Here is a 72,089-nt window from a genome sequence, read left to right as displayed (position 1 = left end):
CCCCAGCTGATTAAACATCATGTTGTTCCTGGTAAAGTTGACTCTGTTTATACTGGGCTTGGGCCTGTATAAAATGTTCCAGCCAGCCTCAGTATTGAGGAGAGGCATTTAAGGACAGGAACATAAAGGCAGAAGCAAATGAGACTGTCATGTCTGTGTACTGATGGCAGCCCGTCATCTGCCAGTCTGTCCCTGGGCCACTGTGAGTCCAGCCAGAGAAGCTGAGCTTGTCAGGCTATGAGCCCCGTGAAGGCAGTGGTCTCACTGCAGCCAGCACAGTGCTTATGAGTGTGGACAGTGGAGCCGGACTGTGTGAGTCTGTCATCCCAGCTCCTGCTACCTGTATAGCCTTGTGTCACTGTGTCCTAACCTCCTGGGTCAAGGCTGGAACACTTCTCGTCAGATTTGCTTTGGAAATTAGAAGCCCTAAGATCTTAGGAAGCTCTTGCCCATCCCTCCCTATGGGGGCTGTTTTCTTCTGGCCTCCCAGAGTGAGCACTGGCATCATACACACACACAAACACTCACAAACACATACATGTGCACAGTGACATTAAATAAGGACTACAGAATGGGATCAGAAGACGAACAGACACAGGGGAGGTAATGCGAGAAAGAAAAAAAAAGGTTGGATGCAGGACCTACATGTGACATGACTCCCATATTTTTTAGATCTTATCCCAGCTATGCCTGAGGACATCCCTCGAAATACATGCTAGAATAATTCCTACTGTTCAGGTGGGGAGACAGGCCTTGAGAGACACAATGACTTATCCAGGATGGAGAACAGGTAAAATGGGGAATTGAGTCTGGAACCCAGGTCTGCCTCCTCAAAGCTGCGCACAGACCCTCCCCGGGAGCGGTGGAGAGGGCTGTGAGGTGTGACTGTGTGAGATATGGGGTTGCGTGGAGAAGGGGTGAGCTGTCGGCAGCCCAGAGGGCTGTGTGTAGCGGTGTTGTCTGAGGAGGGGATTCAAGTAAGGGGCCCCCAGGAAGTGAAGTCACCTCCTTGGCAACAGACCCCAACAGAACTCGGAGCCCCAGGAGCCAGGCACACATGTCCTAGCGACAGCCCCACAGCCCGCTCACTTGGCTGGAGACGCTTCACAGAGACGAATGTTCTCCTGCTGTGTCCTGACTTCCCAGGGCTTCTGCTTCAGGAAACCCCTGAGTGGGAGGTTTCTCAGATACGTTAGATGGTTCAATACTTAACCTGGACGACTCTGGTCCTTTACCAGGAGGTCCCTAAGGGCACACGAGGTGGCCTAGAGCAGGCCAGTCCAGGCCCGGCAGTGTCTGGGAGCCCCCCCTGGGCAGCCTCACATCCCCGCATCTCCGTGTCGGGGGGAGGGGGACTTGAGGGGAGGTTTCCCCTCTGGGCAGGAACGGGTGGATGGGAACTTGGTCAGCTGGTGGTCCTGTCATGGTCACACTCAAGCACATGGGTGAGAGAGGATTCCTGAGGTGCCTCTTATCTGTGCCAACGTGGATCCAAGGCTCTCAGGTTGCCATCTTTTTTCCCTCCTTGGAGGAGGTCTGTGCAGAGAGTGGTGTGCGTGTGTCTGCAGTGGAGATGGCTGGTGGGTCTGAGGGGCAGCGCAGGCGGCAAGCAGGGCTCTGAGGCTTCCTGCCTGGCTGCCGGGCACTGTGTTCACAGGGCTCCTCCACACAGGAGATCGCACAGGAGCCGGTCCACGGCGCCCCCTGCTCCATCTCCCTGCAGGAGGGGCAGGAGCCCCACAGCAGCAACAGAGCCCAGGGCAGGCTCAGGGTGAGTGCCAGCGAGGAGGAGACTGCACACCCAGGAAGCCCCAGAGCCACCCTGCCCCTCCCCTGGGTCCCTCCTGGCCTCCTGCTCCCAAAGGAATCTGGGCCCCCATCTCCTCTCCCACCGGCCCTCACGGCCCAGGCCCTGCCTTGTTCAGATGCAAAGTCACTATCCACATATACGTGGGAATCTCAGAAAGAGACTTTCATAGGATTCCACTTCATTTTTTTAAAATTTATTTATTTTTGGCTGCGGTGGGTTTTCGTTGCTGCACACGGGCTTTCTCTAGTTGCAGAGAGCAGGGACTACTTTTCTTTGCAGTGCTCGCAGGCTCTAGAGCACAGGCTCAGTAGTTGTGGCACACGGGCTTAGTTGCTCCTTGACATGCGGGATCTTCCAGGACCAGGGCTCGAACCCATATCCCCTGCATTGGCAGGCAGATTCTTAACCACTGCGCCACCAGGGAAGCCCCCACTTAATGTTAAGTCAACTTTGTTTCTGCATTTTTCTACAGATTTTCCTCTTTTAACTCCATCCTCAGGTGTCCATGTTGGCCTGACTAACCTGATGACCTCCCGCCCCAGGGAGACTCTGTGTTCTCATCCCCAGAAAGGGATGTTTTGATAACAATCACAGGGATGATGCACTTAATACAGGGGGAGCTGTCAATACTGTGCTTCAAACTGCCCTGAGATAGTAACACATGTAACCATCGCCCACCACCAATTCACTTGTGAAGCCAGAACCTTTATCCTGCTGAGGGCACTCCTGTCCCACCTCTTGCCACAAGTCTCTGAGGCTTGGGGATTCGGTCTCAGCTCCAGCCCCAGCCCTCCTGGTGTCCTTGGTGCTGCCTCTGACTCATGTCCCTGCTCTGTTCCACCCCAGGGGGAAAATGTGTCCACAGGGGACAGGAATGACACCTGCATGCTGTGGAGCATCCAGGCAGGCAGGCTGGAAAAGCTGGTGGGAAACCTGGTGCCTGCCTTCCTGGGCGGGGCCCCCTCCGACCTCCCCACATTCCTGGGCTCCTACAGGGCTTTCCCTACCACCCAGCAGATGCTGGAGCTTCTCTTCACAAGGTGAGCACTTTCCCCACTGTGGGACATTGGTGACTCGGCCACCTATTAGCTGTGACATGTGGGAATGTCCCTCCACCTCTCTGAGCCTCAGTTGGCCCCTCTGCACACTAGGGTAAAGAGAGGACCAGCCCCCTACGGTGACTGTAGGGACCAGCGGGTCCTTCACGGAAAGTGCTTTCTGGGGACCTGGCCTGTGGAAAGGTCTGCTGGAGGGGCCATGGTTGTGCTAATTCATCATGTCCCTCCTCCCCATGAGGAAGCCTCCGCCTCAGTTGTCATTGTGCCTCTGACCTTGGGATGAACTCTTTTCCCAGTTGAATGGTGATGGGTGATTCCATTAGGGGTGCCCTGTCTTGGGTGGGTGAGAGCAGGGATCCCTGAGGGCGAGCAGTGGCGCCCCAGGCCGCTCAGGTATGTGTGATGGGGCTAGTTGGCCTCATTCATTCTCACATATAGAGGAAAGCCACTAGGTGCAGGTACTTTTCTAGGTACAACCATCATTTAACGCATCGAGCAGACAGCAGTCCTGCCCTCCAGGGCTTCCATTCTACCATGGTCACACCGTCACAGTAGGCATCACATCCAGGTGTGTCCTCAGGACAGTCCATGTGATGCCTTCCTGGCCTCCTCTAGATATGGATGCATCCTCCCTTACTCTGATGAGGACGGTGGACCAGCTGAAAATGTGAGTGGGCTTTGATTCAAGAGGGAGGGACTCCCTTCCCCAAAGAATTGCATGGAGATGTGGGGTCTGTGGATGGGCAGGGCTGGCAGAACCCTGGATCCCACACATCTGATGGTTCGTGCTGAGGGTAGAGGTCCGAAGGCTTCTCCTGGAAAAGAGGAAAGGAGTCCAAGAGAGCTGCGGATGGGGCTGGGGTGCCGTGAGGAGCATCCAGGAGGTCAGAGGTCAGAGTCAGCCCCTAAGAGAGGCCACACCCGTCCCCTCTCCATCCCAGCCCTGCCTCCACCCTCTATTCTGGGACCCAGAACACAGGGTGTGGAGAGCATCCTGGTCACTGTCTGGTGAATCGTTAGCAGTGGTGCTCCGCTGGTGCTCGGGGACCCAGTGACACGCAAGGGGCAGCTGACCCCGCCCTGTGCTGTGGGAGATGAGTGTCAGTAGCAGAAGGAGAGCCAGGCAGGGCCCCGAGAGGATGAGGCAGCATGTGGGTGCAGGAGGTAAATCTGAGGTGTTAGGAGGCCCACAGGAAGCCTGGCCGGGAAGATAGAGCCTGTGTGTTCCCTCCTGGGTCAGATATTCATGGAGCACCTACTGTGTTCCTGAGAGGGCAGGACCAGAGCAGACACCCTGCCTGTCCTCACAGAGGTGACATCCAGTGGGGAGGGGCCGGGAGAAGGACAGAGCAGTGTGTCAGGCTTCCCTGAAGAAGTGGAGAGGTGGTCACACGGTGGATCAAGGGCTGTCACTTCAGCAGGCTCGTTGCCAGCCCCTCCTCTGTGTCCAGGCCCCCTTTGCCAAGTCTGCCAGGTTAGATGGGACGTGGAGTAGAACTGGCCTCTGGATGGGCAGAAGCAGAAGGCACAGAGGCTCAGGTCCCCACAGGGCTGTCCTGGGGCCGCAGTGGGGAAGGCAGGCCAGGCCTCTGACTCTGCTGCCCACCTGACTGCACCATTACACTGAGCATTTCTACCAGCCCCCAGAATTTCCCCGCCTGAAGATGCTTCTGGCTTACACAGAGCTCAGCATGCCTGGCTCAGACCTGGAGCAGCAAGCCCTCCTTCTCCTGGCACAGCTGGAGCCTCCTGAGGCAGAGGGTGATGGTGAGGGGTACTCAGGGTGGGTGATAGGGGGGTGAGTGGGGAGGGGAAGGGGCGGAGCCACACAGAACAGAGCTTCCCGAGGCTGGAACTGGGCCAGGAGCAATGAGGAGACTCAGATCACTGTTCCCCTGGACTGCAGTCTGGGAAGACTTCCTGGGGGTGGCATCTTGGACTGAGACTTCGTTGCTTGGCAGTGAGACATTTCCTGTCTTTAGGAGGCACTGGAAAAGCAGTCCTATTGATGATATTTTCTCTTCTTAGGTCTATAGCACCAGCTCCAGAAGAAGCTCTGGAAACTTCTGCAGACCTAGAGCCAGCTACATCTCTACTGCCTGCTACAGCTCCAGAGCCAGAGCAAGTCCATTTTTAATATTTTTTATGACATTTACTAAATTGTTTAATCTAGATATAAAGTTCACTTAAAATAAAATTTAATAGTTTGATTATTTTAACTTGTACATGTAAATGGCAGTAAGTACATTCACAATGTTACATAACCCCCTCTAACGTCTATTCCAGAACATTTGCATCCTTTTTGTCACTGAATAATATTCCATTCTGGGAACACACCGCATTGCGTTCTCCTTTCATCTGTTGATGGACATTATGAATGTTTTCACCTTTAGGCTCTTGTGAACAGTGGTGCTCTGAATACTTGTGTACCAGCATTTGAATGTCTGTATTCACTTCTTTTGGGTATTGATGTAAGAGTGGAATTTTGGGGTTGACTGAAAACTGTATGCTTGTCCTTTGAAGACCTGCTGAAGTGTTACATATGGTGATTGTACCATTTGACAATCCCCCAGAATTATTTAGGTGTACAATTTCCATGTTTCATTTATGTTGCAATTTCCTCTCTCTCTCTCTCCCCCTCTCCCCGCCCCCCTCTCCCCTCCACCTGGTCCCTCACCTTGGGGAACAAGCCTATATGTTATGAGATGCTATCTGAAGAGGTCCCCGTGGCCTGGCACTGAGGGAGACCAGTAGACAGAGGAGCACCTGGGTCCTGACTCAATTGAATCCACAGCCCCAAACCCCTGGGAGACACTGGCAGAACCCTTCAGCTGAGCCCTGTTCAATTCCTGGCCTACAGATAGTGTGAGATAATGTTTCTTGCTTAAGCCACTAACAGTGGCTATTTTGTCACACACAGTGGATCACTCACATGGCCATCAAGCACCAGGCCCTGGCCCTGCCCTCCCTACTGTCCCCTACTGTCCTCCCAAGCTCCCACCAGCCACACTGGCCCCCTTCTGACTTCCTCTCTGGCCAAACACATTCAGCTTCTATGTTTCACACACTCGTGCCTTCTTCTAGGCTAATTCTCCCCAGATGTGTGCAGGGCTGGCTCCTTCTTGTCTCACTGCTGGGAACAGACATGTCACCTCAATGCAGCCTTTCCAGACCCCCTCACCTAGTGGACTCCAGGACCCCATTGTTGCACCCTGCTGTTTTTCGATATAGAACTTGCTGTTTTCTTTTGTTTCTGTATTCTTGGTTTTGTCTATTTTCCCTTCCAGAATGTGAGCTGCTAGAGGGCAGGGACCCTGGTGGTTCTTTTCATCATGGCCCCCATTTGAGGGCTCAGGGCACAGCTGGTGAATGAATAGATAAGAGGCTCCATCCTGCCACTGACAAGCTCAGATGTTAGAGATGGATGCTAATAAGAGGAGGTACAGGCCAGGTCAGGGGCAGGGGAATGTTCAGGAGCCCAGGGGACACTCTCCTGGCCCCAGTTGCTCCAGTAGAGCACACTGGACACATCATTCCCCCTGACGGGAACCACTCATACTACACACCAAGCAGGGAAACCACAGCACAAAACATACCTTTGTTTGAGAGACTTCAGGGCATCAACTTTCCTTGGGCCCCAGGGGGGCAATGTGACAGGATCCATAGGAACCAGGGGCTTTGAGAGTGACCTTGGAAGCTTCCCTCAACCTTCTCTTGTCCACACTGACCCTGGGGTGTCCAGTTCCCTTACAAGGACTCCTCACCACAGCCAGTGCAATGGATCTGGCCCCGATTCCAAATGAGGCCCCTGATGGTCCAACAAGGTGGTCTTTGCTTCAGTCCAAGGAAGAATGATCCAGGTTTCTGTCATTGTCTTTCTTCTTTTACATTTGTCACTGCCTCAGTGTCCACCCTTCCCCTGACCCCATGTCCTATTGTCCCTTTCTCTGATGTTAGTGTGAGTGTCAGTGTACACTTGTGTGGACTTCCACAGAAATCTACTCCACATGGTGGGGGTGTACTGGGGTCCTAGGAGCTCTAATTCCAAAGCAAGCCCTGTGGGAGGGGGCAGCCCTAGCCTAGGAGGTCCAAACTCTCCCTTCATCTCAAAACTCTGCCCCTGCCCAGTGCCCTGGGTTTTCCCTGCCCCTCTCTGGACCTCAGTTTTCCAACTGTACAATGATGGCTTAAACAAGTAGCTTCCAAACCCTGCACACAGTCTACCCAGCCTTCCACATCCCTGGATATGGTATGTCTGGGAGACATGAGCACCCTCAGGCCTCCCTCACAGGTTTTAGGCACCCCAGTGGCTCTGTGGGCCCCTCTGCCCTACAGCTAGGAAGGGGTTTCAGCCTCAACTAACCTTGTGCACTGAGGGACAAGGGACAGTTCCCCAAGAACTGATGAGGCCTTTTAAGTAGTAGAAGATGATGTGGATGTGGACCAGGCCAAAGAATGGGATCTTCAGAATATATATATGGGCCATCTTCAACCCTGCATCTTCCATGGTACATACGAGGAGGTTTCTCTGAGATGGGGACTGTGGTGTCAAAGTTCACACAGTGTTTCAGTGCAAAACCAATAGTTCCCTCAATATTAGATTTCCATAATATAGCACAAAACCCAAACAATACAGGCTCAGAGAAGAGGGAGACTTTTTCCTCTCTCATGTAAAAAGAGTTATGAACTTGGACAGTCCTTCCTGACCCTCAACTGCACAGCACTGTAGTCAGCCATCATTTGTCTTTCTGTCCCATCATCTTTTAGCTAGTGTCAATCCTGAAGGCTGTCTCCTGGCCCAAAATGGCTGCTGGAGCACCAGCCAGACATCATGTCTTCATTTTTGAGGCAGGAGGGAGCAAAGATGAAGGACCAAAGGGTCCACACAGCTATCTCTGCCTATCTAAGCAATCCCGTAAGTTCCACATAATCGTTCTGTTCCTGTGTGATTTGCTTAAAGTTTGCCTGGCCACTCTGTGCTGCAAGAGAGGTTAGGAATTAGAGCATTAAAATTGGTGAACTACTGGGGCTTCCCTGGCGGTCCAGTGGTTAAGACTTTGCCTTCCTAATGCAGAGGGTGGGAGTTCGATCCCTGGTTGGGGAGCTAAGATCCCAAATGCCTTGCAGCCAAAAAACCAAAACATAAAACAGAAGCAATATTGTAACAAATTCAATAAAGACTTTTTAAAAATGGTCCACATCAAAAATATCTTTTAAAAAAATTGGTGAACTACTGTCCTCAATAAAACTACGTTTGTCTTCCTCAGGAAAAAAAAGAACGAAAACTGCATGGTGATGACCTGTGCTCTTTTCCCACGCTAATCACCAGGATGAAGAATTCAAGATTGAATGTTTGTCAAATGAATTGTTCGTTAATTTCCCCAGCACAGTCTCTCCTTGGTGTTTTTTCATTCCTAGAGGAATTGGAGATGTGGTTTGTAACTAGGATATTCAAGTGGGAAAGGTTCTTTCAATTCCTAGGCAAGCAACTGGGAAGAGTTTGTTAGCTTTCATCTGCCTGTACCTTGGAATCAGCTGAGAGAAACTCCTTTTCTATTCTCTAATGAAGAGGACAGACGAGAAGGGTGGGGTCTTTGGGGGAAGCAGCATGTTCAAAAAGATGAAAATTGAGTATCTGTCTTAAAAAAAAAGGAAAAAGAATCTCTGTGATCAAGGTAGTAGACCTAATGGACCTGTACATTTTCACCCTAGGGACCATGGGCCTCATGGTGATTATTAGTAAACGTGATGCACGCTAAATAAAACTCCACGTGGCACAATGTATTATTGACTGAAAACTGATGGAAGGAAAATAGAATTTTGAAAAAATTTGATTCCTGTAACTTGACTCAGGTCGGTTGACAGCGGATAAATTATGATCACTGAAGAAATCTTACAAAGGCAGCATCTATAGTCTGCAAATTATGATTTGGACAAGAAAACGTGTCATTTATTTTTCTTAAATTGATTTCAAGTAAAACACTTTCAGGAAATTAAAAATAGACACGGGTATGCAGACCAGGGGTCCTGAGGTCGGGAGGCGCCCCGCCCCGCCCCCTCCCTCCCGAGGAGCGAGTGCGCAGGCGTGAGCGGAGGCAGGTGAGAGGGCTTCGCTTCTGGGACGCGGGGGCTCCTGCAGACCCACGTCCTGAGGAAAGGGAAGTTGGAGACCGAGTCGGTCCCCACACTGGGACGCTCCCGGCAGAGGAGCAGCGCAGAGACGAGTAAGTGCAGCTCCACCCGCAGCCCCTCACCGCGCGCCCCCCGGCCGCCGCCCCCCGCCTGCCCAAAGCCAGGTGCCCGACCCCTCCAGCCCCGAGGAGCGCGAGTCTCCCTCGCTCCTCCGCTCCGGGGCCGCCGCCACCGGCCGCAGGGTAAGGACGCCGGGCCGGGGCCACGAAGGCGGCCGTTGAGCGGTGGGCGCCCCGGGCGCTCGCAGCCCTCCCTCCTCGGCGCCCCTCGGGCCTCCTCGCGGCGGGGCTGTCCCCACGCGCCCGGGGGGGCTGGCCTCTGGGTCTGCGGACGCCGGACTCGGCCCCGTCGCCGCGGGCTCGCGGGGCCTGGACGGGGAGGTGCCGCAGAGGAACCCGAAGACGGGGCCGCGGGGCGGGCGTCTCGGGCACGGTGGGTCCGGAGGGGTGCAAGGGCCTCTGCCCTCGGGATGCGCGCGGGTGATGGGCGCGCGCACAGCTCGGGGATCCTGGACCCCAGGTTGCCAGGAGCGGTGTTCAGAGGGGGGCCTCAGTGCCCTTTCCTGAAGCCCTCAGGAGGGTCAGCTCCAAAGGCTGAAGGTTCGCGTTCAGCGTTTTCACCCTTGATTAACTGAAATGACTCGTAACTGACTCGCAGAGCGCTCTCTGGAGGGTGTGTGACATAGTAACATCTAACCAAAGTTTGAAATAAGGAAATTCTGTGCTTTTCATATTTTTGCGTATGGAGGACTTTTTGAATAGTTTATGTTTTTCTTGTTTGTGTTACTCTTTTCCAGCGACAGGTTGTTGCGAAGCAGCGTTACTCTAAGTTAAATGAGCGTTTAAATTTTCATTTTTCAGTAGTTATCATAGGCGCTCAAATATTTGAAAATTCTAGCTACTTTCGGGCTTGGTTGGGTTTTTTTTTTTTTTTTTTTTTGGTTTTTCTGGGGGGTTTTTGGTAAATTTTGCATGAAGAAAGGAAGACTTCCGAATCAGGGGAAATGTTTATTTCGTGACATTCTGCTGTGCACTATTGCAATTTTGAATGTCTAATCGCAGGTGAATCTCAGATTGTCTCCAGCAAATGTGTATTTTGTTTGAGAATAGTTTGTTGTTTTGTTCTGTGGGTTTTCGTGTGCTATTTTCTTGGTACAAATCTGCCTAGTTAGCAGGCCTCAAATCATCACAGAATGTACTTAAAACTAGTGATTGGTGCAAGAGTATTCCTAGGATAAAGTTTGAAATTATAACTCTTATCACGTCCCCGCAATGTAAACATAGGCCACATTACCTGAGACTACAGCCTTGGCTCAATTAGTAGAAATTAAAACTTTAAGAGAGAGGGAAAAAAAAAGAAAGGAATGAGGCTTTTTTTTTTTTTTTGCGGTATGCGGGTCTCTCACTGTTGTGGCCTCTCCGTTCCGGACGCGCAGGCTCAGCAGCCATGGCTCACGGGCCCAGCCGCTCCGCGGCATGTGGGATCGTCCCGGACCGGGGCACAAACCCGTGTCCCCTGCATCGGCGGGTGGACTCTCAACCACTGCGCCACCAGGGAAGCCCCACGGAATGAGGCTTTTTTAAACTCAAGCAGACACACTGTGAGATCTCCGTGTCTATCTGGATGTATGTATGTCTGTGTGTCCAAGATATGAAATTTTGTCCCTTTTTTTTTAATGTTTATTTATTTGACTGCAACGGGTCTTCGTTACGGCTTGCGGGATCTTTTAGTTGAGGCATGTGGGATCTAGTTCCTTGATCAGGGATCGAACCCAAGCCCCCTGCATTGGGAGCACAGGGTCTTAACCACTGGACCACCAGGGAAGTCCCTATTTGTGAGTTGACTTTTATAAATGGTGTTGGTAGGGTCCAGCCTTGTTCCTCTGCACGTTTGTATCACATTCTCCCTGCACCTTTTGTGGAAAAGACTGTCTTTTCCCCCTGAATAATCTTGCTGTTCTTGTCAAAAATCATTTGACCATATATGTGAGGGTTTCTTTCTGGGCTCTGAATTCTTTTCCATTGATGTATAATTCTGTCTTTATGCCAGTATGAAACTGTTTTGATTCTTGTAGCTTTGCAGTAAGTTTTGAAATCAGGGAGTGTGCATCCTCCCACATTGTTTTTCTTGCTCAGAAGTGTTTGGCTCTTTGGGGGTCTATTCAGTGTAAAGTAAAGTTTAGGATGGGGTTTTCCATTTAGGATGGGGTTTTGATAGAGATTGCATTGGAATTGTAAATTACAATGGGTACTTTTGAGATGTTAGCAGTCATAAGTCTTCCAGTCCGTGAAAATGGGATTTGTGTCATTTAGTCTCTTTCACAAAGTTTGGCAATTTTCCTTGTGTAAATCTTTACCTCCTTGGTTACATTAATTACTAAGTCGTTTACTCTTTCTGATGCAGTTGTAAATAAAATTGTTTTCTTAGTTTCCTTTTCAGATTGATCATGTTAGTGTATAGAAATAAATGATTTTTAATGTTGACTTTGTATCCTGATACTGTGCTGAATTTATTTATTAGTTTGGACATTATTTTTGTGACGTCCTTAGGATTTGTATGCATGAGATCATGTCATGTGAGAACAGAGATAATTCTGCTTCCTCCTTTCAAATCACTGGATGTCAGTGATTTATTCATTAACTTATTTATTGATCTGTCTTTCCTAACTGCTATGGCTAAAACTACCAGTACTATGTTGCATAGAAGTGGTAAAACCCAGCATTCTTACATGCTTCCTGATCTCAGAGGGAAAGTTTTCAGTCTTTCACCATTGAGTGTGATGTTGGCTGTGGTTTTACATATACGGCTTGAATTCTGTCATGGTAATTTTCTTCAAACCTAGTTTGTTGAGTAGTTTTCATCATGCAGAGGTGTTTAATTTTTTCAATTGCTTTTTCTACCTTGAGATGGTCATGTTTTTTCCCCTTCATTCCATTACACCAATGCATTTTCCTAGGTTGAAACATTCTTGCATTTCGGGAATAAATCCCACTTGTTTATGGTATAGAATTCTTATTATGTAGATAGATATAAATAATTATTATATAAATAAATATATATGCGCTCCCAACCTCAGCTCAGGCTTCCCGAGCCCCGGTAGGGTGGCAGGTGATGGCCAGGACACAGCACTGAACCACGTAAGTTTATGCCTCCAGTTAGTCATGATTATCGTTATTATTATTATTATTATTTTTTTTTTATGTTGGGGGTAGGAGTTTATTAATTTATTTATTTACTTTTGTTGTGTTGGGTCTTCGTTTCTGTGTGAGGGCTTCCTCTAGTTGTGGCAAGTGGGGGCCACTCTTCATCGCGGTGCGCGGGCCTCTCACTATCGCGGCCTTTCTTGTTGCGGAGCACAGGCTCCAGACGCGCAGGCTCAGTAGTTGTGGCTTACAGGCCTAGTTGCTCCGTGGCATGTGGGATCTTCCCAGACCAGGGCTCGAACCCGTGTCCCCTGCATTAGCAGGCAGATTCTCAACCACTGCACCACCAGGGAAGCCCGATTATCGTTATTATTAATCCATGACTGTTGTTTCACACAGTCGAGGACTGTCTGACTGAGACCTGCTTTCCCCCATCTCCTGCTTCCGTGTCTCTCACACTCCGCTCCTTCCTTCTGGGATTCACTCACTTCTTCCTTAAATACATCGTTCCTCACTTTCAGTGAGAGCCTGAGCGAGGCAAACTCTCTTAGTCCTTTTTATCTGAAAATGTTCATATTTTGCTTCTATTCTTGAGCGATAGTTTAGGGAGAAAAATATACAGATGTTTCTGTGATGCTTCCCTTGACATGAAGATGTCTTTGCTTTGTGTTCCTCCCTGAATTGTGACTGCTAACTGGGCTGCTGTTTGGTCTCACTGTGGTCTGCCTTCCCTGCTCTGTGATAAAGTCTTCAATTATCTTTAGTATTCTACAGTCCATTACTGTAGGGTGAGGTTCAAGTTTGTTTTTATTTTTCCTGCTCAGGACTGGAATCTGAAAATCCATGTTTTACAGTAATTCTAAAAGTCTTCAAATCCTGTGTCTTTAACACTCCTCCCATTTCTCATCGTAAAATCCCAGGGAATATTAAACTCTTTCTTTCTACACTTCATCTGTCTCACTGTATTTGCCCTTTTTTATTTTCCATTAGTTTATCTCTCTGCAACATTCGGGTTCACTAATTCTCTCTTCAATCCCGGTTAACTTGCTGTCTAATCCACCCAGTAGTGTTCTTATTTCCATGGCAGTGTTTTTTTAGTTTTAGAATTTTTTTTATCTTGTTTTGTTTTTCTAATTTTCCTGGTAATTTTTTTCATGGTGTGTTATTCACTTACGATTCCAATGCAAACTTCTGGGTCTTTAACCAATTTACAGTAATTTCTTTTATAGTTTTATCAAATTACCCATTTCATGAAGGTGTTGGAGTTCTAATCCTCCCATTTGTAGTGTCTGCTTACTGTTGTTCATGGTGAGATCAGGGCATGTTTTGGTGATAGCGATTCTTTCTGGCTTTGGGGTTTTGACGTATACATGTTTCTTTTTCATGTTAAGGACATTTCTAACTATTGCCATTTTTGTTGTGTTATTTTGGTTTTTAATTAGAAAAGGATATTGAATTTTCTTAAGTGCATTTTCAGGCCCTGTGGAGGTGAACATGTAGAATTCTCCTTAAATATCAATTCTTTCATGTTCCCCCGACACAAAGACTTCACTTACCACCCTAGTTAAAACAAAACGTCCCCCACTCCCCACCTCCAGCCTCTTCCTCTGTTTACTTATATCCATAGCACTTACAATCAGACACTGGCTGCTTGAATCACAGGCTGTCTTATTCCTTTTGGGCTGCTGTAACAAATACCACAGATTGGGTGGCATATAAACAACAGAAATTTATTTCTCAGAGTTTTAGATGCTGAGAAATCCAAGATCAAGTCACCTACAGATTCTGTGTCTGCTGAGGGCCCACTTTCTGGTTCATAGGTGGTCCTTTTTTTGCTGGGTCCTCACATATCAGAAGTGGAAAGGGGACTCTTTCTGGCCTCTTTTACGAGGGCACTCATCCCATGCATGTGGGCGCTGCCTTCTGACCTCATCACTTCCCACAGGCCCCACCTCCTAACATCATCACCTTCTGAGGCTAAGATTCCAACATATGAATGTGGGGGACATAAATATCCAGTCCACAGCACAGGCCTAGTGATTTTCCCCTCAGGAGGATCTCTTTCTTGCTCACCTAGAGCCCAGACAGTAAAGCTTCCTCAGTGAGTAGAATGTTTTCTAGTCACCCTTCTGTTAGGGGCACAGTCCACCAACAGACCTGGCTTTCTGTGTGTGTCCATCCCTGATCCCTGCCTCCTCTCCCACCAAAAGGGAGTGAAACTCAGCCCCTCACCTGTCTCCGTGGACCAGTAGCAGGAACTTCACCCTGACAGCTGAAACGTTGGGTTACAAACTTTTACCCGGTTTTCCCTTCTCTCTTCACCCCCAGGGCCTTTCCCTTTCTCTCTTATGAGCTGGGCCAGGCCATCCCTTGTGTTTGCTCTACATCTTGCCTGGACCAGGAACTGCCACATCCCTATCAGTTGCAATCTACCTTGTTAACAATGGGAACATGTCTAGGCCTTGAGCAGAAAATAGCCTTTTGTGGGTTTTTTTTGTAACGTAGTTTTAAAAAATGTAATGTAGTTTTTTTCTGTATGTAAAAAATTAATTCCATTCTCCATTGTTTTCTCTTGAAGTACCGTTTTAAAAATAAAATATATTTAGGAATTCTGGGAAGTTGGTGTGATCATGGAAGCATAGTTTTTATGTTCCAGAATCTGCATATAAACACAGAGCATAAGACATTAAAACCGAAACCCATGGGCAAGATTTACAACAAGACTAGATGACAAGGTATCCCCCTGTTACTGCAAAATACAACTGGGTGGACAACAGCCATTAGACCTGCTCAACATCACCCTAAGTGTGGGGAAAGCAGAAAGAAGCAACCGTGTAGCTGGACACATGAGGGCCCTGCGCATGCTCAGTACAGAGGCAGAGCGAACCTGCCCGCGCCCGTTCCCAGGAGAGCCCCACGCATGCGCGGTGCAGGGACCAAAGGAGGAACCACAGCAGAGCTTTGAGCTTGCGCTACGCAAGAGCCTGGCCAGGAGCTGCAGCTGAGACTGGGAGAAACTTGGTTTACTCCACCAGTTAGTGAGGCAGAGGTCTAAGGTATGGCATGAATGTCTTTGAATTCTCACACTGAGCCGCCAGGGCTCCTTTGGGACTGGATTATGCATGCACAGCAACTGTTGGGAGCGCTATCAAAGTAAGTAGGATGGGAACAGTAAAGACAAAGGACAGAGAAGCTCCAGCTCCGTGCTTGGACCAGGGTGAGGTGAGAAAGGCACTGGCCTCGGGCACAAAATTTCAGGGTCACCAACAACTCAGTAATCAAGATAAATAAGACTTTAATGCAATAATTATTCAAAAACTAAATTCAGTGTCAAAAAGTCCTTGATGAACAAAATATCAAACTTTGAAATAAAGACAGAATCATTAAAAGTCCCATACTGAATCATTTTGGAGCTGGAGGCAAAAAGAAAAGTCAGTAATACTGACCCTGTCTTCATTACAGCGTTTCAGGAGAGTGTTCCAGGAGCCCTCCTTGACGAATCTACTGAAGAACCAGCTTCAGAAACCACAATAACTAAAGAGACATTGCAATAAGGATTAGTGTGAACAGTAAATGTATAGTTACTTCTAGAATTAAGATTAAATGCGGGTTAAAGAGAAGAGGTTATACTATGTAATTGATACAGGTTTGAGTCCTTGGACTCTACTCACAGAAATTGATGAGGCCGGAGGAGGAATCCAGGCAAGCCTTTATTGGGACTAGTGCTGCAGCACAAGGGAGTGAAAACAAGTAACAGGTGCCCTTGTTCACTCTTCTAGAGGGGCAGGCTACTTCCTTAAATGGAGTGAGGGTGGGGGCAGGACTGGTGGGTCGGACTGAGGTGTGGCTTAGGTGGCCTGCCCACCCCCTTGGTGGTGCTGTGTGCAGGGATCATGTGCAGTGCCCTGCTTTTGTTCCTGGCACCTCAGAAGCAGCAGTTGGTTTGTGGCCCTTAGTATCTTACTGTTCCTAATTGCCCCCAACTGGCATGCATGCAGCTATTTTCAGTCCCTTATAGTTGCATACTATTCAGTTGCTGGAGGAGACGTTTGCCCAGGTACAAGTACACGCCTACAGGTAGAGGATCCCAGGTCCCAGACTATCTCAATGGCTTTATGTTCTGAGAATGTAGATATGGTACAAACAAAAAATGGCGAAGGGAAGGAGAGAATTTCATGCAAAAAAAAATTTAACTCTTTTCAGAAGTCACAGCTTGTTCTGATATTGTATTGTTCCTAGGATATCAAAGGTTTTTTTTTTTTTGAGGTATAGTTGACATATAATGTTATGTTAGTTTCAGCTGTACAACGTAAGGATTCATTATTTGTATATATTGTGAAATAATCACCATGGTAGGTCTAGTTGAGATCTGTCAAGATACATAGGTACAAAAATTTTTTTTCTTTTATGAGAATTTTTAAGGTTTACTTTCTTAGCAATTTTCACATATGCAATATAATATTATTAACTATGGTCACCATGCTGTTTCTTACATCTCCATGACTTATTTATGTTATATTATAGCTGAAAGTTAGTACCTTTTCACCTTCACCCATTTCACCCCACCCACCTCTTGTCTCTGCAACACCAATCTGTTCTCTGTATCTAAGATTTTTGTTTTAAAGATTCCACATATAAGTGAGATCATGCAGTATTTCTTTTTCTCTGTGTTATTTCACTTAGGATAGTGCCCTCAAGATTCTTCCATGTTGTCACATGGCAAGATTTCATTCTTTTATTTGGCTGAATAATATTCCATTGTATATCTGTACAACAGTTTCTTTATCCATTCATCCATCATTGGACACTTGCGTTGTTTCATATTGTAAATAATGCTGCAGTGAACATAGAGATGCATATATCTTTTCAAATTACTGTTTTCCTTGTATCCCTGTATCAGAAGAGGGATTGCTGGGTCAAATGGTAGTTCCACTTTTAGTTTTTTGAGGAAACTCCATACTTTTTTCCACAGTGACTGCACCAGTTTACATTCCCAGCAATAGTGCAGAAGGGTTGCCTTGTTTCAAAATCCTCTCCAGCACCTGTAATTTCTTGTCTGTTTTGATAATAGTCATTCTGATAGGTGTAAGGTGACATTTCATTGTGGTTTTGATTAGCATTTCCCTGGTAATTAGTGATGCTCAGCATTTTTCATACCTATTGGCCACCTGTATTATCTTTTTTGGAAAAATGTTTATTCAGTTCTTCAGTCCATTTTTTAAATCAGAGTGCTTGTTTGTTTGTTATTGAGTGGTATGAGTTCTTTATATATTTTGGATATTAACCACTTATCAGATACATGAATTGCATATATTTTCTCCCAGTTGGGATAGGCCTTTTCATTTTGTTGATGGTTTTCTTTGTCATGCAGAAGCTTTTTAGTTTGATGTAGTCCTACTTGTTTATTTTTGCTTTTGTTTCCTTTGCTTTTGGAGTCAGATCCAAAAAAATCATCACCAAGACTGAGTTCAAGGAGCTTACTGCCTATTTTTTTCTGGGAGCTTTGTGGTTTCAGATCTTACATTAAAGGCTTTCATTCATTCTGAGTTAATTTTTGTGTATGTTTAAAGATAGTGGTCCAGTTTCATTCCATTACACGTAGCTATCCAGTTTTCCCATCACCATTTACTGAAGAGGTGGTCCTTTCCCCATTGTATATTTTTAGTCATTTGTCATAAACTAGCTTAACATATATGCATGGGTTGATTTCTGTGTTCTCTATTTTGTTCCACTCATCTATGTGTGTGTGTTTTTATGCCAATACCATACAGTTTTGATAACTATAGCTTTGTAATATAGTTTGAAATTAGGGAGTGTGATGCCCCCAACTTTGTTTTTTCTCAAGATTTCTTTGGCTATTGGGTGTGTTTTATGGTTCCATATAAATTTTAGGATTTTTTTGTTCTATTTCTGTGAAAATGCCATTGGAATTTTGATAAGGATTGCATTAAATCTGTAGATTGCTTTGGGTAGCATGGACGTTTAACAATATTGATTCTCCAATCCATGATGATGGAATATCTTGCCACTTAGTTCTGCCTTTTTCAAATTCTTTCATTAATGTCTTATATGGTATTATGGATATTGTTAATCTGAACTTATGTGTGCATCATTTGAGGTGAAACAAATAACTAATTGGATATTCTAATTCAATTATTTCCCATGTCCTTGAGAATGAGATTTTCCAGTGTGGAAGAAAGGAGATACAGATGTCACAGAAGAGGTTAAGTAAAACCTTACAGTTCTCAGTTTGAATTGGATGTATCTGCATAAACTATGAGAATATTTTTTCATATATGTAATTACGTGTCTAGGACTTTATCCATTTCTTCTAGGTTATCCAACACACTGGCATATAATTGTTCATAGTAGTCTCTTACGATTCTCTATATTTCTGTAATGTCAGTTACTTCATTTTTGATTTCATTTATGAGTCCTCTTTTTTTCTTAGTGAGTCTAGCTAAAGGTTTGTCAGTTTTGTTTATGTTTTCAAAATAAACTCAGATTTTTTTTTTTTTTTTTTTTTTTTTTTTGCGGTACGCGGGCCTCTCACTGTTGTGGCCTCTCCCGTTGTGGAGCACAGGCTCTGTACGCACCAGGCTCAGCGGCCATGGCTCACAGGCCCAGCTGCTCCGCGGCATGTGGGATCCTCCCAGACCGGGGCACGAACCCGTGTCCCCTGCATCGGCAGGCAGACTCTCAACCACTGCGCCACCAGGGAAGCCCAAACTCAGATTTTTGAAATCTAAGATTTGTTTTCTTCTATTTTTTGTGGTCTCTCATTTGTTTCAGCTCTGACTTTTGTTATTTCTTTCCTTCTGCTAACTTTGGGCTTAGTTTCTTCCTCTTTTTCTAGTTCCTTGAGATGTAAAGATAGGTGGTTTGCTTGAACTCTTTGTAAATTCATAATATATGCATTTATTGCTGTAAAATTCCCTCTCAGAACTGGTTTTGAATCATCCCAGAGGTTTTGGTTTGTTGTGTTTCCATTTCATTTGTTTCAATATATTTTTTGATTTCCGTTTGCTTTTTTTAATCCATTGGTTGTTCAGAGTGTGCTGTTTAATTCAATTTATTTTTAGATTTTGCAGCTTTCTTCTTGTTGATTCCTAGCTTCACACCATTGTGGTAAAAAAAAAATACTTGATACGATTTCAGTATTCTTAAATGTGTTAAGACTTGTTATGTGGCCTTTCATATGATCTCTTATGGAGAAAATCTGTGTGCACTTGAGAAGAATATGTATTCTGCTGTTGAATGGAATGTTCTATAAATATCTGTTAAGTTCATTTGGTCTAATGTATGGTTCAAGTCCAACTTTTCATCTTTATTATCTGTCTAGATGATCTAGCCTTGTTGAAAACAGGGTATTGAAGTCCCCTACTATTATTGCATTGTTATGTATTTCTTCCTTCACATCTGTTAGTATTTGCTTAATATATTTAGGTGTTCTGATGTTGGGTGCATATATATTTGCAATTGTATCTTCTTGGTGAATTGACCCCTTTATCATTATGTAATTACCTTCTTTGCCTTGTTACCATTTTTGGCTTGTATGGCTATCCCTGCTTTCTTTTGCTCTCAATTTATCTTTCCATTCCTTCACTTTGAGACCATATGTCCTTAAAGCTGATGTGAGTCTTTTGTAGGCTGCATATAATTGGGTCTTGTTTTTCTTATCAATCCAGCCACTCTGCCTTTTGATTGGTGAAATCAATTCATCTACATTTAGAGCTATTATTGGTATGTAAGGAATTACTGAAATCATCTTATTAATTGCTTTCTGCTTGTTTTGTATTTCCACATATTCTTTTCCCCTATTCTTGCCTACCTTTGTAAATTTGTGATTTTCTGTGGTGGTATCCTCTGTTTCCCATTTCTTCTTTTCTTTTGTGAATTTATTCTAGGTTTTTACATTGTGGTTAACATGAGGCTCACATGAAATATCTCATAGATAATAAAGTCCATTTATAGCTGATAGTAACTTAACTTTGCCTACAAAAGCTTCATACTTTTACTCCCCCTTTTATATTTTTGATATCACTTTTTACCTCTTTCTATTATATATTCATTAGCACATAATAGCTATAATTATTTTTCATACTCCTTTCTTTTAAGCTTTATACTTTAGGTAAGTGGTTAACACACCATTCTTTTATAGAATTAGAGTTTTCTAAGTCTAATTGTATATTTATTTTCACCAATGTGTGTATACTTTACGTTTTCATGTTTCTGGTTAGTGTCTTTTCATTTCAGCTTGAAGAACTTCTTTCAGCAATTCTTCTAGGCATGTCTAGTGGTGATGAAACCCCTCAGCTTTCGTTTGTCTGGGAAAGTATTTCTCCTTCATATCTGAAGCATAACTTTGCTGGTTAGAATTCTTGGCTGGAGTATTTTTTCTTTCAATGCTGTGAATACAACATTCCATTCTCTCCTGGTCTATAGAATTTCTACTGAGAAATTTGCTGGTAGCCTAATGGGGGTTCCTGGATAGGTTTGAATCTTTTTTTTTTCCTCTGGCTGCTATTTGCATTCTCTCTTTATCTTTGAATTTGACAGTTTCATTATAATGTGTCTTGGAGAAGATCTTTCTGAATTGAGAGAATAGTGTGAACTATTAGCTCATGATCTTGTATGTCCATATCTCTCCCCAGGTTTGGGAAGTTCTCAGCTATTATTTCTTTAAACTTTCATTCCCCTTTTCCCTCTCTTTTCCTTCTGGAACCCAAGTTATTCTGATACTTGTACATTTGTAGAGTCCCATCAATAATGTAGGCGTACTTCATTTTTTTCCTTTTTTCTCTTGTGATTGGGTTATTTCAAAGTTCCTATTATGTAGCTCACTTAGGCTATCTTACATTTGATCTACTCTGATGTAGATACTCTCTATTGCATTTTCATTTTATTCATTAACTTCTTCAGCTCCAGAATTTCTGTTTTGTTTTCTTAAAGATTTCTATCTCTGTGGTAAATATTTCATTTGGTTATGATTTTTTTCTGATATCATTGGATTGGCTTTCTGAGTTTTCTTGTAGCTTTTTGAGTTTATTCAAAACAGCTCTTTTGAGTTCTTTGTCAGCTCAATCACAAAATTCTTTGCTTTTGAGCCTGGTGTTTGGAGAATTATTGCTATCTTTTGGTGATGACATGTTTCCTTGATTTTTCATGTTCCTTGTAGTTTTGCATTGCTGCTTTCACATTTGAAGTAGCAGACACCTTCTAAATTCTTTACTATTTGTCTTCAGGTGAGTTATACTGTACCTTTGAGCTCAGAGTTTTTTTATATATCAGGGATTTTTTTTCCCCTGCCTTTGTATGGTTACATCTTCTCCACTCTTCTTACCCTCTTGTGGAAGGATTCTTAAGTTTTTATGTCTCTTCTGAATTTTATCAGTCACCAAGCTGGCTACTACAAACCTCTTTTTTCTAGAAGATGGCACTATACGTCAAGTTTGTGGTTTTTTCCTTGCTCAAAGATCCTGGTCTTGGGACTTCCCTGGTGGCACAGTGATTAAGAATCCGCTTGCCAGCGCAGGGGACATGGGTTCGATCTGGGAAGATCCCACATGCCACAGAGCAGCTAAGCCTGTGTGCCACAACTGCTGAGCCTGCACTCTAGAGCCTGTGAGCCACAACTACTGAGCCCGCATGCCGCAATTACTGAAGCCCATGTGCCTAGAGCCCGTGTTCTGCAACAAGAGAAGCCACTGCAATAAGAAGCCCACGCACCGCAACAAAGAGTAGCCCCTGCTCTCCACAACTAGAGAAAGCCCATGCACAGCAATGAAGACCCAACTCAGCCAAAAAATTTAAAAAAAAAATAAAAGATCCTGGTCTGTTTTCCTGATAGCACTCTGTTTACTGGACTTACTTTTTGCCATTGTTCTTGGGAGCACGCACAAGGAGCTGGCTGCAGAGTGGTGGGAAGTGTGTTTTAGCACTTGAGGCATTGGTGGTGCCTGTGGACCCAGTGGGGAGATCCTCACTGAGCTACACCCACAAGCTCATGGGTGGACTTCCTGCTGAAATCTTTTTTTTTTTTTGCGGTGCGCGGGCCTCTCACCGTTGTGGCCTCTCCCATTGCGGAGCACAGGCTCCAGATGCGCAGGCTCAGTGACCATGGCTCACGAGCCCAGCCGCTCCACGGCATCTTCCCAGACCGGGGCACGAACCCGTGTCCCCTGCATCGGCAGGTGGACTCTCAACCACTGAGCCACCAGGGAAGCCCCTGCTGAAATCTTGAGCACAGTCACAGGAACCACATCCATTAATGCCCTTTGATATTCTTATTTGGCTCTTTCCTGATATAATCCCTTCCCCCAGTCATGGAGTTCCTACTGGGATTTTATTTGAGATTGCTATGAATTTGTACATCAGCATGGAGAGGACTGATATTTTTATGACATTGAGACTTTCTATCCAGGAATTTGTTATACCCCTCATTATACTTTATAGTTTTTGTAAAGATTTTTATATTTTTCATGTTTTATTAGGTATACCTTTAAAATAATTTAATTTTCTGAAATTTTTTATATTGAACTTGTATCGAATTTCTAAAACTCTTATTTTGGATACTTTTATTTGAATTTTCTGCGTATATGATTGTTTTACTATATTACTCTAAGAACTTTAGAAAAATGCTGAATAAAGTTGGAGATAGCAGGCATCCTTATTTTTGTCCTACTTTTAAGTTGAACACTGTCCATATTAACTGTAATATTTGTTGTAGGTATTTGTAAAAATACTTTTTCAAAAAGGCAAACATATAGGCATGAAGAATACATAGTGGTAGGCAGAAGTTAAGAGTGCTGAGAGGTTTTTATTTCAAAAGGGTATGAAGCAGTTTGGGGGGGCAGTAATGAAACAGTTCTGTATTTTGACTGAAGTGGTGGTTACACAGATCTATGCACGTGTCAGAACTCATAAAACCGTACCAGATAAAATGAACTTCTGTGTATATATATAAATTTTAAATTAAAAAATTTAAATCTCAGTAAATGATATCTTATGTTTTTACATAAACATTTACATTTCTTTCAATTCTCATAATCAACTTTTTCAAACACGTATTATTCATTTGAATTTTCTTTTTTTATTATATTGCTGCTTAGCTCTGTAGCCCATTTTAAGTTTTTTCTTTCTATTGATTTAAAGATCTTATTAAGTAATACATCTTTTCTTTTATATAGTAAAATATAATTTCCTGGCTTCTTTGCTTTTAACATCTTTTAAAAACTAGAACTGAGTTGTTTGCTATTTTTTTATAATAAAATATATCACATTAAATTTATGGGTTTCTTTGTGTCACAACTTCTCATCTCAATTTATTTTCTTTTACTAACTTAGTGGTTTACTTTAAACATTTCAAACCTTGAATCCATGTGAACTGAATCACTTGTGATCTGTGGATATAAACTTCATTCCCAATTGTTGGGAATGACTTGATGCTTGGAATACTTCATTCTTTCCCTCATTGTTTTGAAATGCTACATTTATTATACTACATTTAAAAAACATTCTTAATCATGGACGTTGTATTATCATGAAGCAGGTGCCAAACTATTTTAATAATTGAGCAACCATTATACGTATTGATATTTCTTAGGCAATTTTCTCCTTTTTGAAATGCTTTCTGGCTGTTAATTTAGATTTATTTTTATTCCAGATGAAGTTGAGAATGCTTTTGTAAAGTACACAATACTTTAAAAAGTCAAGGAGAAAAAAGTACATGCAAAAATTTGTTGAGATTCTTATTCGAATTTTGTCCAAAATTTTTGAATCTTTTATGAAAGGGTATATCTCCCTTTATTCAAGTAATTTTAATGTCACAAATGAAAGAATGTTTATATAAATGACTGTTTTCTTTTGGATTGTGTCTTATTTATCTACAATTTTCATTTATTGCTTTCATGATTTTACACTGGCTTTCTTGTCCGCCCCTCCTCCGGTTTTTAATTCCTGAACAAATCGCTGATGATGGCGCATATTATTCTTTTATTAATGGGGTCTATTTCCCAGTATTAAAAAAAAGTGAAATTGACATACAGGTTCCGTTTCCTTAACAGCTCTGTGTGTAAATTAGCATTCTGGCTGCACAGAGAACTCAGCTGTAATCCGTAACTTTTGGGGGAGTCCCTGACCAGCTTAAAGTCTAGGGAACTTAAAGCTCCAAATTTCCCACTGCCAGGTAAGGCTGCACTCTCAGCCAATCCCGAACCGCCAGTCGCGGAGGCTCAAGGGAAACAGGCTCAAGTTCTGACGTTCAGCGCAGACTGTCTGGCCCTGCGTGCGGGCCATCTGCGCATGCCTAGAGCCACCTTTGTGCACTTCCGCCTCTGTGCACTACAGCCTTTACTTCTGTTTTCCTCAGGCCTTGCGTGGGAAGCGGTTCCGGGGCTGGCGAGTCTGTGCGCTCTTCTAGGGCCAGTGCTACATGACGAGGGAGAGGCGGGTGAGCCCGGGAGGGTTGGGTGAGGGCCGACGGGAGCCCTCGGTTTGGAGGGCGGGAGGGAGAAGGTCGGTGCCCGGTGGTGGGCAGGAGCTCCGCGGACCCCCGGGACGGCGGGAAGCTGGCGTCTCAGTCAGGGAAAGGAGCCAAAGCCCCTCCTTGACTAGCCCCAGCACTGAGCGGGCGCGGCTGTCTGAGAGGCCCCCTTTTTGAGGGTGCAGGAGGAGGGTTTAATACGCATGCGTGACGGGTGCAGTGAGCCCCCCGGGGTAGGTGGGCGGTGCTGCGGGGAGAGCGCGCGAGGCTGAGTAATACAATAGTTAGCTTTGTACACATACCCATGCCCGTGGTTCTCCATTTATGCTTTTTGGATTCCGAACTGCTCTTCAGTCATGTCCATCACTTCATCTTGATATACGTTGTTTCTCTGTTCTGCCTGCCCTAGCATTCAGGAAGGATCTTCAAGAATTTTCCGGTTTTTGTATCATGTTATAGAATTTCTTCTTTTTGTTTGTTTCTGAAGATTAGTGCCTTGTTCAGATCAGTTAGTGGCGAAGACTAAAAGATCCGACTCCTAAGCCAGTACTGTTTACCTTTCCATATAACTAAAAGCAAGTTTTTTATGAAAGATCCTTTTGAGAAACAGCAACAAAGATAAATTAAAACACGGGTCTTTCCTTAAAGCACTGATTTTTATAGCTTTCTGTGGAGTCAGTAACCATAGGTTTAGTAATATTAGTGGGGAAATTGATACACAGCTTAGTTTTGAGTTTTATTATTCTTCTTTACTCTTGAGTGTTTGTTTTTTAACAACAGCTTTGGTGAAGAGTTAATTTTACTTCATAATGTGTTTTTTAATTCGTTTTAACCAATTTTATCATTTAAACTTTTTTTGTGAACACCAGGGGAGATTTAAACTGTTAAAATATCCTTAGAAGGTAAATACCTAACTCTGAACAATTTTATACCCAAGAGCTACCTGATTATATTAGAGTCATATTAGGTAGGTGGTCTTCCACCATCTGTCTCCCTGACTCTTCTAAAGGTCAAAGGGACATTGAGGTTTTTCCTTATCTAGTGGTGTGTTTAGCTTTATAGGGAAGGAGAATTCAGGAGCTGCCACACAGGCCAGATCTTTCATGACCCCAGTCCTCCTCTTCTAACCCAGCGTATCTTGAGAGTTGTCTACATTTTTCCAAGAACAGCAGAAAATGAATAAATCCCAGGTAAGTTTGTTCATTCATTCCTTTATTTAACAGTGGATTTTGTGAGATTTGTAAGAGTCCATATGTTAAGATGGAAAATTAGTTATAGATAAAAATCAAACTTAATAGAAAATGTAAAGTTCACAGTTCTGCAGGACCAAATTGGCTTACAGATATATACTGATCATTATATAATGTATAGTTTCTAAGTTAATTTCTAAGTTGACCTGCAGATGCGTTTCTGATGACCATGGCAGAAAGGGAGACACTGTATCTTGGATACAGACAGTTTCCTTTCAAGACATAAAGACATATTTTGTTACTGGAAGATATCCTTCTTGGTGTTAACGTAGGGACACATAGTGAGTCACCTTCCAGGGACTCACATAGTGAGTAACCTTCCCTGAAATGAGTGCCTCAAACCATTCCTTACTGGGAGTAAAAGAGTCCAAGAGAGGGTTCAAATAATCAATTTTATGATAGTCTTACTAATTTTGGTATACAACTTAGTGTGTTTAGATGAATAAATGGCCTGCACACCTATTACAAAATTACTTTATCTTAGCCCAGCTGTGTATACAAGTTCTGCAGCATATGGTTCAAAGTTAAATTCTCTGGTAAATGTTTCTGAGCCTCTCAGTCAGATTTCATCCCATAGCATTCTGTCTTGGTTCTTCTCCACTTCAGAATCTATTCAGGTCACCAGTGACTTAATTGTAGTTGCCTTCCTTGAACAACTGCTACATAACCCTACTGACTGCTCTCTCCTGGAAAGTCTCCTTTGTCTACTTCTGATACCACTCTTCTGGTGGCTTTTTCCTGGAGTCTTCCTCATTATGTCCCATAGTTCAGTTCCGAGTCTAATTCCAAGTTTTACTAGTCTTCTTATTTTACCCCTGTATGTACATTGGAAAAATATATAGTTAGCTGAACAATACTGTATATTGTTTTGGGTGCTTTTAAAAAATATGTAAATTATTTTAACATATGTATGATACACATTTTTCTCCCAATTCACTAATAATTTGAGATCTATCCATATGTAGTTTATTTTATTCCTTTTAAAGTTATATTTTCCCATTCTAGGTATTTTATTGGTAGACATTTAGATGATTTCCATTTTTCAGTAATATAAACAGTGCTGCTATGAATATCCGTGTCATTCTCTCCGCACAAATACAAGTGTATCTCTAGACTCTAGAGCAGTGCTTCTCAAAGTGAGACTCTTTGGTCAGAAGCAGCAGCAGCACCTGGAAACTTGTTTGAAATGCAGATTCTCATGCCCTATCTCAAACGTAGTGGAAAAGAAATTCAGGGGTGGGGCTCAGCAGTCTGTTTTAACAAGGTGTTCATGTGATGCTGATACCTGCTGAGTTTAAGAATCACTGCTCTAGTGTTCTATGATTAATATTTTTGAGTTATAGGATATGAGGATTTCTAATTTTTCTATGTACCTTGTTATTCTTTAGCAGACTACTTTTCTTCCCTCCTCACCAGATATAAAAGTTATTTCCTCAGTAATGGGTGAAAAACTTCACTGTTTAATTTTGTGACTGATTACTGAGGTTGTGCAGTTTTCATAAATTTATGGCTTTTCAGGTTGTTTTCTTCCACTGAGTTTTGTAAGCATTCCGTATGTATTCTAAATGTAATCTTTCGTTATAATTGTTACTAGTTATCTTTTCTCAGTATGTTTTTTGTCTTTTAATTTAATGGTATATTTTCTGTAACTTTTATGTTGTGATACAATCCTCCTGTGCTTTCTATTTATTTTTGACTGCATTGGGTCTTTGTTGCAACGTGCGGTCTTTCTCTAGTTGCAGCAAGCAGGGGCTACTCTTTGTTGAGGTGTGCAGGCTTCTCTCAGTGGTGGCTTCTCTTGTTGCAGAGCAGGGATTCTAGGCACACGGACTTCAGTAGTTGTGGCTCGCAGGCTCTAGAGTTCAGGCTCTGTAGCTGTGGCTCATGGGCTTAGCTGTTCCACGCCGTGTGAGATCTTCCCAGGACCAGGGCCCGAACCTGTGTCCCCTGCATTGGCAGGCAGACTCTTTTTTTAAATAATTAATTAATTAATTAATTATTGTCTGCATTGGGTCTTTGTTGCTGCACGAGGGTTTTCTCTAGTTGCAGCGAGCAGGGGCTACTCTTCGTTGTGGTGCGCGGGCTTCTCATTGCGGTGGCTTCTCCTGTGGAGCACGGGCCCTAGGTGCACGTGTTTCAGTAGCTGTGGCACACGGACTCAGTAGTTGTGGCTCGCAGGCTCTAGAGCACAGCCTCAGTAGTTGTAGCGCACGGGCTTAGTTGCTCCGTGACATGTGGGATCTTCCTGGACCAGGACTCGAACCCATGTCCCCTGCTTTGGCAGACGGATTCTTAAGCCCTGTGCCACCAGGGAAGTCCCTGCTTTCTATTTTTCATTCTGTTTTCCTTACCCCAAGGGCCTAATGAAATTTTTCTTTATTTTGTCTAAAAATACCAAGCATGTTTTTAAAAAAATATATAGTATCTTAATCCATCTGGAGTTTAAAAAATATATATATGTGTGTGTGTGTGTGTGTGTGTGTGTGTGTGTGTGTGTGTGTGTGTGTGTATATATATATATATATATGTAATGTGATTAAAGGACCTAATTTTATTTTGTCTGTCTGTGAAGAATAAGCACAATAAAAGGATAACACTTCTTGACCAAGCACCAACAAAACAGATTTGAGTGGGAGTGCCTGCCATATTTCTTCATTATGCATGCTGCTGGCTTGGACTGGGTAGATTTTGTCATGTTCACAAAGTATTCACTGAGTCTTATAAAGAATGAGAGTTGAGTTTTTCCAAATGCTTTCTTAACATTTTATGGGGGATATTTCCACATTTCTTAATAACTAATCTTTGTGTTCTGAAACAAGGCCCACTAGGTCAAGAAACATTATTCTTTTAATGATCTGCATAATTCTGTTCATCAGTATTTTTTCCATAAACTTGTCTATAGTATTATTATTTTTAAAATGTTTAATATGTTGCTTTTTATTTCTAACAGTTTTTCATTTGTGACTAATTTTTATTACAGATATGTATGTATTAGTCTTTCAGGGAACCAGCTTTTGGCTTCATTGATCTATAATTTTCATTAACTTCTACTTTTACCTTTATTCCTTGCTTCAACTGTCTTAGGTTATAGGCTATTTTTTTCCAACTTTTTGTTGAAGATGAGTTTATTTTAAAGCTTTTAAGTGTATGCATTTAAAGATGTAATTACCCTCTGTGTACCACTTTAACTTCAAAATCCAAGTATCAATATGTAGTGATTTTTTTTTATATGCAGGCTTCTGTTTCTATTCTCATGCCTTCTTTGATCAATAAATTAAAGTGTATCTTAGTTTTTAATAAATCTTATTTGTATATGTATAGCAGGTTTATAGAAAAGTCACAGATCTTAACTATAGAACTCAATGAATTATTACAAATCCATTGCCCATGTAACTAACACATAGGTCAAAACAGATATTACTAGCACTCCTGAAGCTTCCCTTGTGCCCCTCTCACCATCCCAATACCTCTCTGGTGATTCATTTACATATAATCTGTGGCTTTAGTGGAGAAGTTCAGTAGTGAAGTGACAGAGACCAGTGGGCCCTCAAAGCCTAAAATATTTACTATCTGACTGTTTACAAAGAAAAGTTTGCCAATTTCTAGATTAGTTTATTAAGTTTGTTAGTGTAGGTGTTATTTGTATCCTGTTTAAAATTAATTTTCCTACTCCAAAGTCGTGAGGTTAATCTCCTTTGTTATTTTAAAAATATTTATTGTTTTGGCTTTCATGTTTATGCCTGTTATAATGAAATTGATGTTCACTTTTGTATGTGAAAGAGATCAGGTTACTTTTTTCCCCATGCAATTTATCTATAATCATTTTTGAAAAATGATTTAACCCACTGTTTTGTATCTTAAAAACTGTGTAAAAAGAAAATTCTCTGTGTGATGTCAGGTCTTTGAAGTTTGTTGAAGTCTGCTTTGTGTCCCAGACTGTGGTCAATTTTGGTACAAAAGGTCTGTGTAAACTTGAAAAGTATATATATTCTGCAATTTAGGGTGCATTTTTTCATTTATCTTTAGTTGCTTTTAAGATTTTCCATTTATCTTCAGTCTTTCTCATAGTTTTCATCCATCATCCATCTTTTTTTCCTTCATTATTTTAACCACAGATTAAACAATTGTTAAATCTGTGTCAGATAATTCCAACACCTGAAACTCCCATGTATCTAACTTAAGCTTGAGTTTTTGGAAAAAATATACTAAGTTATTCATTCAGCAAATAATTTTTTGAACTTTAGTTCAAAATTATAGACTGTTTTTAAGTGTTTGGAAAACATAGTGGGAACAAAATAATCTGCTTTACTGAAACCTAGTTGGAATCTGGAGTGTTCTGGTTGGACATGCTGAATTACTCTCTTAATAGACTGGTGTGAATTGAGATTGCCGAAGTTTTATTTACAATTTTGTATCAGAATTAAATATGACCTGTTCTTGACAAATATTTTGTTTTGGTATTAAGTATGTGATAGTTATGTATTTTCCTGTGGTATGGGCTGTTTAAATTACAACATGGGTTGTCATTTTATTTATTGCTGGCTAGACTTTTAATTCTAAAAACATCTGGCACCGGTGGGTTTTTTATGGTAGATCTTTAAGATCTTTAGTTGATTTTTTAAAAAATAAATTTATTGATTTATATTTTTTTATTTTATTTTTGGCTGTGTTGGGTCTTCGTTGCTATGCACGGGCTTTCTCTAGTTGCGGTGAGCGGGGGCTACTCTTCGTTGTGGTGTGCAGGCTTCTCATTGTCATGGTCTCTCTTATTGCAGAGCATGGGCTCTAGGCGCGCAGGCCTCAGTAGTTGTGGCACGTGGGCTCAGTAGTTGTGGCTTGTGGGCTCTAGAGCTCAGGCTCAGTAGTTGTGGCACACGGGCTTAGTTGCTCCACGGCATGTGGGATTTTCCCAGGCCAGGGCTCAAACCCATGTCCCTTGAATTGGCAGGCGGATTCTTAACTACTGCGCCACCAGGGAAGCCCTTCAATTGATTATTAAATCATATTTTTGGCTTTTGATCTTTAGACTAATTTTCCATCTATTTCTAAATCAATTTTGGTAGTTTCTTAAAGTTTCTAAAGAAAACATCTGTTTCCTCTGGGATTTCATATAACATTTTCTTTTGTTTTCCTACCTCCTGTATTTTCATGGATATGTGAGTGTGTCTTAATCATAGTATCTTTATACTTAACAGTAGTTTTTTCCTTATGTTATTGGCTTTTATGATATCTGGTGCCAAAAAGAAAATTACCCAAATTACAGTAGGTCCCCTACATACGAACCTTGAAGTTGCGAACTTTCAAAGATGCAAATGTGTGTTCGCATGTCCAGTCATGTAAGTTAGTTCACATGTCTAGCTTACATTGTCACATGTAGCTTGCCCTCCGTCTCCTATTGCTGACTATCCTTCAGCTCTACTATTTCCCACCTCCTCTCCCTCCTCCAGTCAGTAACTCTTCTTGCCTGTTCACTCAGTGCCAGCCCCTGGATGGCAGCTGTTGTACTGTACTACTGTACTTTTCAAGGGACTGTACTGTAATCTTACAGTACAGTTTTCTTTATTTTTTGTGTTTGTTTTTTTATGTATTATTTGTGTGAAAAGTATTATAAGCCTATTACAGTACAGTACTATATAGCCGATTGTGTTAGTTGGGTACCTAGGCTATCTTTGTTGGACTTACAAACAAATTGGACTTTCGAATGTGCTCTCAGCACAGAACTCGTTCATATGTAGGGGACTTAGTGTATTTCTCCCCTTGGAGAATCATTTTTGCTCATTTAATTCTTTTGGCCCTCAGTGTTACCTTATCTCATGTAAATATAGCCAAACCTACTTTTATTTTACTTATATTTTCTGCAGCATGTTTGATTTTTTGCCCATCATTTTCTTTTCAAATTTTCATGTTCTTTTCTTACAAATAACCTGTGGCAGGTTTTGTTTTTCAAGTCAGGTATGTCTGTCACCGATAAGAAATTTAGCACATTCATATGCCATCTTATAGCTTAGTTGCTGATTTTGCTATTTAGTTTAATATATATCTTAGTATGACATCATTGATATTTTTTATGTTCTTCATATTATATTTTTGTCATACTTTCTGGTTCTTTATGCACTGCTAGTCACATTTATTTTCTTTTTTTTCTAATTTGGTAGATTGCTGCTTTTTGGTTCTGATTACCAACACATTAGTAACTGTTGTAATTGAATCTGTATTTCTTTATTAACATATGTATGTTAAATAATACTTTCTCATCAAGATTTTTTGGTTGTCCATTGCTCGTCTTTCATCCAAGCTAGAGAAGAACTTCAGAAAAATTTTGTATTTCCACATCACTCCTAAAAAAGTGCCTTGATTTTGTTTTGATATTTCATACTTTTTTGTTTCAGGCTATTCATTTCACGAACAGTATATCAGTTTTATTTCAGAGACTTTCAGTCAAACGGATGTTATAAATTCCAAAAAATATTTGTATTTTTTTCCTCAGTTCATTGAAGTAAAGTGTACATAACTTAAGTGTCAAACTTAAGTATCACATGAGATTCCCTGGTGCTCCAAGTTCCTCATTATTCTGACTTCTGTTATTGTTGATTACTTTTGCTTCTATGTCTGGCTTTCACTCGATATAGTTTCTGTGAGATTCATTCCTTTTGCTAAGTATATCTATTTCTTTTTATTGCTGTATAGTATTCCACTATATGACTGTGCTACCGTTTATTTCTCCATTGTATTGGTGGGCATTTGGGCTCTCTCTAGGTTTTGGCTATTATAAACAAAACTACTGTGAACATTTTCTACAGGCCTTTGGTTAAGAAAAACACACATGTTGGGTGTATAACTAGGGGAGGAATTACTATATATAGCTTGAGAAGAAATTCCCAAATGTTTTTCCAACGTGTATATGTTTACTTATACTCCCACTAGCAAGGTATGAAGGTTTCAGTTGCTTCATGTTCTTGCCAATAATCTCCATTTGGTGTTTTCTGACTTTTTCGTTTTAGACATCTAAGTGTGTATAGTGGTATGTCATTGTGGTTATCATGTGAGAGTAAGATAGGGTGTAGGCAGTAGATAGGGGCATGAGGGAACTTCTGGATTTAAGGTAAAGTTTTGTTTCTTGACCTGGATTCTGGTTAAGTGGGTGTGTTCACTGTGAAAATTCATTGAGCCATTTGTACACTTAAGTACACTTGTGCATTGTTTTTGTATATATATTATACTTCAATAAAAATTACAAAAATCACAAAGAAAGAGGTGACAATGACAAATTAAGTTATCTAAAGAAGTCTGAAGAATAACATTAAGCTAAAACCAGGAGTCAGAATAAGATTACTTATTTTATACATGGGGATTAGGTCAACAAATATAATTGTATCAACAAATATAATTATACCAATAAATATAATAATATCAAGAAATGTAATTGTACATATTTCAAGTGTACAATGTGATGATATGATATGCATATATATTGTGGGATGATAACCAGGATCAAGATAATTGACACATCGATCATCTCACATAGTTAACTCTTTTTTTTTGACAGTGAGAATGCTTGAGATATACTCTCAGCAAATTTCAAGTATACAACACTGTATAATTAATTATAGTCACCATACTGTACATTAGATCCTCTGACGTTATAATAACTGAAATTTTATACCTTTTGACTTACATCATTCCATTTCCCCATTCCCCGAGCCCTTGGCAACCCCCAGCAACCCCCATTTCATTCTCTTTCTATGAAATTGGCTTTTATTGTTGTTTTTGTTGTTATTTTTAGATTCCACATATAAGTGCCACCAGTAGTATTTTTCTTTCATTGTCTGACTTACTTCACTTAGCATAAGTCCAGCCACATTGTTTCCAGTGGCAGAATTTCCTTCTTTTTGTCGCTGAATAATATTCCATTGTATATATCCATTATATTTTCATTATTCATTCATATGTTGATGGACCACTTAGGCTGTTTCCATGTTTTGGCTATTGTAAATAATGCTACAGTGGACATGAGGGTGCAGCTATCTCTTTGGGATAGTGATTTTGTTTCTTTTGGGTTTATACCCAGAGGTGGAATTGCTGGATCATATAGTAGTTCTATTTTAAATTTTTTGAGGAGCCACTATAGTGTCCTCCATAGTGGCTGCACCAGTTTACATTCCTACCAGCAGTGCACAAGGCTTCCCTTTTCTCTACATCCTTGCCAGCATTTGCTATTTCTTGTCTTTCTGATAATAGCCATTTTAAGGTGTGAGGTGATATCTCCTTGTGATTTTGTTTGCATTTGATGATTAGTGATGTTGAACACCTGTTCATGTACCTGTTAGCCATTCATATGTCTTTGGAAAAATGCTTATTGAGGTCCTTTAACCATTTTTCAATTGGATTATTTGCTTTTTTGCTTTTGAGTTGTATGAGTTCTTCATAGATTTTGGATATTAACCCATTATCAGAAACATGTTTTGATATTTTCTCCCTTTCTGTAGGTTGCCTTTTCAGTTTCTTGATTGTTTCCTTTGCTGTGCAGAGGCTCTTACGTTTGATGTAGTTCTCCTAGTTTATTTTAGCTTTTGTTGCCTGTGCTTTTGGTGTCTTATCCAAGAATCATTGCCAAGAACCATGTCAAGGAGCTTCTTCCCTATGTTTTCTTCAGGGGTTTTATGGTATCAGGTCTTTTATGTATAAGTCTTTTATCTATTTCAAGTTAATTGTTGTGAGTGGTGTAAGATCAGGGCCCAGTTTTATTCTTTTGCACGTGGATATCAAGTTTCCCCAACACCAGTTACTGCAGAGACTGTCCTTTCCCCCATTGTGTATTATTGGCACCCTGTCAAAAATCAGTTGACTACATAAGTGTGGGTTTATGTCTGGGCTCATTGTTCCACTTGACCACAGCTATTTTTATCACAGATAAGTCTCCCTTTCCCTGAAATTAATATTCACTTAATGTAACTTAATTGGTTCTTTATTCATTCTTCCAGAAACCATTTATGAATATTTATTATATGTCCTATTGTGTGCCAGAGGCTGAGGATTTTAAGAAGAATGAGATATATATTTATAACTCCTTATAAGGAGAAACTCTTAGAATTATGTAGGGCATTAAAACAAACACATAATTTTTGTATTATTACAAGTCCTACAGTAGAGATGTAAACAAAATCCTGTTTTGTTTTCCTTAGGATATTTTTCTGGTCAAAAAAAAAAAAGAAAAAGTGGGACTTTCAAGCTTAAGATAACTGTTTTTTACATTGAGTGATTTAACCTATTTTCATTTATTGTTGTTTGGTTTTAGTCCTTCCATCCACGGTATATTTATTTGTACTTTTTCTTGTTGGTTGTTCATTACATGTTTTATTTTATTCTGTTTTGTTTTTTCAACACTGAACTTACAATGCAATATTCTGTTTTAACATAAGATGCCTAAATTTTATCATCTCTCTCCACCTTACCTCTTCATAAACTTATGTTACTTTACTTCTCATTCAGTGTACTCTCCCTCTTCAGATATTTAAGGAATCTCAGCCTTGTTACTCATGATATGTATCTGCATCAACAGATAAAAAATTTTTATTTACATGTTCTTTATTAGCAGCATAAGAAATTGTCACAGCTTCATATCTTTTGTTTCAGAATGTATAAATTATCCTGTTGCAAATTCCTACAGCTGCTGGCTGTCACTTTACTAGCATCTTGTTATTGTTGCTTTTATGAATTCATTCACCATTTCATATATGCCATTTTCCTCCTTGTTTGCATTCTGGTTTTTTTGGTTTTGTTTTTTGCTATGTCATGATTCAGTAAAGTGTGTAAGGTGTATTCATCGTAACTGTATACTGCTTTTAAAAAAAAATACATATATGTCCTAGTAACTACCAACTAGGTCAAGATATTTAATATTTCCACCACCCCTTCAGGTTCCTTTATGACCTTTCCAATCTTTAACAACTTCCCTTCCCTTATGTGGCACTGTTCTATCATTATTTGTTAATTTTGCCTGTTATTGAAACTTAGATGTATAGAATTAGTGTGTACACTTTTATATGAGGCTTTTTTCATTCAATATATGTTAGATTCACCCATGTTGCTGCCTGTACCAGTAGTTTATTCCTTGTATTACTGCACAGTGTTCTACTACATGAAAATACTATAATTTACTTACCCATTCTCCTTTTGAAAGGCATTTTTTCTTTTTATATCTAGTAGCTTTTTAGTTATAAAATTTTGTATTTTTTTAGTTTTTACTCTAGATATTACAGTTTGTATTTGTGATGTTGTTATATGTAATGAATATTTATTTGGGTGTTCCTCCAGGATTCCTTAACTTAGCTCCTAAAACTCTAATAATATCCCTAAGAGCTGTAGGGGCATCTGTTGTTATAATACTTAGTTTTTGTTCCCAGTTCCTGAAGTAGCTCCAGAGAAATTAAGGTGGAATTGGTGTCTTTTGCTGTTCATAACAAGCTGCTTTCAACCACACCTGAGTTTGTGTTAATGAGGTGACTTTTGGAATGCCTCTAAGAATGAGGTATGGGTACCAGGAACACTAACCATGTGATTAGAGGGTTGGAACTCTCTGAGGAGGGGTGACGGGCTGGAGGCTGAATTAGTTGCTAATGACCTGTGCTTTAATCAATCATGACTATATAATGAAACCTCCATAAAAATCCTTGAATTTATGGGATTCAGAGAGCTTCCAGGTTGTTGAACATGTGGAGGTACTGGGAGGGTGGCGAGCTCTGAGAGGGCATGGAAGTTCTGTATCCTTTTACCCATTCTTGCTTTGTGTATCTCTTCCTTCTGGGTGTTCCTGAGTTGTATCCTTTTATAATAAACCATTAATCTAGTAAGTAAATCATTTTTCTGTGTTCTGTGAGCCACTCTATCAAATTATTGACCCAAAAGAGGAGGGTGTGGGAACCTTGATTTATATCCATTGGTGAGATGTACAGGTGACAATCTGCATTTTCAGTTCGTGTCTGAAGTGGGAGTGGTGTTGTGGGACTGAGCCTGGGCTCTGACGCTATAGTGTCAGAGTTGAGTTAATTCCTTGGAGTGGGAAAAACTCCCACAAATTTGGTGACCTGAGTAGAGTAAAACAGAGGAATTGAGCTTTTCCTCTACAGTTTTCTTATTTTTTGCCTACTTTAATAGTGCTTTACCACTTGACAGACAATACAAGAATCTTAAAACAGTTTAAGTATCCTCTTACTAGTGTTTTGCCGTATTTTACTTTTGTTTGTCACAGATTCCAGAAGACGTTACTTGTTGCTTTAAAGTCCATTTTCAGTTTTATTGATTACTTCCTGAAGTTTTGTGCTTCCATCAGGTATCATTTTCCATAACTGTAGTATTTCTCGTCTGTGTGTACTGTTGATAACTTTTTCAACCCTTATGTGGAAAATAAATTCATTTCAGAAGAATACTTTTGCTGGATTTGGAATTTTCTCATGGCGTTTTTCCTGGCTGCTTAAAATGACATTCCATTTTTGTTTTCTTATTTGCAAATGGCCTATTCAGATTTTTACCCAGTGTCTTCTCATTTTCATAGTTTCTGTTGAAGGGTTTGCTGTCAGTTTAGTTACCAAGATGACTTGCCCTATTTTTTCCTCGTTAATTTATAAAATGTCTTTCTTTATTAGGGATAGGACTTCTTTGTCAGGTATATGTATTCCAAATGCTTTCTCCCACTCTGTGTGTTGAGTATTTATTCTCTTTCTGTCTTTTGATAAGGGTAGGTTCTTAATATTATAGTATTATTATATAATTTGTGTCCCGTTTAAGAAATCTTTGCCTATCCTGAGGTCATGAAGGTATTTCTTATGGCATTTTCTAAAATTTTTATTCTTTTACTTTTCAAGTTTAGATCTATATACCGTCTAAAATATATTTCTCTTTACACTTAAGGTAGCAATAAATGTTCATTATATCAGTAATTAAACTAGCATCATTTATTCAAATGATTGTCCTTCCATTACCCTTGTCATAAATCAAGTGATATATATGTGTGGGGTCTGTTTTTGGACTCTTCTTCCATTCTGTTTATATGAAAATTCTTATGCTGGTATCACACTGTTTTAATTATGGTATATTGATAATTATACGTGATAAATGATACTCTTTCTGGCTTAATTTTTTTTCAAGATTGTCGATTTTCACATATTTCAGAATTAGCTTGTCTGGGATTTTGTTTGAAATTGCTATGAATTTGTACATCAACATGGAGAGAATTAATATTTTTATAATATTATAATATTTTATAATATTGAGCCTGTCTGTCCAGGAATTTGTTACATCCCTCCATTTATTTGGGTCATCTTATTTTCCTTCATTTTATTTTTTGAAAAGATTTTCGTATTTTTCTTGCTATTGTGAGTTGTACCTTTAAAATATTTAATTTTCTGAAATTTGCTATACTGAACTTGTATCTAATTTCTAAAACTTTTATTTTGGATACTTTTATTTGGATTTTCTGTGTACTTGACTGTTGTACTATATTACTCTAAGAACTTCAGAAAAATGTTGAATAAAATTGGAGATAGTAGGTGTCTTTATCTTGCTCCTAATTTTAAGTGGGACACTTTCCATATTTTACCATTAAGTGTGATATTTGCTGGAGGTATTTGTAAAAATCCTTTATCACATTGAGAAAATTCCTTTCTATTTCTAGTTTGCCAAGAGGTTTTTTTTTTTAATCCTGCTTTTCTGTATTTACTGAGTTGGTCATATCATCATCTCTTAGGTTTAAAAACTATTCTTTCTTGTAATTCTACCTTTCAGAAAATTCCATCGTGGCCTTCATGACCTGTTCTTTTTCTGTAATCTAGTTAAAAAGTGATTTTCCCTCAGCTTCCAGTCTTTTTTATTTTCACTCTTAATTTTCTGAGAGCCCTCTGATTCATTCTTGATGACTTCAAACACTACTAAACTATTAATGTCTACCAAGTCCTTATTTTCATTCTACACCTCCAGTATTATGCTTCAGATTTATTATAGTTAAGACATATCTTGCTAAAGTACAGTGCCCAATCTATTTTCTTCTAATGTTGCTGGCTTGCTTTGTGACTCTAGTATCTGTACAGCTGTTCATGCATATACCCTGAGAAAACATTTCCTTTTCTGCCCATGAACTGTTGATCACATTCTGTTGCTGTCTGTCTACTTTTTTTTTTTTTTTGCAGTACGCGGGCCTCTCACTGTTGTGGCCTCTCCCGTTGCAGAGCACAGGCTCTGGACACACAGGCTCAGTGGCCATGGCTCACGGGCCCAGCCGCTCCGTGGCATGTGGGATCCTCCCGAACCGGAGCATGAACCTGTGTCCCCTGCCTCAGCAGGCGGACTCTCAACCACTGCACCACCAGGGAAGCCCTCTATCTCCTTTTATCAGTGCTCTACTTGCATCCCAGTTTCTACCTTAGTAGTTTATGTAAATGGTGTTGTTTTGTCCTTTAGCTTTCCCTTCCCTTTTTTAAAAAAGAGAATTGGTTCTGATATAAAAACCTGGTCACATACTTTCAGTATATCCTTGAATCTCTTCTTTGGCTCCTCTTTCTCTGCAGCAGTGATCCCTCAAGTAGAGGCATGAACTCTGGATGATATCAAAAACAATACAATTGAATATCTTCTCTTATATGTTCTACAGACATTTCAAGTTCAGTAGTTCCAAAATCTTTCCTGTCTCATTTTCTACACATCCTAATTGTCTCTGAATTGAAGGATTGGAACCTAGAATATGTATTGTAGTGAGTGAAATAAAATAATAGACTTTTTTTACATTTTAAGTCTAAGAATAGAACTAAAGTTCATAATAAATTTATTGTTAGTTTATTTCTATAATTTATAAATATAAACTTCTGTAGTGTTCAAAAATATCCTTTAACTTGGAAAGTTATCACATACTTTGGAGACTATTGGTCTGAAGTTACTCTGTAATCTGTTCCTTGAATACGTCCATGGCCCTTTTTCTTATCTCAACTCCTCCTCTGCTGTTTGCCTTTTTGCTCATTTCCTGAAGATGTTAGAGGGCTACTGCCTTTGCCTGTGCCCTGGCCTTGTGTTCATGAAGAACACAGTGTTACTCTTTATCCAACAGCTGTTCTTCCTCAGTGAAGCTCAAAATAGAACTAGTTTTGCTTCTCATTTAATCTGTTATGTGTGTACTTTAACAATAGTGCTTGTAACATATTACTGCAAGTTTTCTTACCAGATTATATGCTTCTTGAATACAGGATGATTTTTAGTAATCTTAGTATTTCCAAGAACTAGCATAGTTCCAGATCCATTGTGGGGGCTTGATAATTAATAATTAATGCAATGGCAGAATATTTTTACTATGATTTCTCTTCTTCTCCCAGAGTATAAAGCAAAAGAAACATTCTGCAAACCAATTTGACAATCTGTAAACAGTAATCATGGTAAGGATTTGTTTCCATACATCTTTTTCCATGTCACCTTAATTCTGAACATTTCAGATTGAACAGAAGTTCCAGGGATCGGTATCATTTAAGGATGTGACTGTGGGCTTCACCCAAGAGGAGTGGCAGCACCTGGACCCAACTCAGAGGTCCCTTTACAGAGATGTGATGCTGGAGAACTACAGTAACCTTGTCTCAGTGGGTAAGGTCTGTTTATTATGTAATTCTAAATGGCATTTTAAAATTTTCTTTTAAACCCTAATCCTCAATTAGGGTTAGATTAAATTATTAGATCCTCATGGTAGGATTAATGCACTTACAAAAACAGGAGGAGAAAAGGGATCTTTCTGCGTTCTCCACCATGTGAGGACACAGCAAAAAGATAGCTATCTGCAAACCGGGAAGAGAGGCCTCACCAGATTCTGACCATGCTGGCACCTTGATCTCAGACTTCTCAGCCTCCAGACTGTGAGAAATAAATATTTGTTGTTTAAGCCTCCTGGTCTGTGGTATTGTTATAACAGCCCGAACTGACTAAGGCATCAAGTAATAATAAATGCATGAGAATCTTAAATCAGACCCTCATCCTGGCCACAAATTTATAATGAAAAAAAAATGCTTTTAGTTAAGAAGCATATGGACATTCTGTAGAGTTTAATGATATTTAAGATTGGAAGTTAGGAGTCAATGTTTATTTGTCACTTTGGGGCACCAGGAAGACATTTGTATTTACTTCTCTAAGGAAATGTTCAGTGGCACTTTCATTGACCAGCTCTAGAAGCTTCCTCCTCTTTCAGAGGCCCTGAAGTCTAGGCCACCCGGTCCAAGTCCTAAATTATTTCATTTTGACAGGGTATTGTGTTACCAAACCAGAGGTGATCTTTAGGCTGGAGCAAGGAGAGGAGCCATGGATACTGGAGGAAGAATTCCCAAGACAGAGCTTCCCAGGTGAGTTAATGTGTACTGAACAAATGAACATCAGGGAATTTATTAGTCCAGAGGTTGACAACTTTAAAATGTTTTTTGAAGAATATCACATTAGAGAGTCTAATCCTTATAAGTGACTTAAAATACTGATTTTTTGAATCAAACCTCCAGATACCACTCTTACAAAAAATGTTCTCCTTTTGATTCACTTTTTGAATACTCATATTCTGAAATTTGTCAGTAGTCCAGTTTTTGCCCATCTTATCTTTACTGTTGTTTTTCTTGGTTACTCTATGATTCTCAAAGCAATTTCAGTTGCCTGCCTTACTACCTCCATTGCTCTGCATTCCTATTGTTATTGGCCATTTTTTGACTTAAATAATTTTTGAGTACCTGCTGTACTGTAAGAGCTGAGAGTGTAGTGTGAAAAAAATAATGTGTCTTAATGAGTTTATAGAAGTAGTTTTGTTTTCACAGGCATGTGAAAAGATGCTCAACATCACTAATCATTAGGGAAATGCAAATCAAAACCACAATGACATATCACATCACACCAGTTAGAATGGTTAGCATCAAGAAAACAAGAGTTAAGATGTGTTGGCAAGGACGTGGAGAAAAGCGAACCCTTGTACACCGTTGGTTAAGATGTAAGTTGGTTCAGCCACTTTGGAAAACAGTATGCAGTTTCCTCAAAAAATTAGAAATAGAACTAGAATATGACCCAGTATTATACTTCTGGGTTGTATACGCCCCCAAAATGAAAACAGGATATTGAAGAGATATATGCATTCTGATGTTTATTGCAGCATTATTCACAGTAGCCAGGGTATGGAAACAATCTTAGTGCCCATCAACAGATGAATGGATAAAAAAGATGTGATGTGTACAGTATGTATACACAGTGGAATATTATCTAGCCATGAGAAAAGGAGGTCATCCTGCCATTTGCAATACGGATGGGCTTTGAACACATTATGCTAAGTGAGATAAGTCAGATAGAGAAAGGTTACTATATGATATCACTTATATGTGGAGTCTGAAAAACCCAAACTCTTAAAAACAAGAGAGTGACGTACATGGTGGTTACCAGAGGATGAAAGATGAGGGAATAGGACATGCTATTTAAGGGTACCAACTTGTAATCAATAAATAAGCCTTAGAGATCTAATGAACAGTATAGTGAATAGAGGCAACAGTATGGTATTATAATCATCAAATTTGCTAAGAGACTAGAACTTAATTCTTCTAACTACTAAAAAGAAATGATAATTATGTAACATGATAGTTGTGCTAATTATTGCTACAGTGGCAGTCACAGTATAGTTTATAAATTTGTCAAGGTAACATGTTGTACACCTTAAATTTATAAAGTTGTATGTCAAATATATTTTAATTTTAGAAAAAGTAGTGTTTTGATTTACATTTCCCTGATGATTAATGATGTAGAGCACCTGTTCATGTACTCTGTGGCCATCTGCATGTCTTCTTTGGAAAAATGTCTATTCATATCCTCTGCTCATTTTTAAATCAGATTTCTTTTCTTTTGCTGTTGAATTGTATGAGTTCTCTTTGTATTTTAGATATTAACCCTTTATCAGATACATAGTTGTAAATATTTTCTCCTATTAGTACGTTGCTTTTTTCATTTTGTTGATGGTTTCCTTTTATGTGCTAAAGCTTTGAAGTTTGATGTAGTCCCACGTGTTTATTGTGCTTTTGTTGACTTTGCTTTTGTTTTCAAATCCAAAAAAAAAAATCATTGCCAAGACCACTATCAAGGAGCTTATTACTGCCTATATTTTCTTCTAGGAGTTTTATGGTTTCAGGTTTTATGTTCCTATCTTTAGTTCATTTTGAGTTAGTTTTGTGTGTGGCTATATAGTTTTCCCAACACCATTTATGGAAGAGACTCTCCTCTCCATGTTGTATATTCTTGGATCCTTTGTCTTAAATTAATAGATTATGTATGCATGGATTTATTTTGGGGCTCTCTGTTCTGTTCCATTGATCTGTGTGTCTGTTTTTATGCCAGTATCATGCTGTTTGATTATTGTAGCTTTGTAGTATAGTTTGAAATCAGGAAGTGTGATACTTCCAGCTTTGTTCTTTGTTCTCAAGATTGCTTTGGCTATTTGGAGTCTTTTGTGGGTCCATACAAATTTTAGGATTGTTTGTTCTACTTCTTTGAAAAATGCTGTTGTAATTTTATAGGGATTGCTTTGAATCTGTAGATTGCATTGGGTCATATGAACATATTAATAATATAATTCTCTCAGTCCATGAGCATGGAATAACTTTCTGTTTATTTGTGTCTTCTTCGGTTTCTTTTATCAGTGTCTTATAGTTTTCAGTATGTGGGTCTTTTATCTACTTGGTTAAATTTATTTTTAGGTATTTCATTCTCTTCGATGCAGTTTTAAATGGGATTGTTTTCTTACTTTCTTTTTCTGATAGTTTGTATTAATCTATAGAAACAACAGATTTTTGTATGTTGATTTTGTATCTTCCAACTTTACTGAATTCATTTATTAGTTCTAAAAGTTTTTTGATGGAGTCTTTGGTGTTTCCTATGTGTAATATCATGTTATCTGTAAATAATGACAGTTTACTTCTTCCTTTCTGATTTGGGTGGCTTTTTTTAAAATTAATTAATTTATTTATTTGGTTGCACCAGGTCTTAGTTGTGGCAGGCAGACTCCTTAGTTGCAGCTTGCCAGCTCCTTAGTTGCGGCATGTGGGCTCTGTAGTTGTGGCATGCAAACTCTTAGTTGTGGCATGCATGTGGGATGTAGTTCCCTGACCAGGGACTGAACCCAGGCCGCCTGCCTTGGGAGCATGGAGTCTTATCGTCTCTGGTGGGGAAGTCCCTGGATGGCTTTTATTACATTTTCTTGCCTACGTCCTCTGACTAGGACTTCCAATACCATGTTGAATAGAAGTGTCAAGAATGGGCATCCTTGTCTTGTTCCTGATCTTACAGAAAAATCTTTCAGCTTTTTACCATTGAGTATGATTTTAGCAGTGGTCCTGTCATACATGGCCTGTATTATGTTTTGTTTAGTCTCCAAATATATGTGAACTTTCCAGTTTTCTTCTTGTAATTGTTTTTTTTCATTCTATATCATTGTGGTTGGAAAAGATGCTTGATATGATTTCAGTCTTCTTGAATTTGTTAAGACGTATTTTGTGGGCTAACACATGATCTATCCTGGAGAATGTTCCTTTTACATTTGAGAAGAATGTGTATTCTGTTGCTTTTAGGTGGAATGTTTTGTGTATATCTGTTAATTAATCTGGTCTGATGTGTTGATTAAGTCCAGTGTTTCCATATGGATTTTCTGTCTGGATTATCCATTGACAAAAGTGGGATATTATCATCCCTACTATTATTGTATTGCCATCAGTTTCTCTCTTTAGGTCTCTTAATATTTGCTTTATATTTAGGTACTGCTGTGTTGCGTGCATAAATATTTACAAATGTTATATCCTCTTTTGGGTTGAATCCTTATGATCTGTGTTGGCTTCTATGCATTAGATAAAATAGCCTCTCTCCACATGAGAAGGTGTAGTCTCATGTAAGAGATATGTTTTACTCTTCAACTCTGCCCTAGCTCTTGGTTGTCCTTTAAAACTTTCCTATTGTCTAAACAGCCTAATTTATTTTTAGTGGCCCCCAATATGTGAGGGTGTTGCAAGACCTATCAGTGTCCCAAAGCAGAGGATCTCACTCAGAATCTAGATTCAGGCTGATTGGAGGCCAGACCCTCAGGCAGTACCTTTTAAAGAGTGTGGATATATAATTCTGTGGGACCGCAGGTATAAGCCCTGCTAGCCACCAGAGCCAGGTGATCTTAGAGGTGTCTCTCTAAGATTGTAGCAGTTGCAGCAGTCAGGGTACCAGACTACTGTGGAAGTTCCTTTCTGGAAGATACCCATGAGCTGGAGTGAGGCACAGGAAGAGTGCAGAGAAGTCACCCTCCAGGTGGAGTGAGTTAGGAGAGCACAGAGTTGCCACTCATTTACCGTTTTCAAATGATAAACCTACCTTGCTTTAGAGGGGTAAGTTCCACATGGTCATCCTTTATAATCCTTTCTATATGTTACTGGATAAAATTTGATAGTGTTTTATTGAGGATTTGTGGGTCTTCAATACTCATAAGATGTTGATCTTAGTATTCTTGGATACTGATCTGTAGTTGTATCTTCTGATGTTTGATTTTGGTACCAGGGTATAATATTGGGCTGATAGAATGAGTTAGGAAGTGATCTTTTCCATTTTTTTGAATAATTAATATTAATTATTTTCTAAGTGTTTGGTAAAATTCACCAGTGAAACCATCTGAACCTGAGCCCTTTTATGGGAAGTTTTAAAATGTCTAATTCAGTGTTTTTACTTGTTATAGGTTTTTTCAATTTTTTCTGTTTATTCTTGAGTCACTTTCTGTATCTTTTTCCTAATTTCAGGAATGTTTGCCTTTCATTAAAGTTATCTAATTTGTTGGCATATAATTGTTCATAACATTTCTTTACAATTATTTTTGTTTTTGTAATGTATAAAATATTACAATTTTGTAATGTTAGTATATTATATCCCTAGTGTATATACCATCTTTCATCTGTAATTAGTAATTTGAATCTTCTCTGTCAATCTAACTAGGGATTTGTCAGTTTTGTTAATCCTTTCAAAGAATTATCTATTTTCTTTCTATTCTCTGTTTCATTAATTTTTACTCTAATCTCATTTCCCTCCTTCTGCTTGCCTTGAGTTTGTATTGCTTTCCCCCCCACACTGTTTTTCTAAGGTAGAGGGTTAGGTTATTGATTTGAGATCGTTCTCCTTCAATAGTGTTATTTGCAGGTATAAATTGCCCTATAAGTACTGGTTTACGTGTGTCTCATAATCTTGGTATGTTTTGTCTTCATTTTTACTCATCTCAAAGTATTTTTCTAATTTCCCTTGTTTACTGCTTTTTTGACTCTTTCATGTAGGGATGTGTTATTTAATTTGCTCCTATTTGTGAATTTTCAAAATTCCTTTGTATTATTGATTTGTAATTTCCTTCCATCATGCTGGCAGAATCTTTTTACATCTATTCTGGGGAATGTTTCGTGTGTACTTTTGAAGAATGCATATTCTGCGATTTTGGAGTGGAGTTTTGTATTTATGAATGTTAGATCTGGTTGCTTTATAGTGCTATTCGTGCCTTCTTTTTTGTTTGTTTTTTCTTCATATTCTGCCCAGTTGTTTTATGCATTACTGAAAGTGGGATATTAAACTCTCTAATTATTATTGTTGATGTGTGTGTTTCACCTTTCAATTCTGTATTCACTTCATGCATTTTGAAACTGTGTTGTTAGCAGCATATATGCACTTAGATTTATGTCTCCTTTATCAGTTAACTCTTTTATCGTTATATAATGTTCCTCCTTATCTCTAGTAACATCTTTTATGTTAAAGTGTATTTTGTCTGATATTAGCATAGCCACTCCAGCCTTATAGATGTTGTGTACTTGTTATATGTTTTTCTGTTTTTCAAATTTTCGATCTATTTGTAGCTTTGAATATAAAGAGTATCTCCTGTAGACAGCATGTGTTTGGATTCTCACATTTTATTCAACCTGACAATTGCTGTCTTTTTACTGGATTTTTCAGTGCATTCCAAGTTTCTGTTATTATTCATATAGTTGGATTTACACCTGCCATTTTACTTTTTGGTGTTTACGTGTGCCTTTTTGATCCTGTGTTCTTTTTATTACTGCCTTCTTTTTCATTAAGTGGGTATATTTTAGTATAGCATGTTGATTCCTTTAATGATAATTTTACTTAAAAAATTATTTTCCTAGTGGTTGCTATAGGATTTACTTAATACATTTTTACCTTTTCAGAATGACTTCAGGTTTATACTACCTTACCTCCAGTGAGGTATAGAAACACTACTCATATGTAGCTCTATATTTTCTTTTCTCTTTTTGTGTTACTACTTTTGTACATAGTACATCTGAATATGTTTAAATCCCAACAATACATTGTTGTACTTATTACTTTATATAATTTGAAGTTTCTTAAAGGGACTGAGACAAGAATGGATAGCAAGTATGTATTTATGGTCTGTTACATTAACTTGCTTGTTCACCATTTCTGCTTCATTTGTTCCTGTGGATTCACATTACCATCCAGGGTCATTTCCTTACTCCAACATGGCTTTGTTCCTCTGCCTCATTTTGCTTTATTGTCAAATATGTTACATTTTTATATGCTACAGGCCCAGCACTACAATACAATTACATGCATGCTGACTTATTCACTGCCTTGGTAAAATTGTTAGGGGAAGAAATTTGCCTTTATACTGTCCTTTAAAATTACGTAATTACTTTTACCTACAGTCTTTGTGGATTTGAACTAGTGACTAGGCTAATGATTAGGATCACTTGCTTTCAGTCTGAAGAATTTATTTCTTGTAAGGCTGGTCTAGTAGCAGTGGGTTCTTGTTTGTTTTTTTGTTTTTGCTTTCTTTTAGTTTTTTAATCTGTGGATTTATTTCATCTTCAGTTTTCAATATTTCTGCTGTTTTGGTTGGCAGATTTTTTTACCCCAGCACATTGAATATGTCATCCCACTTCCTGGACTCTGTTGTTTCTGATGAGAAGTCAGGTGTTAATCTTATTGGAGTTCCTTGTATGTTAATAGTTGAATTTCTCTTGATGCTTTTGAAGTTTTGTATTTGTTTTTTAAATATTTTTACCTGCTGCTTCTTGGCGTGGATCTCTGTGTTTACCCACTTTGAGTTTATCTTGTTGAATTTGCAGATTAATATTTTTCTTTACATTTGCAAGATTTTCGCCATCATTTCATTGAATATTTTTTCTACTCCTTGCTCTTTTCCTCTTCTTCTGGTCCTCCCATTATGAATGTTAATGTAGTTAACAGTGTCCTTCATTTATTTGAGGCTTTGTTCATTCTCTTTTCTCTCTCTGTTCTTTAGATTGCATTTTGTTGATCGATCTATCATCAGGTTTACTAATTCTTCTTCCTGTAAGCTTCAGTCTACTTTAGAGCCCTTCCAGTGAATTTCTGTTGCAGTTATTATAAATTTCAAATGTAGAATTTTAATTTTGTTCTCTCTCTTTATTCTTACTCTCTGTGTGACAAGGTGTCTTCATACCAATATTTACTTCCTTAGGCTTGGTGGTTTTTTGAACATATTTATAATAGCTGTTTTGAGGTCTGCTAAGTCCAGTATCTGCATCCTCTCACAAGCGGTTTCCACTCTTTCTAGTTCTGCTATTTTTCCACTATATGTAGAATTTTCCTGTTTCTTTGTATGTCTTGTAATTAAAGAAAAATACTTTAGATAATATTTTGTACCTATCCTCATGGTGATTCCTTCTTTCTCTGCAGAGCTTGTTATTTTTGCTTACTTATCAATATTTGTTTAGTGACTTGGCTGGACTATTTGAGTGAAATCTTTTTCTCCCACAGTGTGCTGTCTCTGATGTCACTTGTCATAGATCTCTGCCTTGGACATATACACTGTTCTTAGAATGACAATGATGTTAACAGGGTGCTCATTGAGTGTCTCTGTGATGGTTAATTTTACACGTCAACTTGAGTGGCTGAAAGGATGCCTAGGTAGCTGCTAAAACATTATTCCTAGATGTATCTTGGAAGGTGTTTCTGGAAGCATTAGCATTTGATTCACTAGACTTGAGTAAAGAGATCCACCCTCACCAACATGGGCATCATCCAGTCTGTTGGGGCCCAAATGGAACAAAAAGACAGATGAAGGGCACATTGTTTCTTTTTGAGCTGGGATGTCCATCTTCTCCTGCTCTCAGACATCAGAGCTCCTGGTTCTTGGTCTTCAGTCTTTGAGAATTATACCAGCAGTCCCTTAGTTCTCAGGCCTTTGACCTCAACTGGGAGTTATACTATGGGCTCCCCTAGTTCTCAGACCTTTGGACTAGGGAATTACCACTGGCTTCCCTGGTTCTCTACCTTGCAGACAGGAGATGTGAGAATTCTTGGCCTTAACTGCATAAACTAATTTCTTTAATAAACCTCTCTTTCTCTCTCTGTATCTATCTGTAGATAGATATATACATATATGTATATATGTATATGTATCTCCTATTGGTTTTCTTTCTCTGCAGAATCCTGATTAATATAATCTCTTTCTCTGATCTCTTTGTTAACTTGTCTGCCTCTGTTGGTATCACACCTTGCATTTAGCCTCTGCTAATTGTGTTTTGGTTTTTTTCCTGTCCCTTTCTTTTTTTCTTTTTTTATTGGAGTATAATTGCTTTACAATGTTGTGTTAGTTTCTGCTGTACAATGATGTGACTCAGCTATATGTATACATATATCCCCTCCCTCTTGGACCTCCCTCCCTCCACCCCCAATCCCACCCATCTAGGTTGTCACAGAGCACCAAGCTGAGCTCCCTGTGCTATATAGCAGGTTCCCACTAGCTATCTCTTTTACACATGGTGGTGCATTTATGTCAAACCTAATCTCCCAATTCATCCCACCCTCCCCTTCCCCCCGTGTCCACACATCCGTTCTCTACTTCTGCGTTTCTATTCCTGCCCTGCACCTAGGTTCATCTGTACCATTTTTCTAGATTCCACATATATACGTTAATATACGATATTTGTTTTTCTGACTTACTTCACTCTGTATGACAGACTCTAGGTCCATCCACATATCTACAAATGACCCAATTTCATTTATTTTTATTAGCCTCTACTAATTAACTGATTGCTCTGCTGTTTCCAACAATGTCCTGCATCATATATTGCTGTACAGATTGGTCCAATTAAATTTGAGCCCCTTTCAGATGGTAGTCTTTGATGTTGCCCTTCATGTCACCATTTAGGAAATCACCCCCCAGAAAATATAAGAAAATTATTACTGTAGGAAATCTGGGCGTATGAGTGTATTTACCTGAGTGTTTTTTGGTAGATAGGAACAAATCCAATAGCTTTAGATGCCTCTTCTTACTTGGCTCTCTCCCTTGTTCCTTCTGGTATATTTTTTAGTTGGTCTGTGGCTTAGCTTTTTGCTCTCATGGAGCTACTAGCCTCTTAATTACTTATCACTGAAATTTCATTGTTTTCAGTGGTGACCTTAGGCTTGAACTTACCTACACTCTGTTCCACACAAAGTGAATTTTCTTGAGAAGAGCTTCTGAGTTCTCTCTTCTTATGGCCTGCCTCTATCTCTCAGTGAAAGCACTGCACCATTGCTCTGGAGCCAAGAGCTGGAACAGTGTCCTGCTTTTCTCAAAGTCACAGCGTGTTTTACGATCAGTAGGAAATGTGTGTATGTTTCTGATAGCTTGTTTTAAACATACATGGAGTACCTTTATATAAAATATATTAAAATGTTACTGAAAGACTTAAAGAAGCTTCATATATGTGAATATATGTATCTGGCTGATCACTGGAAGGGCCAACATCATAAAGATGTATTCCTCTCTAAATTCATGTATCTATTCAATTAATTCTAATTGGAGTTCCTATGAACTTTGTTGTGTTTGTTTTTGTTTTCAAGAAGTCAAGTTACCCCTTAAAAAGTTAGAACCCAGAAAATGATTGAGATACATAATAAGCCTGTGGTAATTTGGTTTGTTGGTTTGGTTCAGGGAGAGCCTGGAAGATGACCTCTCCATGTATGAGAACTTGATCTTTGAATAGAGCTGGTACTGCAAATCATTGTCAAAAGATAGGAGAGTTTTCTAAATTGCAGTTAATGCATGTAGTATGTTACTTACATGTATCATTACTGTGTCTCTCCACTGGGATGTAAGGTCCATGAAAGCAGAGATTTTGCCTGTTTTCTTTTCAGCTATGTCTCCACTCCCTAGAATAATGCACATAGTAAATACTCAAAAATGTGATGAATGTTAGCCTCTTATAAGTTAATATAAAAATACAGCTCGGGCTTCCCTGGTGGTGCAGTGGTTGAGAGTCCGCCTGCCGATGCAGGGGACATGGGTTCGTGCCCCGGTCCGGGAAGATCCCACATGCCGCGGAGCAGCTGGGCCCGTGAGCCATGGCCGCTGAGCCTGTGCATCCGGAGCCTGTGCTCCGCAACGGGAGAGGCCACAACAGTGAGAGGCCTGCGTACCGCCAAAAAAAAAAAAATACAGCTCAATTTTTTAAAAATGGTCATAAGGCAAAGATGCAAAGCTTCATTGGTAATAGAGAAATGCATACTAAGACTACAATTAAATACCACTTTATATCTATTTAAATAAAAAGAACTGTAGATTCTAACAATACCAAATATTGTTTATAGTGCAGAGAAATGAATGTTTTTATTCAGTGCTATGGCCAGATCACGTCGGAAAACAATTTGTTATTACCTTTTATAGTTAAATATACACATTCCCTTTGATCTAGCTTTATACTTATATCCTTGAGATACACTTTTATATCTCAAACTGTGATGAGGAACTGGTGTTTCTGTTTTCTTTAAAGATTTAAAATATATTATTGATAAATACTTTCATAAAACATAAGCAAAAGATACAGAGCCAAGACATACAAAATATAGGCTTTGCTTTTTTTATTACAGGCATACCTTGGATATATTGTGGGTTTGGTTCCACTAAAGCAATATATCCCAGTAAAGTGAGTCGTAACAATCTTTTGGTTTCCCAGTGCATATAAAAGTTTTATTTATACTTTACTGTAGACTGTTAAGTGTGCAATAGCATTATGTCTAAAAAAAGCCAATATGTGTATCTTAATTTAAAAATATTTTATTGCTAAAAAATGCTAACCATTATGTGAGCCTTCAGTGAGTTATAATCTTTTTGCTGGTGGCAGGTTTGAAATATTGTAAGAATTACCAGATGTGACACAGAGACATGAAGTGAGCAAATGCTGTTGGAAAAATGACAGTGATGCAGGGTTGCCACAGACCTTCCTTTTACAATTTGTTGCCACAAATTTGTAAAAAATGCAGTAACTGTGAATCTCAATAAAGTGAAGCACAGTAAAATGAGGTATTCCTGTATTAGATTCAAATGTAAAATTATGCTTTAAAGTTTCTGTTAAAAAAAATAATTTTCCACACCCAGCCAAGATGGAATAATAGGGCCTAGATTTACCGTCCCATCTGAAACAACCAAAACGATCAGACAAAGTAAATGAAACAGTGAATTTCAAGACAGTAATCATCAACCAACCAAAGGCAGAAATTACTTAGAGCCAGAAAACATAGGACTTGAGGTCTATGATAACCCTACCAGGTCACTGAACCCTGATAGAGCCTTGCACTCTCGCTATATTAGAAATTGGAGTTGACAGTCCAAAGAGATTAAAGGCTGCTTACGGTTCACAGGATAGAGGACAAAATAGGCAGTAACTGCACAGAGAGAAAAGTCTGGATATCTACAGTGGATTGTCCTTGAGTATTCAGCAGAATATTGATCAGCTCATATAGTGAAAAAATTAAAGAAAATTTGAAAATAACTGGAAGACACAGTGCACAGCACTCACAGAGCGCCCGGAAAAGGACTGTTCTCACCAGCCAGAGTGGAAAAAGTCGTAATTCACAGAGTGTTAGGTAGAATACTTAGAAAAGTCTTGCCTCAGAGTGAGCAGTAATGCACCTTGGAATGAATACTTATTTAAAAGGCTGCAGTGCTGTGTCAGTATCAGATGAAATACATTTCAAAGCCAAGGATATTGCTAGTGAAACGATTTTTTAAATAATGATGAGTTAAAATTTATCAAAAGAATTTAACAATCCTAGACTTTAATGCCACTATTAAAGTTTTTCAAAGTGTGTGAAGGAAAAACTGATACAGCTTGAAGAAGACAGATCCATAATTATAGTCAGATGTTTCAGCCTCTCTCTCCCAGTAACCAATAGAAGAAGGAAATGCCAAATGAGCACAAATATATAGTAGACTTGAACACTAAATAACCAAATTGACTTAATTGACAGTTATAAAGTATTCCTCCCCTCCCCAAACCAGTGGAATACATGTTCTTTTTAAGAGCACATAAATATTTACCAAGGTAGATTACTACATTTTTGGACATAAAACAAGTCTGAATAAATTTAAAGGGATACAAATCATTTAAAGTATTTTCTCTTACCAAAATAGAGTTAAATCTAGTTCAATTAAAAATCAGTAACAGAAAGATTTATAAAATCCCTAAATACAGTGGAACATTGAATAACATGTGTTTGAACTACACAGGTCCACTTATACCACATTCTTTTCACTACATACTACAGTACTCCATGGTCCATTGTTGGTTGAATCCATGGATGTGGAACCCTGGCCATGGAGGGCTGATGGTAAAGTTACCTGTGGATTTTCAACTGTGTGAAGGGTCAGTGCCCCTAATCCCTGCATTGTTCAAGAGTCAGTCAACTGCAGTTAGAAACTCAGTAATGCACTTCTACATAACCCACGGTTCAAAGAAGAATTCAAAGGGGAAATTAGAAAGTATATTGAACTTTTAATGAAAATAGAATTTGTGGGTGGGAATTCCTTGGTGGCCTAGTGGTTAGGATTCCGGGCTTTCACTGTCATGACCCAGGTCCAGTCTCTGGTCAGGGAACTGACTGAGATCCTATAAGCTGCATGGCACGGCCAAAAAAAAAGGAAAAAAGAATTTGTGGGAAATTTACATATAAGATTTTTTTATATAGGTAACATAAAATTGATATAATATTTCATTGATTTCATTATTTTCCATCCAGATCTTTATTACTTCTTTTCTTTTGCTTACTTTCAGATTTAATTTGCTCTTTTCAGGTTTTTTAGAGTGGAAGCCGCTAAGGTAATTGATTTGGGACCTTTCTTCTTAGGCAACCAAATTAATTTTGTGTGTGTATATCTCAGAGAAATATATATGGAAGTCTGTGTATGTGGCATACATGTAGTGTATTTTATATAATATATTTAATATATAATGTAAATTTCATGCATATGGGAGTATATATCCAACATACACATGTGAAATTTGTGTTGGATAAGAAGGAAATTCTCAAATCAGTCTCTTCAGCTGCTTCTACCTTAAAAATCCAGAAAAAAAGAACAAGTTAAACCCATAGTAAGCAGAAGAAATGAAGTAATAAAAAACAAAGTGGAAAACAATGTAATAGAGAAGATAGTTGAGAAAATTAGTGAAATCAAAAGCTGGTTCTTTGAGAAGACCAGTAAAATTGATAAACTTCTAGATGAAACATTATTGATATCAAGAATGGGAGTGGTGATGTCACTAAAAATTGTACAGATATTATGAGGAAAAATAAGGGACTATTGTGCCTATAACTTTATAAGTTCAGCAATTTAGATGAAATGGGCAGTTTCCTTCAAATAAATGACTACCAAAGCTTACTCCAAAGGAAATAGATAATGATTCCACAGAGAAGATCCCAGGTCCAAATGGCTTTATTAGTGAATTCTGCCAGACGTGAAATAATACCAGTTCTACCTAAATGCTTCCAGAAAATTCAGGAGGAGGCTATACTGGAAATTCATTCTTTGAGGCCAGCATTGCCCTAATACCAAAACTAGACAAAGACATTGTAAGAAAAGAAGCTACAGACCAGTGTGTTTTGAACATAAATGCAAAAACTCTAAATAAGATTTTAGCAATTAGAAACCAAAAATATATTAAAAGGATCAACATCATGACCAAGTGGAATTAATCCTAGGAAGGCTTTTTTGACATTTGGAAAGCAGTCAGTGTAATTCTCTGTATAAAGGCCAACTTCATGGATATGCAGCCTGTTTAGTAACACAGTACTGCACTCTCAGAAGGGGCCCTGTACTTGGTTTAATGCTCTGCAGTTGCCATTTCAAAATTCCTAACAGTTTTGTCTTTGAACTTGTGATTTGTATGGCAAGTCTCATGGGACAGTGGAGCATTATGTGTGAACAGACAGGATACATTGAATGGCAGTGTGCTCACTAAGCTTTTGGTCTGGCTGCTTGGTGCAGTCTGGTGTCCTGTATTCCTGAGTGGGTGACCAAGACCCTCGTCCTCATTGGTGACGGCAGCAGCAGAACCAGAGCAGTAGTGCAATGATTGCAGGCCCAAGAGGGAACCCACAGCGGGAGGCTAGCTTGCTTCTTCTCCCTGGAGCCTATCCCTTTAGCACCTGCATAAAATATTAACTCTCTGGGCTAAGTAGTGGGACTCTACTCTGGCACTCAGGCAGTAATCATAGTCAATAAGGTATTACAAAATGAAAGCATACTCATAGATGTTGCATTAGGGTGTACCAGGTAGTCACTAGAAATCTTCAGAGTGTAGACTCTGGTCTTGAAAACAACTGCTACATTGCAAAGCTGGTATCACAGGTTTAGAAATAGAAATTAAACTTGATGGAAAAGAATATTATTTTCATACGTAATTTTGGATGAACCAACTATGAACAAGGAAGTCAGTTTTGAAATTACTTTATTTATTTATTTATTTTTTGCGGTACGCGGGCCTCTCACTGTTGTGGCCTCTCCCACTGCGGAGCACAGGCTCCGGACGCGCAACCTCAGTGGCCATGGCTCACAGGTCCAGCCGTTGCGCGGCATGTGGGATCTTCCCAGACCAGGGCATGAACCCGTGTCCCCTGCATCAGCAGGCGGACCCTCAACCACTGCGCCACCAGGGAAGCCCTGAAATTACTTTTAACTTTTTTTTTGTTTTTTTAAATTTATTTTTGGCTGTGTTGGGTCTTCGTTTCTGTGCAAGGGCTTTTCTCTAGTTGCGGCAAGTGGGGGCCACTTCATCGCGGTGCAGGGGCCTCTCACTGTTGCGTCCTCTCTTGTTGCAGAGCACAGGCTCCAGATGCGCAGGCTCAGTAGTTGTGGCTCACGGGCCTAGTTACTCCGCGGCATGTGGGATCTTCCCAGACCAGGGCTCGAACCCATGTCCACTGCATTGGCAGGCAGATTCTTAACCACTGCACCACCAGGGAAGCCCTTGTAACTTGTTTTTGAAGATACAGCAATAGACTGCATAAACAGGTGTTTTGAATTATATACAAATCCTGAAGCCATTTTTGGTTTCTTGTACAGATTACAGGAAGTGTCAGAGGAAACATTAAAATGCTGTTATATAAATTTACATTTAAAATTAGTCCTGGACAACCTAGAAGAAATGGACAAATTGCTAAAAATGTACAATCTCCCAAGACTGAACCAAGAAGAAATAGAAAATATGAACAGACCAATTAGAAGTAATGAAATTGAATCAGTATTTTAAAAAAAATCATAAAAACCAAAAGTCCAGGACCAGATGCCTTCACAGGTGAATACTACCAAACATTTAGAGAAGAGTTAACACTTATCCTTCTCAAACTATTCCAAAACATTACAGAGAAAGGAATGCTTTCAGAAAATGCATTCTAGGAGATCAGCATCACCCTAATACCAAAACCAGTCAGTGATATCCCCCCCCAAAAAATTACAGACCAGTATCACTGATGAATATATATACAAAATTCCTCCACAAAATATTAGCAAACTGAATTCAGCAGTACATTATAAGGATCATACACCATGATCCAGTGGGATTTATCCCAGGAATGCAAGGATTATTCAGTATCTAAAAATCAATCATTGTGATACAACACAGTAATAAATTGGAGAATAAAAATAATATGATTATCTTACTAGATACAGAAAAAGCTTTTGACAAAATTCTACATCCATTTACAATAAAACTCTCAACAAAGTGTGTGTAGAGGGATGTGGCCATATATGATAAGCCCACAGCTAACATCATATTCAGCAGTGAAAAGCTAAAAGCATTTCCTCTATGATCAGAAACAAGCCAAGGGTGCTCATTCTCACCACTTTTATTCAGCATAGTATTGGTAGTCCTTGCCACAGCAGTCAGACAAGAAAGAGAAATAAAAGGAGTATAAATTGGAAAGGAAGAAGTAAAACTATCACTGTTTGCAGGTGACATGATATTATACATAGAAAACTCTAAAGACACTCCCAAAAAACTACTAGAGCCCATCAATGAATTTGGTAAAGTTGCCGGATACAAAATTCGATACAAATTTTGCAATAGAAATCTGTTGCATTTCTATACACTAACAACAGACTATGAAGAAGATAAATTAAGAAAATTCTCATTACATTTGCATCAAAAAGAATAAATACCTAGGAATAAATCTAACTAAGGAGGTAAAAGACCTGTACTTGGGAAACTAAAAGTCACTGATGAAAGAAATTAAAGATTACACAGATGGAAAGACATATCATGCCCATGGTAGAATTAGTGGTTAAAATGACCATACTACCCAAGGCAATCTATAGATTCAGTGCAATACTTATCAAAGTACCAGTGGCATTTGTTATAGAACTAGAACAAATAATTCTAAAATTTGTATAGAAGCACAAAAGACCCCAAATAGCCAAAACCATCTTGAGGGGAAAAAAAGCTGGAGGTATTATGCTTCCTGATTTCAAACTATACTGCTGAACTTCAGTAATCAAAACTGTATAGTACTGGCACAAAAACAGAAACATACATCCGTAGAACAGAATAGAGCCCAGAAATGAACCCACATTTATATGGTCAATTAATCTATGACAAAGTAAGCAAGAATATACAATGGGGAAAAGACAGCCTCTTCAATAAACAGTTTTGAAAAAAATGGACAGCTATATTTGAAAGAATCAAACTTGCCTCTTTCTTGCACCATGCACAAAAATAAATTCAAACTGGATTAAAGACTTAAATGTAAGAGCTGAAACCATAAAACTTCTAGAAGACAACATAAGCAGTATTCTCTTTGGCATCAGTCTTAGTAATATTTTTTTGGATATGTCTCCTGAGGAAAAGGAAACAAAAAAATAAACGGGACTAATTAAACTAAAGAGTTTTGCACAGTGAAAAAAACTGTCAACAAAAAGAAAAGGCCACCTACTGAAAGGGAGAAGGTATTTGAAAACCACATATCTGACAAGGGGTTAATATCCAAAATATACAAAGAACTCACACAACCCAACATCAAAAAACAAACAGCCTGATTTAAAAATGGGCAGAGGATCTAAATAGACATTTTCCCAAAGAAGACGTGCAGATGGCTTCCAGCCACATGAAAAGATGCTCAACATCATGAATCATTCAGGGAAATGCAACTCAAAACTACAATGAGTTATCACCTCACACCTGTCAGAATGGCTTTTATCAAAAAGACAACAAATAGCAAGTGTTAGCAAGGATGTCAAGAAAAGGAAATCCTTGTGCACTGTTGGTGGGACTGTGAGCTGGTATAGCCACTATGGAAAACAGTATGAAAATTCCTCAAAAATTTAAAAATAGAACTACCATATAATCCAGCAGTTCCACTTCTGGGTATTTATCTGAAGAAAATGAAAACACTAATTTGCAAAGCTATATGTGCCTGTGTTTATTGGATCATTATTTACAATAGCCAAGATATGAAAGCAGTCTAAGCACGCATCAATAGATGAGTGGATAAAGATGTAGTACACACACACACACACAAATATTACTCAGCCACTAAAAAATGAAATCTGCCACTAACAACAACATGGATGGACCTAGAGGGTATTATGCCTAGTGAAATAAGTCAGACAAAGAAGAAGTCGTATTATTTCGCTTATATATGGAATCTAAAAGAACAAAGCAAATGAACAAACAAAACAGAAAGGGAGTTACAGATAACAGAGAGCAGGTGTTTGCCAGCGGGGAGGGAGGTAGGGAGAGGAAAGAAATAGGTGAGGGAGATTAAGAGGAACAAACTGCCAGTTGCAAAATAAATGAGTCACAGTTATGAAATGTATAGTGTGGTGAAAATAGTTGATAACTATATATATCTTTGTATGGTGACATAATATAACTAGACTTATCTTTTTGCTCAGTTTGACGTTTATAAAAATATCGAATGACTACGTTGTATAACAGGAACTAGCATGACATTATAGGTCAATTATATTTCAAAAACAGACAAAGAACCTCATAGAAAAAGAGCTGAGATTTGTGGTTCCCATAGGTGGGGGTGGGGTGGGGTGGATTGGATGAAGGCAATCAAAAGGTACAAACTTCCAGTTATAAGATAAATAAGTACTAGGGATGTGATGTACAACATGATACATATAATTAACACTGCTGTGTGTTATATATGAAAGTTGTTAAGAGAGTAAATCCTAAGTATTCTCATCACAGGAAAAAAATTCAAAAATATATAAAATTAAACTCTTACATATACCTATTATTTAGAGAGTTGGTTTTAGAAAACTGTTTCTCAAGAATCTTTATCTCTAGATATACTAAAATTTATGTTTTGAAATAATGTATCAGAAATTTAGCCCATGTTGTCTGTTGTGCAGTTTGTAAGTTTATATAGTTCTCTATCACTATTATATCTATTGAGTCTTACAAGTAATGAAATACTTTTAGACTAAAGCATAATTTTAATAGCTTTAAGTATAATTTTGTTTATGATATTTGACCAAGTGGCCCCACATTTTCATTTTGCACTGTCCCCCATCAATTAAGCAGTTATCATTACCTCGTATTTTAAAACTAAACAAAAGAAAAACCTATATGATCATTTTAGTAGATACAGGAAAAACATTTGACAAAATCCAGCATTTATTCCTGATGAAAGCTCTCAAATGAAGAATAAGATAAAGGGCATCTTATAGAAAACTGACCAATGTTGTGCTTCATATTTAAAAACTGAATAGTTTTCTTAACAATATCAGGAATGAGACAAGTAGTCTACTCACACTCATTAATATAATGTAACCTGGCTAGTGTAATCAGGGAAGAAAAAGAAAAGGAGGCCAGAGTGGAAAAGAAGTAGAACTGTTTTTATTCACAAAAAAATGATTATGTAGAATGGAATCTACAAGAAAAAAAAAGGCTAAAACTTTTAAGTGCGTGTAGGTTGCAAGATGAAAATCAATATACAAAAATCAGTTTTATTTCTATATACTACTAGCGATTGATTGGAAAATGAAAAATTAAAAAGTGTTATTTGCAATAGCATGAAAAATATTTTTCTGGCTGATGTATCTGGCAAAGATGTGAAAGATCTCACTGAATATTATAGACCATTGCAGAGAGAAATTGAATACCTAAATAAATGGAGAGAGATACCTTCATGTTCTGTACATGTATACATTTATATATGATACATGTTCATGTATCCAGGTGCTCAATATAGTTTAACATTTTTCTCATTAAAAAGAACTGTAGATTCAGAACAATCCCAATCTAAGTCCCAGCAGGTTTTCTTACAGTAATTGAATAGCTGATTCTTAACTTCATATAGAAGTGCCAAGGAGCTAGAATAACAAATAACTTCCTAAAATAAAAGCTAAGTTGTAGCAATAACACTGCCTGATTTCAAGACTTGCTATAAAGTTATGGTAAACAAGACAGTGTGGTGTTAGCATCAAGAAAGACACATAGAGGAGTCGATCCGAATATGGAGCCCAGAAATAAATCCATTCATATATATTATGTCAGAACTTATAAAATTATATAGTTTAAACATATTCAGTTGATTCTTCAGCTGTGCCTCACTGAAGCTATTTTGAGATTGCTGTGAAAGTTTCTAAATGGTTGCTCTCAGTTTATTTATGTCATCACATCTTGTTATATACATATATTGGCTGGCAGCAATATGCAAACCCCACTTTTGAGTAGCACTGCTTTAGGGACACTTTTCCAGATATTCACCAGGGATGTATAGAAGAATGTCTGTCTCTATATTGTTCATAATAACAGAAAAACTAGGATCAACCAGACTATCCATCAAATAGGGGAATCAGTATGTAAATTACAGTACATTCTCACAGTGGTCTTGTATATATATCTGTGTACAACAGTGTGGATGAATTTTGGAAACTTAGAGTGAAAAAAATAAGTCAAAGAAATATAGCATAATATTTCAATAAATTTCAGAATGTGTGGAAATTTTTAAAATAAAACAATTTTGATGAAATCCCGTTTCATGATAGCAATACCTCTGTTTTTGGAGGATTTTTCAGTGAAAGGAAGGTATTTATATAGCTGAAAACCACATAGGTATTTTCAGAGATACTGCTCTTCTTGAATGGACTGTATAATGGATGATACATTATCAGGGTACAATTTCCTTGAGTGTGACTATGCCTTTATTCTTAAGAGATAGAATGCTGACGTATTTGGAGTAATGGGTCATGATGTTAGTATTTAACTAAAATAGATAATGGTTAAGAAGGGTTTATATAGAGAAAGATAAAGCATATGTGGCAGAAGTTTAACAATTTGTGAATCTGGGTGAAAGGTTTAGAGGTGCTTATTCTACTGCTTCGGCAAACTTGCTATTTTCTGCTTCTTATGTGGAAATTTTTCTGTTTATATTTTCTGTCTCTACCAGGGTAAATTTTGATAAGTTGTATTTTCCAAGGAAATTATTTACTTCTTCTCTTTCAAATGGGTTTGTGTCAAGTTGTACAAAAATAGTCTTAAGATTTCTTCATACCTTGTTTCAGTGATTGTTTCTTCCTTATCATTTCTTGTTTTGTATAGTTGAGATTTCTCCCCCTTGTTTTGTTGATTAGGTTAGGCAGTGATTTGCCTCCTATGTGAATTTTTTCAAAGAACCAGGCTTTTGACTTAATGTGTTCTTTTTTTCTGTTTGTTTTATTAACTTCTAATCTAAGAAAACTGTGCAGAAATGAAAGACCTGATGCACATATTCAAAGAGACCACCAGAAATCTGGGGAAACATACCTTAAATAGTCCTAAGACATACCGTAATAAAACTTCTAGACCTTAAAAATGAAGATGTTTTTATCTTTATTATTTTTAATTTATTTTTATATTTATCTGTTTTTACCATTATTTCCTTCTTCATACTTTCTACTTTCTTTTACACTGCTATTGTCTTTTTCTAGTTTTTTTGAGTCAAGAATTGTTGTTTTCATTCTTTCTTTTTTCATTGGTAGAAATATCTAATGCTGTGAAATTCCTTCTGACCAGTACATGTATCCCATACATCCTCATAAGTAATATTTTCATTAGCTTTTCGTTTTAGAACTTCTTCAGCTTTGGTTTGTGTTTCCCCTCTCACCAAAGAGCAATTTACTACAGAGTTGTTTTTCAGGTCCAGATGAAAGGTCATTCTTCCCCATTAATTTCTATTTTTACTGTATTATTACCCATGCATGTTATCTATATCAGTTTTTGTGAATGTTTCATGTACCCTTGAGATGTAAGTATATTTTCTGTTATAAGTTTTGATATTATAAAATTAGATATGAATTTGTGATATGTGTGTAATTATTATACTTAAGTTTTCTATACCCCTCACTTTTTGCTTTAATCCGTCTTGAAATACTTTTCGTATTAGCATTTTTCTGTTTTTCCTTGCTTCTCTGAGTTCTGCTTCATAAAGTTGTTTGGTCTGTGTAGGTACTCATAACTGTTATTTCTGCACTCAAAGTTAGAGATTTTAGCATTGTAAAGTGTTTCTTTGTCCTTCCTGATATCAAGATTGCACCTCTGCTTCCCTCTTGTTTCCCTTTGTCTGGAATGATACTGTCCATCCCCTTGTTGTTAGCCTACTCTTGTGTCATTTTCCCTAAGGGTGTTTTCCCTATACAGTATAGATTTCGGTTTTGTCTGTGACTCACTTTGAAAAGCGTTTTGGTTTTATTGGTGAGTTAAGCTCATTCATATTTATTGGTATGACTCCTATGTTTGGTCTCAATTTTGTCTTGTTACATTTAATGAGTGTATCACATTTACTGAATTTTTCTATTTGTTCTTTTTCCTTTGTTGTTTTTGGAGGGGAGGCAATTAGGAAATTCTGAAATTTTTGTTTTACTTTTATACTGATAATAATGGCATTAGTTACCCATTTCCCTACTTAACCCTCTATTTGATTTTTCAGGTTTTAGTGACATCCTTTAGACTCTATTTTTCGTGTGGCTATTTCTGAGCTTATTCTTATTTCCTGTTTTTTCTCTGTTTCCTGTAGTTTTTAAATTACATTATTTCTGCTTCACCAGGACATGTAACATTTATGTGTTATTATTCTGTCCTTGTTTTCATCCTTATTTTGGTCGTAGAGCTACAGTTAAATGTATTCAGTGTTCAGTTTTTCTGCCAGTGTCTCCTGTCACATCTCGGTTGCTTGAAGTTTATTCTCTTCTAGAAGGTTTCATGATTACAGTTATTACCTAACTTCGTGAATATCTAAACTGGTTTGCCTTTTTCCATAGCCTTTTACTTAAAGGATTATAAATAAAGGATAAAACCGCTTGACTCCCACTTCCTTTTCTTGAAAATGGTGCTCCACTGAGCTTTGTTTTGTTTATTGCAAAACCTACATTTATGTTTTTGTTGAGACTTAGTCTTTTTGTCCAGAGGATTTTTCTTCATTTTAGTAGTTTTACTAAGGTATGTCTTAGGACTCTTGCAGCTCAGTTTTTCCAGGTTCATGGTGGTCCTTTTGAATATGTGGATTAGGTCTTTTATCTCTGGACAATTTTCTCAGATTATGGTTTTTAATTTTAGATTTATTCCATTATTTTCTATTTTTTCCTCTTTATTTTTTTAAATTTTATTTTATTTTTGGCTGCGCTGGGTCTTTGTTGCCATGCACGGGCTTTCTCTAGTTGTGGCGAGCGGGGGCTACTCTTCATTGCAGTGTGTGGGCTTCTCATTGTGGTGGCTTCTCATTGTGGCGTGTGGGCTTCAGTAGTTGTGGCACACGGGCTCTAGGGCGTACGGGCTTCGTAGTTGTGACACATGGGCTCAGTAGTTGTGGCTCACGGGCTTTAGAGTGCAGATTCAATAGTTGTGGCACACGGGCTTAGTTGCTCCATGGCATATGGGGTCTTCCCAGACCAGGGATCAAACCCGTGTCCCCTGCATTGGCAGGCAGATTCTTAACCACTGCGCCACCAGGGAAGTCCCTATTTTTTGTCTTTAGAGACTACAATCACACATACATACAGTTTTAATTTTTATTTATTACATTTTCACAGACTACATTTTTTTCTGGATGGTGAAATTATAGGTGTTTATTTTTTCCATTTGCTTCTCTGTATTTTCTTTTTTAATTTATTTTTTTATTGAAGTATAGATGATTTACAATGTGTTAATTTCTGCTGTACAGCAAAGTGATTCAGTTATACATATATGAACATTCTTTTTTTTAATATTCTTTTCCATTATGGTTTATCACAGGATATTGAGTATAGTTTCCTGAGCTATACAGTAGGACCTTGCTGTTATTCATATTATGTATAATAGTTTGCACCTGCTAACAACAAACTCCCACTTCATCCCTCCCCCAACCCCCTCCCCCTTGGCAACCACAAGTTTGCTCTCTGTTTGAGTCCGTTTCTGTTTTGTAGATAAGTTCATTTGTGTTATATTTTATATTCCACATATAAGTGATATCATATGGTATTTGTTTTTCTCTTTTTGACTTACTTCACTTAGTATGATATTCTCTAGTTCTATCCATATTGCTGCAAATGGCATTATTTCATTCTTTTTTATGTCTGAGTAGTATTCCATCATATATATGTACTACATCTTTATCCATTTCTGTGTTGATGGACATTTAGGTTGTTTCCATGTCTTAGCTATTGTGAATAGTGCTGCTATGAACATAGGGGTGCATGTATCTTTTTCAATTATAGTTTTGTCTGGATATATGCCCAGGAGTGGGATTGCTGGATCATGTGGTAACTTTATTTTTTGGCTTTTTGAGGAACCTTCATACTGTTTTCCATAGGGGCTGCACCAACTTACATTCCCACTAACAGTTAGACTACCTTTTTAAATCCAGAATTTACTTTCTTATTCAGTTTTCTCCTTTTTTTAGTTTTTTCTTGCGTTTTTGCTGCTTTTATGCCTTTTTTTTTTTCCATTGCTGTTTATTAAAATTTCAGTCAAGTCTGTTTTCTCTTTGGGCTATTAGTCTGCTTGGGCTGCTATAATAAAATACCACAGACTGAGTAGCTTACAAAACAAATTTATTTTCTCACATTCCAGAGACTAGATGTTCAAGATCAAGGTGCCAGCAGGTTTGGTTTCTGGTGAGGCCTCTCTCCTCAGCTTGCAGACAGCACCTTTTCACTGTGTCCTCACATGGCCTTTTCTCTGTGTACATATGGAGAGCAAGTGAGCTCTGGTGTCCCTTCCTCTTCTTATAAGGATCCCATTCCCATCGGCTTAGTGCTCCACCCTTATGACCTCATGTAACCTTCATTACCTCCTTAAAGTCTCTGTCTCCGAGCACATCCACATTGGGGATTAGGGCTTCAACATAGGAATTTGGGAGGGGGACACAATTCAGTCTGTATCTGATTCTTTGTAATTTAAGTCCTAAAGTCACTTTGTCTTTTTTACAGTTTTGACCAGCCCGTGCTTGTCTCCTTAGTCCCACATACTACAAGTCCCTTCATTTGGGTTTCCCAGTAGTCTGAGCTCTATCAGAACTGTGACATCATCTCAGTATTTTCCCACTCACAGTGGAACTTTTTCTTGCTGGGAGTGATTTTTATTTGTGGTTAATCACCTCTAAGTTTTCTGTCTCTTCTTTTACATGTGTTTGCTACAGTCTCCAGCTGACTCTTTTCATCGGTATGAGCTCTATTTTAGTTTCTTCTGTAGTTGAATATTTATTTCCTTACTTAGTGGTGATATGAAGTTAGTAGTATTCTGTATCTCCTAGTTGTGCCAAAGTCATGGATTGTTGTTGGTAATTTTATTTGTTCTCCTTATATCGATCTTCTTAGTTTTTTGGAGGATTCATGGAGAGATTCAAATTTAAAGAGTTTCTGTTATTCCTCAGATGTTGGAAACCAAATGTATGTGTTCTAGTAACAGTTTCCTCTCCCTTTTTCCACTATACTGGCCTTTTTCTGTCTTGTTTTTTTATTTTCACATGAAACCCTAGAAATAGAAAAAATACATACTTGCAGTTATTTTCATCCCTGGTGAATAGACAAGAAAGCAAAGTCAGCTACAAACAATGTAGGGCATTTGTATATAGTATATAGGTCTCGTTACATAAGAAATGTGTTAATGTTCATGTGATGAGATTAATTTTTCTTGTTTCTAGAAGTCTGGAAGACTGATCACATGAACGAAAGGAGCCAAGAAAACCAGCCTAAACATGTGTGGGAAGTTGTATTCATCAATAACAAAATGCTGACTAAAGAACAAGGTAATGTAATAGGAAAACCACTTAACTTGGACACAGATTCTTTTCCTTCCAGAAAAATACTCTGTGGGTGTGACTCATGTGGAATGAACTTCAACTATGTTTCAGAATTCGTTATCAATAAGAAAAACTATTTAGGAAAAAAGACTGATGAATTTAATGCCTGTGGAAAATTGCTACTCAATATTAAACATGAGAAAACTCACACTAGAGAAAAAAGTGAATTTTTTAAAAATGGGAAAACGGTCAGTCATAATGAGGATCCTGTTCAGCTTGAGAAGATTCAAACTTTAGAGCAAAATTTTGAATATAGCATATATCAAGAAACCTTCCTTGAAAAGGCAGTATTGTATACACACAAAAGAGAGATCACTGAAGGGAATGACTGTGAATATGATGAATATGGGAGAAGGTTCTGTGATAACTCATCCTTCTTGTTCCATCAGATAACTCCCCCAAAGGAAAATCACTATGAACTTAGTAATTGTGGGAAATCCTTATGTGTGAAGTCCACCCTTTTGAAACATCATGGGGCACATTTGAAATACTATGAATGTGAGGAAAGTGGGAATAATTTCAGAAGGAAGTTGTACCTCTCACAGCTTCAGAAAATTCATACAGGAGAGAAACACTTTGAATGTAATGAATGTGGGAAAGCTTTTTGGGAGAAGTCACACCTCACTCGACATCAGAGGATACACACAGGAGAGAAACGTTTTCAATGTAATGAATGTGGAAAAACTTTCTGGGAGAAGTCAAACCTCACTAAACATCAGAGATCACACACAGGGGAGAAACCCTATGAATGCAGTGAATGTGGGAAAGCCTTCAGCCACAAGTCAGCCCTCACATTACACCAGAGAACACATACGGGGGAGAAACCCTATCAGTGTAACGCATGTGGGAAAACTTTTTACCAGAAGTCAGACCTCACTAAACATCAGAGAACGCACACAGGACTGAAACCCTATGAATGTTATGAATGTGGGAAATCCTTCTGTATGAATTCACACCTTACAGTACATCAGAGAACTCATACAGGTGAGAAACCCTTTGAGTGTCCTGAGTGTGGGAAATCTTTCTGTCAGAAGTCACATCTTACACAACATCAGAGAACTCACTTAGGAGATAAACCCTATGAATGCAGTGCATGTGGGAAAACTTTCTACCACAAGTCAGTACTCACCAGGCATCAGATAATTCATACAGGGTTGAAACCTTATGAATGTTACGAATGTGGGAAAACCTTCTGCTTGAAGTCTGACCTTACAGTACATCAGAGAACTCACACAGGGGAGAAACCCTTTGCATGCCCTGAATGTGGGAAATTTTTCAGCCATAAGTCAACCCTGTCTCAACACTATAGAACCCATACAGGGGAGAAACCCTATGAATGTCATGAATGTGGAAAAATCTTCTATAATAAATCATACTTAACTAAACATAACAGAACACATACAGGGGAGAAACCCTATGAGTGCAGTGAATGTGGGAAAACCTTCTGCCAGAAATCACAGCTCACTCAGCACCAGAGAATTCACATAGGGGAGAAACCCTATGAATGTAGTGAATGTGGAAAGGCTTTCTGCCATAAGTCAGCTCTAATTGTACATCAGAGAACACATACAGAAGAAAAGCCCTATAAATGTAATGAATGTGGAAAATCTTTTTGTGTGAAATCAGGACTTATTTTGCATCAAAGAAAACACACAGGGGAAAAGCCTTATGAATGTAATGAATGTGGGAAATCCTTCAGTCACAAATCATCCCTCACGGTGCATAACAGGGCTCACACAGGGGAGAAGTCTTGTCAGTGTAATGAATGTGGGAAAGTTTTTTACCGTAAATCAGACCTTGCTAAACATCAGAGATCACACACAGGGGAGAAGCCCTATAAATGTAACACATGTGGGAAAACGTTCTCTCAGAAGTCAAACCTCATTGTACATCAGAGAACACACACAGGAGAAAAATCTTATGATTGAAGCGAATATTAGAAATGTTGAGCATTTCAGAGAATTCACACCATGGAGAAAGCTTTGTTGACATCTTGAATGTTCAGTAACCTTCATCCACAAACTGGCCTTATTTTACTCCAAAGTAATGACATGGGACAAATCTCTAGACTGCAACAAGTATAGGACAGTCTTGTTAAGAGGTAACATTCCACTGAACGTCTCGTAACTAATACTGGCATAAAACCTCACAGATAATTTTGATTTTGTAAAAATTTTAGCAAAAATACAAACTAGGTTATGTCATAATTTATGTTGGGGAGAAGTCTGTCCATTTGAGACATGGCTTGAAGATTTTCTTTAGAGGTAATCTAACATTAGAAGTTAGAAGTTGTGTTTTGGTTTTGATGTCATAATTATTTTTAGGAAACATTGTAATTTATAGATGTATATTGTACAATGTAAAGCTTTAAAAACTAAAAGAAAAGAATAGTAAAATAGACTCACAAGAAGTTGCAGTAATAGTACATAAAATTCTCATGTGCCCTTTACAAAGCTTCCTCTAATAGTAATGTTACATAACCATAGCAATTCTCAAGTACAAGAAGTTGATGGTACTCTACTACTAAGTCAGATACACACCTTATTCATATTTCACCATGTAGTCTGTGTGTTTGTGTGTGTATTTCTATGAAATTTTGTGGTTTATATATTTGAGTTAACCTTCACAGGTTGCAAAATCAAAAAGGAATCGAATCTGTATTACATTAAGATTATAAAGGAATCAGGATTTCACAGTAAGAAGTTCCCTTGTATTAATAATCACAGCCTTTCTGCCACCCTGATTCTGGCAACCATTTGAATATGAAGCTTTTTAAAAGCAGAGATAAATTGAGTAATTAGGGCAACAGCATTAAACACCTGTGAAGTATTCCTTAAGTTCACAGGGCTTAGGTATGTACGTTACATGAACTATATATGTTTCCTACACAAAACAGAACTTAATGAAATTGTGAATAGAAAATAGATACTCCTAGTTTAGCAGTTGTTAACAACATTAGGCACATCTCCCATGTGTGTAGGGCCTGGAGGAACAGTTCAATAAAAGGAAGCCCACAAAGCTAATGTCTAACATTTTAAAATATATATCAAAATAACAGAATGTTCAATAAAATGTATTCTATGCATGGGGATATCTAGGCCCTACTCCCATTACCCCTTTTCTCTTTTCACCCATGGTGCATCGCAAACTGTGATGTATGTGCCTTGAGTATACATATGTAAATACTCTAGCCTTCAGCCTAAATTTATCCAAACCCTGTGTAAGCAACTGCTTTCCAAGACAGGGTCTAGGAAAGAAGCCTCAGACTAGATGACACTCAGGGCTGTAAATTAGACTGTAAATTCAAGGGTCTGATGTACCCAGAGATCTGGGTCCTTAATGACTATTGATTCTGTGAGAAGGAGGATTGAGCCTGGAGCAGGGCCAGAGTAGAACTAGAGTGGTGCTTTTATTGACGGGGCAAAGGTGATATACTAAATTACATGATCAGATTTTGTAAATAATTAGGTTAAGCTAATAATCTAAGATTACATAATCAAATGATCTTGGATTGTACACAGAGTCTAAGCTTCCATTTTAGGAAACTAGACAAAGAAGAGCAAATTAAGTCCAAGGGATAAAAAACAAAAGAATAATGAGAATTAGGGCAGATATCAAGAGTAATTGAAAACAGGAAACCAATAGAGAAAATCAGTAAAACCAAAAGCTGGTTCTTTGAGAAGGTCAATAAAATTGATAAATCTCTAGCCAGTTTAACTAAGAAAAAGAGAAGACACAAATTGCTAATATCAGGAATGAAAGAGAGCCATAACTACTGATCCCATGAGCATGAAAAGGATTATAAAGAAATGTTATGGACAACTCTGAGCCCACAAATTTGATAACCTAGATGAAATGGGCCAATTCCTTGAAAGACACAATCTGCCAAAACTCACAGAAGGATAAATCGGAATAGGCATATATCTATTCAAGAAATTGAATCAATTTTTAATCTTCCAAATCAGAAAATATTAGGCCCAGATGTTTTCACTGGTGAATTCTACCAAATTAAGGAAGAAGTGGTATCAGTTCTCTACAATCTCTAACAGAATGTAAAAGCAGAGAGAATACTTCTTACTCATTGTATGAGGCCAGCATTACCCTAGTTATAAAACCAGGCAAAGACATAACAAGAAAGGAAAACTACAGACCAATATCTCATGAACATAGATATAGAAATTTTCAACAAAATATCTGCAAATTGAATCCAACAATGTATAAAAAGAATTACATGCCATGATCAAGTGGGATTTATCCAGGTATGCAAGACTGGTTCAACATTTAATAATCAATTAATGTAACCCATCATGTCAACAGGCTAAAGAAGAAATATTATATGATCATAACAATAGGTGCAGAAAAACATTTCAAAAAATCCTAACACCCATTCGTGATAAATAAGAAACTCTCAGTAAGCTAGGAATACTAGCTTACTATAAATAAATCCTAAGGAATTTCCTTAACTTGGTAATGAACATCTATAAAAATCCTACAGCTAGCATCAAACTTAATGGTGAGAAACTAGATGCTTTCCCAGTAAGATAAGGAGCAATGCAAGGAGGTTCCCTCTCACTACACCTTTTCAGCATCCTTCAGGAAGTCCTAGCTAATGCAGTAAGACAAGTAAGGGAAATAAAAGGTACAGATTAGGAAGGAAGAGATAAAACTATCTACGTTCACAGATAACATGATTGTCTGTAGAAAATTCCAGAGAATCAACAACAACAAAACCTCCTGACACTAGTAAGCAATTACAACGTTACAGGATATAATGCTCAAGCAGATGATAAAAAGAAATGAGCTATCAAGTAACAGACACACAGAAGAACCGTAGATGCGTATTGCTAAATGAAGTCAATCTGAAAAGGCTTTATACTGTATAATTCCAACTGTAATGCATTCTCATAAAGGCAAAATTGTGGAGACAGCAAGAAGATCAGGAGTCCAGGGTGAAGGTGGGAGGGATGAATAAGTGGATTACAGAGAATTTTTAGGACGGTTAAACTATCCTGTAGGACACTGTAATGGTGGATACATGTTATTGATTTGTCAAAACCTACAAAATGTAAAACACAAAGGGTCAATCCTAATGTAAACTATGGATTTCAGTTGTAAAACTGTATCAGTATTGGCTCATCAGTTGTAAAAATGTACCACACTAATATATTAATAATACGGAACACTGTGGAGGGAGGTGGAGGTGAAGGGGTATATAGGAATTCTGTGCCTTCTGCTCATTTTTTCTGTAACCCTAAAACTACTCGAAAAAATGGAGTGTATTAAATAAATAAACAACACTGCCGCATATAACAGTATAGATTAATCTGTGAGGATGCTTTCTTACATATTTACAAAATTGAAAACTCACATCACTCTACCAATTTTCCCATGTGGGGTTGGGCTGGGGAGGGGAATGCATTCTCAGAAATCATATATTGACAACCACTGAAGCATATCTTCAATTACAGCTTTCTGCTTTTCTAAGGCTTATTACCTTTTTTTTGAATTATCTTAAATTCCTTACCCCTCATTATAACATCTTGTCTCTGTACTAAAGGT

At 38.7% G+C, this 72,089-nt stretch overlaps 1 protein-coding gene across 3 annotated transcripts; it reads left to right on the top strand.

The window, feature by feature from the left end:
• The first annotated feature begins 24,541 nt into the window (after positions 1–24,541).
• On the top strand, positions 24,542–71,855 carry LOC309793061 (uncharacterized protein). 3 transcript variants are annotated; one of them, XM_082603236.1, is made up of 5 exons: positions 24,542–24,654; positions 25,742–25,877; positions 40,409–40,553; positions 41,204–41,299; positions 66,375–71,855. In XM_082603236.1, exons 2-5 carry the CDS (start codon positions 25,863–25,865, stop codon positions 68,456–68,458), a joined length of 2,340 nt encoding a protein of 779 aa, XP_082459362.1. In that variant the 5' UTR covers positions 24,542–24,654; positions 25,742–25,862; the 3' UTR covers positions 68,459–71,855. The 3 variants fall into 3 exon arrangements, with proteins under 3 accessions (XP_082459362.1, XP_082459361.1, XP_082459363.1); XM_082603235.1 differs by having other exon boundaries at positions 66,372–71,855; XM_082603237.1 differs by lacking the exons at positions 24,542–24,654; positions 25,742–25,877; positions 40,409–40,553; positions 41,204–41,299 and adding an exon at positions 51,855–51,913 and having other exon boundaries at positions 66,372–71,855.
• Positions 71,856–72,089: the final 234 nt, after the last annotated feature.

This window comes from Mesoplodon mirus (assembly GCF_964341445.2).
Source record: "Mesoplodon mirus genome assembly, chromosome: 2".
NCBI lineage: Eukaryota > Metazoa > Chordata > Mammalia > Artiodactyla > Ziphiidae > Mesoplodon > Mesoplodon mirus.
This window is presented reverse-complemented; position numbering and strand designations above follow the sequence as displayed.

Bases quoted from the DNA above. Each gene is read 5' to 3' on its own strand.
- LOC309793061 (XM_082603235.1), top strand. The intron at 40,554-41,203 runs GTAAGGTCTGTT...TCATTTTGACAG, and splicing joins CAGTAACCTTGTCTCAGTGG to GGTATTGTGTTACCAAACCA. The intron at 41,300-66,371 runs GTGAGTTAATGT...TCTTGTTTCTAG, and splicing joins CCCAAGACAGAGCTTCCCAG to AAGTCTGGAAGACTGATCAC.